Source organism: Physcomitrium patens, chromosome 14, assembly GCF_059467195.1.
Source record: "Physcomitrium patens ecotype Gransden chromosome 14, ASM5946719v1, whole genome shotgun sequence".
NCBI classification, from domain to species: domain Eukaryota; kingdom Viridiplantae; phylum Streptophyta; class Bryopsida; order Funariales; family Funariaceae; genus Physcomitrium; species Physcomitrium patens.
In genome coordinates this window covers 8458722-8529775 of record NC_143423.1, presented here as the reverse complement: position 1 = coordinate 8529775, position 71054 = coordinate 8458722, and the positions used below count along the sequence as shown (strand labels likewise).

The window sequence follows — 71054 nt, the reverse complement described above, 5'->3', positions numbered from 1 at the left end:
TGATGCGACGAATTGTATTCGCCACATACTCTGATCTCTGTTCTCTTCGAAGATCATTGATAGGGCCTCTCAACCATCGGTAGTGTCCCATACCAGGGCGGGAAGACCACCCAGTTATTTGATCATTGTTGAGGCCTTCGTAACTTCCTTCGAATAGAATATTCGGAACACCATCAGGAGTTGTTCCTACCTCTAGCAAAATCACCAAACATCGAGAGTCCCTTCCCAAATCGTGATACCAAACGCGTTGTATCTCACCATCTGTTCGAGGAAGAACATGTCGTTTTTGAAGATCTTCATCTTGATTGCGTCGTCTTGAAGGTTGTGACAATCGTAATGTCTCGTCCAGCAGGTCAGCAAACGAAGGTTCTTGAGTTGAATCCGCTGGTTGTTGGCTCTCCATCTAATTAGCGTCACAAATGCAAAGAAGTTACAAACAAGGATAGGAAATTGAATGTTATCTTGCCTCAATCTTGTCTCTTTTATAAGAGAGATTTTCATCTTAATTTTGATGGATGTCGTTGATGAAAAACTTTGACTTTAGCTGATGCATTTCCTAGATTCCTGGATGGCTCCCATGTGCGTTTACTAATATCATATCCGCGCCAATGAACAAGATATTCCAGCTTATTTCGGCGCCGCCTTGAGTCTAATATCTCTTCCACCTCAAATTCTTCATTATTATCTACTTCTATAGGAGGCGGTGGCATTTGTCTTCTTCCTTCTATATCCACTGTCTTATATGGTTCAAGAAGAGACACGTGGAATACAGGATGGATCTTCATTGACTCCGGTAGATGTAACCGATATGCAATTGGGTTGATCTGTTCAGAAACAGAAAAGGGGCCAAGCCTACGATAGTCCAACTTGTCACAAGGTCGAGTAGTCTTGATATTGCGACGAAGTAGCCATACCTTATCACCCACGTTGATTTGTGGTTGCTCCTTACGATATAGATCTGCGTTTATCTTTTGTCGTTCTTGAGCTTCCTTCAATTGCGTCTTCATTATTGCATGTAACTCTGACAACCGATTTGCCATATCTTCTGCTGCAGGATTATCAACTTTTGAAAAATCAAAAATATCAAGTCGTGGATGATAGCCATAATTGGCAAAGAAAGGTGTTTGTTGCGTGGAAGAATGTACCGTATTATTATAAGCAAACTCTGCCAATGGTAGAAGGGTTGTCCATTCATCTTGTTGGTAGTTAATAGTACACCTTAAATATTGCTCCAAGACTTAGTTTACGCGCTCTGTTTGTCCATCAGTTTGAGGATGGAAAGCCGAAGATAGCTTTATGTCCACTTTTAAAATCTTGAAAAGGGTCCTCCAAAATCTTGACACAAATTGAGTTCTCCTATCTGATATGATATCTTTAGGTAATCCATGATAGCGATAGATATTATCAATGAAAAGCTTAGCTGTTTCTTCACCTGTGATAGATTTTGTACATGGCACAAAATGTGCCATCTTGGTGAAACAATCTACTATCACAAATATAGAATCATAAGATCTTGAGCTTGGAAGATCTGTGATGAAATCCATAGAAACAGAAGACCATGATTGTTCTGGTATAGGTAATGGCTGAAGAAGTCCGTAAGGTCGATGGCGAGGAATTTTTGATCTTGAACAAATATCACATGATTGTACAAAGTCTTTGACTGACTTCCACATTTGTGGCCACCAAAAATCTCTTGATATGAGTTCCAAAGTCTTAATATATCCAAAGTACCCTGCTGCTGGAAAGTCATGACGTGCTTGAAGAACACGTAAACGTACTTCTCCTTCTGGAACATATAGGCATCCTTCAAAATATAATAGATTATTCTTGAACTCGAACTTAGAAGGATCATGAGACTTGGAAGAATTATTCTCGATATCATAAACAAGAGGGTCTGAGGACATACTGGACTAGATTTGCTTGAGAAAAGTTGAATCAACAGTCAATGTTGATTTCATTGCTCAGAGATGAAATTGCTTTGGTTTCAAGAGGACCGTTCTTTGTTGCTCAAAAGCTGCATCTCCTTCTTTTGGTGCAAAATAAGAACGTTTAGATAGGGCATCAAACAAACCTTGTTGTTTTCCTGGCCGATAAGTGATAATGAACTCGAATCTTGACAAAGACATACTCCAACGAGCTTGACGACGATTCAACACACGTGCTGACATGAAATACTCGAGGTTCTTGTGATCTGTATACACAGTGACTGGACTAGAAGCGCCTTCTAGATAATGACGCCATTCTTGAAAGGAATCCACGATCACAAGAAGTTCTTTATCGTGGATCTCATAATTGATCTCGGTTGCTGAGAATTTTCTTGAATGAAAAGCTATCGGATGAAGTTTGTCATCTGTTCCCATTTGTGATAAAACTGCACCCAAGGCAAAATCTGATGCATCTGTTTCCATAAAAAATGCCTTGGAAAAATCAACACGATATAAGACTGGTGCAGAGACAAACGATGTCTTCAAAGCTTCAAATGCTGCTTCCGCTTCTTGATTCCATTGGAATTTATCTTTACTAGTCAAGCGTGTAAGTGGAGCTGCAACTCGTGAGAAATCTTTGATGAAGATCCGATAGTAATTGGCAAATCCCAAGAAACATTGGACATCTCTTACTGTCCTTGGAATCTTCCAATCCATGATTATTTGGACTTTCTTAGAATCCATCATGAGACCATCATTTGAAATGATGTATCCTAAAAAGTCAACTTGAGTAGTGTGAAATACACACTTTTCCATCTTGGCGTACAATCCTGTATCTCTAAGTTTTTGTAATACTTGACGAACATGTATTTCATGTTCTTCGACGTTCTTAGAATAGATCAGGATATCGTCTAGATAACAAACGACAAAATTGTCTAAGAATTCACGAAATACATCATTCATGAGATGTTGAAAAGCAGCTGGTGCATTCGTGAGTCCAAAAGGCATGACATTATATTCGAAATGTCCATACCTGGTTCGAAACGCAGTCTTCCATTCATCTCCTTCTTTGATCCGTACTAGATTATATGCTCCTCTTAGATCTATTTTTGTATAGATCTTAGCTTGATTCAACTGGTCAAGGAGTCCTGATATCAAAGGTAATGGATACCTGTTCTTGATTGTGATCTTGTTGAGTCCTCGATAATCAACACACATTCGTAAAGATCCATCTTTTTTCTTTACGAATAGAATTGGAGCTCCTGCTGGAGATTTTGAATGGCGTATAAAATTCTTCGCTAAATTCTCGTCAATATATGTCTTGAGTTCAGCCATCTCATCTTGCGATAAACTGTAAATTGGTCCAAATGGTGGCTGAGTTCCTTCCTTGAGGTCGATTGAACAATCATATGGGCGATGCTCAGGAAGAATATCTGCATTCTTTTTTTCAAAAACGTCTTGATACTCCTGATATTGACTTGGAATGCCAATTAAAGTCTTTACGTTTTCAAAAATAGGTGCAGCATAAATAGCAAAAGTTGATCCTTCTTTTGCTGCGTGTATAAATGCTTTTGCACCTATCAGTACGGGTTTTACTATACTAGACTTATAATTTTTTACTTGGTTGGTAGAACTATTAATAACGCTTTGGGAAAAGTCAAGTTTACGCGAATTTCAATCTTTTCGAGGGTTATATTTTTCTAGCCAAGATAAACCTAAAATAACTGGATTGGACGGGGATTTAATTATGTTAAAAGCTATGTAGCTATCATGACCGTCTATTGTTACTTTTATAGGATGAGTTTCATGAGTGACATCTCCAGAAGACAAGGGACGACCATCTATGACTTCTACATGTACTGGTTTAGGTTTCTGTACAAAGGGTATTTTACGACTTTTAACAAATTATTCATCTAAAAAACATGCTGAGGCTCCCGAATCTAATAAAGTAGAGGCTTTGTAATTCTTAGGTCCTAAATATAAGTCTATTATAAAACAAGGAGAGGGTTCTGAGGAGAGGATAGGACCTTCATTAGGAATTGTACAAGGTTCCAGCTGCACGGTCCCTATTGTAGCTGGACGAATCCGTTTTCTGACATGTTGTCTTCTTTGACCGTCGTACCCCTCATTTTATAGTTGCGTCGTTTCTTTGGACAATGTTGAGCAGTGTGCTTAGGTTCTCCGCAATATAAACATAATCCTTCTTGACGACGATGAATCTTTTCTTGCTCAGTTAGGGGTTTAAAACGTACCGCGTCAATTTGCATGTCTTCTACTTCTGAATGTACGTTTGGCAAAGATGTTGATGTTGCCATTGAGTAATAACGTTGAGGTTCCCGTGAATGATTCTCGGATCGAAATTCGAAAAGTCGATTATCACATTTTACCGCAAAATCGATTGCTTGACTCAAAGTTTGAGGATCAGGTAAGTTGAGCATCAATTTCTTTACTTCGTATTGCAATCCATAAAGAAATTGACTGATGAGTGCAGCATCATCCTACTTGATGTCAATTGTAAGTTGTCAAAATTGTGAAGCATATACTGTTACTGAGCGATTTTCTTGTCGCAGAATTCGGATCTTATTTGTTGCAACACGAGTTGCATCGTGTTCACCATACATAGATCGAAACTCCGCCAAAAAAGCTTCCAAATTGTCCAATATTGGATTTCGTTGTTCAAGAAAAGACGAAAACCACGATAATGCAGAACCAAAAAGTAGAGTGCCAATAAACCTGACTTGTGATCCTGGAGTTGGATAGCTTTGCGGTTGAAGTTCAATTGCCAATTGTACTTGATTGATGAACCCTTGAAACTTTGATCTCGTACCATCAAATTTCTCAAGTAAGGCAATTCTTGGTTCTCTAGTGCTTATAGGGTGTTGTACAATTGGAGAAGGAACGTGATTTGTTGTAGATGTTGAAGCAGCTCCGATCATCTCTATATCCCTACTTTCTGCTATTCTTGTTCTTTCCTGTGTTGGTGAATTGAGTTGATGCATCGGAAGCGTTAACTCCCTCATTTGCTCTTGCATTTGTGCCATTGCACTCTTCATTTCAATAAGCTCTGCCATAATGACACTAAGAAGAAAAATTTGTTTGATATTGCTCAAGACAAAAGAAAAGAAAGACTTGATAACAAAGAAGATACTAAGTACAATATCAGTTTAGAAGTGGGTAATCCACAAACTTCTAATACGCTTATGTCTTGTCAAGAGAAAAGGGGTAATCCACTCTTACTCAAGAAAAAACAAAGCTCTGATATTGTAAGTGTACTCTTGTCAATCTGTCAAGGACAAAGACTCGATGAGGGAAAATATACACCAAAAGGCTATCTCGATATAATAAGTCAAAATATAAACAAGTAGGTATATTAAAAGGAAACTGGAATGGCTATTGCCACAAGACAAGAAACTAAAGACTCTTGAACCTGGACTAGAAGCAAGAAAGGAGTTGACAAGAGTGAAGAAGCCTTCACTCTTGTCTCTATATATACTATCTAACTAGGGGCTACGTGGCGACGTTTTATAGGACCTCCAATATGTGTTGACTTTGTAGGACACATGCCTTGACTTACAAGGTAAGTTTTTCTACGTGTGGGCCACATAGTTAGCTTGATCTTCAAGCTAACAACATGTGTGGCACATGGCCAACTGGTTGACCACGTTTCTAATCCAAAAAGTCAATTAAAGACACCTATGAAGTCAAAGCAGCGTCTAGGAAGTTTCTAGGAAGCTTCTATATTAAATATTATAGAATTAACTTACTTTTATCTACTTTTACTTACTTCTACCTATTTCTATATGCAATTATTAGCTTACATGATTATGGCCGTGACAACATCTAAAGAAATAATTTCATATGTAACATCTTCAAAAGATAACAAATAACCATGTATGACTACTACATGTGCATATAGTAGTCATAGAGGTCTTTATTACTTATGTATGTCCTAATTAATTTTTATCCTCCTCATTGTACTTATTTATATTAAATTATCACTCAAATCCTTTATTTGTAACTAATCTAACCTACTTCATTTTGAACTTATATAATTCAATATAAAATCATTAAAATAATTATAAATCTTTTGTAATAGATTGTATAACTCATTTCTTTTTTATATTTTAATTTTCAAAGTGATTTATTAATTAAATAATTTATAGCAAGTAAATCTCCTAAATTAACTCTCTGATCAATACTCTTTTTTTACAATCCTACATCTAATCATTCTTTTGTGTATGTCTACTAAATCAAACATCATAATAACTTAAAACTTTTTTTTTTCTTAATTTAATAAAAAAAACTATATTCTAATCCTCATAACCATAGCTCTCATAGATACCAAATTATGACCATTCAAAATTGTTATTCTTGACTTGCAAACTTGCTAGATCTCCTTTTTTTTTAATACTTTATTTTTCCTTGATTTGATTTTTTTCTTAAACTTTGCATATAGATGAATATGCTTATCTTAAATACTATTCAAAAAACTTGCTTTAATCAAAGACTCCAAACAATCACAATAGATTCTAATTTGAGACTCAAATTTGCTATCATTCTTAATCAAAATAAAAGAAACAACAATAATGTCTTTGTGTCTCTTCTCTATTGAAAGTTATATTCTTATTATTTAGATTTCATCCATAGGAATTATTAGCACTTAAAGAACTTTATAGAAATCAATGTCACCAAAAGATTTCTATTGGCTGTAACTAGTATTTTTATTTGTATTTTTTTCTTTGATAATTGAATTGTATATTTTCAACTCTCTTTCGTAACTTTCTATATAGTATCAAAGTATAATCAAAAGGCCAAATAGTTTTTTCTTATATTATAGAATTTTTTAAAAATTTAATCTATTTTATGGATTTCAACTAAATCTATGTTAGTAGTAAGTACAATTAATACATATGTTTCTAGAATAAAAAACTCTATGATCTCCAAACCTTATAATTTAATAAGAATTAACAACTACATTATTTGAACCTATTGAATGAGAAATATATTATAGCAAGATGGCTTATATTATTATTATACTACAACACCAAGTTCCATGATGTTATATTAAGAAATATGAGAATGATAATAGGTGATGAAAATCTTCAACAACAACTCAAAGAATATAGCTTTGAAGCTGTTGAAACAATTCTAAGACTCATATTAGTGTTGGATTATATTGAAGTTTTAATAAAAGTCAAATAGCAATCCTTGTAAAGTTTTCTTAATCAATAAATTTTTTAGCATCAAAAAATCTAGCACTAGTAATATGAATGAATACTTCATTGATATGAAAAAGGTAGCAAAATTGTTAGACAAAGTGAATGTTGCATTATCAAAGAACATAGTAATATATTATATATTGAAAAAAATTCCTAAAGAATATGAAGTAGTCAAAACAATGATACTTGCAAAAAAAAACTATTGATATATATAAAGCTCAAGAATTATATAATAAATGAAGAGATATCATGTAAGTTAGAAAATATAGACCATCAAAACACCAATAGTGGCAATTATTTATACCAAGCTAATTATAATAGCTAAAGGAATTATAATTAATCTTATGGAAGCTCGAATTATTATAACTTGAAAAGATATCACTTGCATTCAAGTGGATCTTACTTATATCATAGAAACACACATTATTATAATAATGATAGATACAAAATTATAAAATACTATCGTAATCTAATAATTGATCTAAAATTGATAAATTTGAAAGAAAATAGAAAGAAATTATAGATTTTAATTTAAAAAATACAGTCCAAAATTTATGATTGCAAAAGAAAAAATTTCTATGTACAAATCTACAACATGGAGTTAGAACCTCAAGACAAGAAACAAAACGATCATTACAAGGATGGACAAGACAAAGATGATGGCTTAAGATTACAAGTTGCAAAAGCATACTTAGTAGAGATCAAAATTGTAGAAGCATAATAAACACAAACCTTGTGGTATCTAAATTTGAATGCAATACATTATATTTCAAAAGATGCATCTATTTTTTCATCCACTCAATCAAATAGTAGTACCAAAATAACATTTGCAGGTGGTCAAAAGCATAGTATTACATGTGTTGAAAATGTTACAATTTATCTTTCTTCTAAAAAAATACAAACCATCAATGATATTTTTTATTTACTATATATATATATATTATTAGCCATTTATTAAATAAAAAATTTAGAATTGAATAAAAAAATTTGCCCTGTAAAAGTTTAATATGTATAGTTTTAATAGTTATAACTAGATAGATGGATCTTTTATTGTTTAGAAAGTGAAATAATCAGTCTTTATTTTAAGATCTTAACATGTATTATAGATCAAGTTCTAATTTGTATTAGAACCAATTTATCAAAGGCTATGTTGTAATATAAGCAATCAAGATATTATTTCTATCAAAGAATGAGAAGGATGATGGATTTTGTAACAAGAAAAAAAATGCCAAATATAATCATTAGTAACACATAATGCTTTAGTTGCTTTAAAATTAAGAAAAATAAAAATAAAAAACATATCAAAATTAAGAACTATAAAAATAAAAAAAAAACTTAGAATTAATCTATAATAATGTAGTAGGTCTATTTTAAGTAAAATCTATTGGAAGAACCAATTTTTTTTAATATTTATAGATAAAAAGATATAGATATATTTTTTAAGCCATATGAATCAGACCTTCAAGTCTTTTAGATTATTTCATGAAGATGTGAAGAATGATACAAGAAAAAAACTCTTTATCTTTAAATCCAATAACTATGGTGAATTTATTTCTTAAGAACTCAATGCATACTATACAACAAACAATATACAATAATTTATTTAATCATATAAATTTTATCATAATAGTATAGCTAAAAGAAAAAATTGATTATTATTAGATAATATAAGATATATATTAGTTAATGGTGATTTACTTAAAAAACTATAGATTGACAATATCAAAGTTACATGTGTTATTATCAATTTGCGCCCCTTCAAGAGATGGTTAGACAAGATCCTTTATGAATTGTTCACTATTCAAAAGCTTGACATCTTATAGCTATAAATATTTGGATCAATAGTATGTAATTAATACAAAACCAACATAATAGAAACTAAACAACTATTATCTCAAAAATCCTTCTAAATATTGTATAAACATCATTTTAGGGCCCTACTAGTTACAAGGTCAGATTAGCTTAGAATCAATCAATTAAAACACAATCTCAACTTTGTTTATAAAATAACCAATCTTAACTTTATATATAATTTTTTTGAATTTCAATTTAGTCAAACTAATTAAGGCATTCTTCTTCATTAAGAAGACTATGCTAAATCAATTTTTACTAACTATTCTATAGTCAATTGCATCCCTTCACATATTCCTTTCTATGTTTTTATTTGCATATCAAAAGATATAGATATTCCATCTAGCCATAAATACTTCTGTTGAGGCCTTATCAACAAGTTTAATTACTTCATCAAGATTTATATAGATCTTGAGTTTTTTGTCCTACTCTCTTGTTGCTATATGCATGGGCTCCAATAATAACACCTCTAAAGTTCCCAAAACATTATACAATATGTGTATAAAACCTCCTTATTAGGACTTTGATTACTAAAAGGAAAAAAAAAATCTTTCAAGTGATTTTTCAAACAACAATTATGCAAGTGACTTAGATGATATGATTTCTACAAGTGCATATTTTTTTCTACTAGAACAAATCTCAATTTCATGGAGCTTAAGATAACAAAGTTTAATCTTAAGGTCTTCATGTAAATCATAATATACATCATTAGCAAAAGCGACATATAAGGAAATATGGCTTATGAAACTTATGCAAGAACTTGAGTTTGAAAGCAAGCAATTCAATAGTATTTTCTATGATAATCAAAGCAATATTAAGGTGTCAAAGAATCTTATGTTCTACAATTAAGAAGAATATTTCAAGGTAGATTGGCATTTTACTAAACAAAAAATGGACTTGAGAATAATTAAAATTAATTTTATCTCTATAGATGAGCAATTAGTCAATATTCTAATAAAAAATCTAAAAAAATCAAATTCAATAAATATAAGATCAAATTAAATTTTAAAATAGTAAAAGAAATAAATAAATAAAAATCTTCATTAACACATTATATACAAATGATAGTATTCAATAAAAGATAAATTACTAAAAAATGATTCAAAATTATAGAATCATGTAAGTATCATATTTATTAAAATTAAGTTACATATTTATATATATATATATATATATATATATATATATATATATATATATATCAGAATCTAAAAATTCAAAAATTCGCTTATGATTTAATACATAAGAGATTGGCACCTAGAAGAGATTTGTTAAGGATTACAAAAGCAAATCAAGTAATGACTAAAAGCTTGTCAACAAGTTGTATTATGGGCTCAAGAAAGAAAACAAACTATAAAGGTATCAAAAACCAAACATGCAATTAAAGAGGCTATACAATCCAATACAATTGATAGAGCAAGAAGGAGATTCAATAAGAGAATCAATATCAAGCTTTAAATATTATCATAAGTATACCATCTGAGTTTCAATTTATTCTTTAAAAGATAGATACCTTTACACACTTCAAATATTTTGCAAATATCTTAGTGAGTCCATGTTTATCATATCCAAAATTGACTATTCAAGGATGCAGCTAACAAAATGTCTCTAAAAATGATAAATTTTACAAAGTCTCCAAAGAAAAGAGACATCTATCTAAGATTACAACTTTGTCTAAATTTCAGTTTTAATTATTATATTTATAAGATAAAACAATGAATTATAGTCAAAAGTTATAAAAAAAATTTATTCAACCTTTTGAAGTGCTTGCCTTTATGAAGGTGATAGCTCTACCATGAAATCAGCAAGAAGATCAATTGTATGATGAATAGATTTTTCTAGCATTATAAAGATGTATTTCTCAACAATAAATGATAATCATATAAATCCATGGTATAAGAATACAAAAAAATCCAAAAGAAATTAGAGGGCTTTGAAATTAAATACATTCAATAGATAGCAAAATAATAAAAAAGAAATTGAATTCAAAATTTAATTAGTGAATTAGATTACTTACAAAAAAAAGATTTTGAACACGCCAAATCTCATTCTTTATTCCAAAAGGACTAGATAAGAAAATGCAAGCAAAAAAAGATATTAGAAGTTATGCTCTGATTATTAAGATTTCATCTATAGAAATCATTAATACTAAAGAAACTCTATAGAAACCAATGTCATCAAAGGATTGTCATTAGTTGCAATTAATATTTTTGTTTGTATTCTTTTCTTTGATAATTGAACCATATATTTTTAATTATATCTTTCCTAGCTTTTTACATCCTTATTCTTTTAAGTCACTCTAATATCTCAAAAATATCATCAAGATGTTTCAAAGATATCTCCAAATATATCTCAATTATCTCCAAGATGATTCTCACTTGTCTCTAAGATGAAAAGCTACCAAATACGGTCTATCCTATCCTTATTTTAATCTTTATTATGAAATATTCTTTGTTATTAATATAATAGCTGATCTTTTATTAATGTAAATAAATATATGAATTAAAACAATATAAATTTAACATCAATTTAATTATATACTTACCGTAGAAAAAATATACATGAATGTCTATTATTTAATTAATAAATGGCTTATATCACAACAATGTAATATTTCACAATTTTTGATGATCTTACAAAGAACTAAACTTAATCATAAAGAAAGAAGGAAAAAAACCAAAGATTATTTCAACATTATTGATGATTTAAGGAATTTAATGTATCATATAAGACAAGACCTTTTATATACAACTCTTATTTTAATAACATTCAACAAATTGCCTTATAGCTATGATGCCACAATTTTTATTAACTCAAATATAAAAGATCTTTATTTTTTTAATATCTTGAGTTATAAGCTAATTATTATATTATATTGGATAGAGCTCAAGAATTTATAACTTAGAGAAGTAGATTTGGAAGTACTAGTTATGCAATTTCAAAGATATAAAATTAATAAGATTTCAACTTCTACTTTCAAAAAAAGCAATGAAAAATCACAAAAAAAATACATCTTATTATCATAGATATATGTATTTATTCCAACAATTACCTATATGATTAAGTAGAAGTAGATAAAAGTAGGCTAATTTCGTAATATCTTTTAGAAAAGCTTTCTAGAAGCTTCATAGACATTGCTTTGACTTTATATGTATTATAATTAATTCATAGGCTAGAAACTTGATAAAAAAGTTAGTTATGTGTCACATGTATTTGTAGCTTGTAGAACAAATTAACTATATAGTCTATATATAAATAACTTTTCTTCTAAGTTAAGACATGTATCTAACAAAATCAACATATATTGGAGGTCTTATAGAATATCATTATGTAGCTCCTACATAGACAATATATATAGAAGTAAGAATGAAGCCTTCTTCACTCTTCTTAATGCCTTTTTAGTTCTTAGTCTTGTAAAGTTGTCCTATCAATATTAATAATTTGACAATGGAGGAATTTATACAATGGGTTATTACAGCCTTACAATATGCACAACATCGCCTTCTTATTGCACAAAATTGATAGAAATGGTATGCGGATATAGATATTACTCTCTAACGCCACCTTGCTACTTGCTATATCAATCCAAATCCATAAACTAATACTTTGGTGGCAAGGATCTTTTTGCATTTCTCTAATAATTTTTGATGTAGCATATTGCATCAAGCTTCTCTCATATATTTGAGTTCATCTAGTCTTTCATATTTTGTAACTCAATGAATTTCACATTGAGCCAAAGTTCTTTCTGGATTGATACCAACTACTACCAATTATACTTGATGATTAATAAGAATATAAAGTGGATAGCATTTTGGAGCATTGCTACTTTTTCCATGGCAGTAGATGTCTATAACTTCAGTACAAAGTTCTTTGGAAAGGTTATCCCATCCACAATATAATGTGAGAACCTATACAAAACTTCATCCATTACCAAGAGATAATTTGGAGATACCATCACAAGCAAAACGAGAATGTTTCGTATTAGTAGAGGAAGATTAATTGTAACATGGTAAATATAAGATATTTGTATTCTTGACTCATAGGAATAAATAGTTGGAACCATATTTGAGAAGTTATGGAAGTTTTTAGAATTGGAACTAAGTTAATGGACTATGTAGGGTCCATCATGAAATATTCTAAAAAGGGCTTAAGCCAATTATTTAGATAGAACCCACTATTGAACCTTCTAGAAAGGACTTAAGGTAGTTATTTAAATTGGACCTACTATAGAACCTTCTAAAAAAAGCTTAGGATAGTTATTTAAATAAGGTTTACTATAGAACCTTTCAAAAAGTTTTTGGAGCAGTTATCAAGGTAGGATCCATTATCTAAGAACATTCTAGAAAGTTTAGGGTAGTAGAATAAAGTATAAATAGGACTAAGCAAGGCCTTTTAGGTATCTGATCAAATATAGCTTTGAACCTTCTGTCTTAATAAAGTTTGGTTTTGCATCTTCTTGTTCATTTTTGTTTTATTCTATTTTTATTTGCTCAATTTTGTCTTTTGTATTCTTTTTTATTTAATTTTGTTTAATTTTATTTTGGTCCATTTTATTCTATTTTGTGATGAAGTTTTATATTGTTGTAGATTAGAAGAATCTTAGACTCTCAAGATAGATTGATTCTATTTTTAAAAATGACATAATTTGGTGTAGATATTGAAGTAGATCCAATCATCTCTATATTTCTATTTTTTATTATTCACATTTTTTTGTGATAATAAATTGAATTGATTCATTGCAAGTATTAACTCTCTCAATTTTTCTTGCATTTATATCATTGCACTCTTTATTTTGATAGGCTTTGCCATAATAATACTTAGAAAAAAAAACATGTTTAATATTGCTCAAGACAAGTGAAAGAAAGAACTTGAGAATAAAAAATAATAATATCAGTTTAAAAGAGGATAATCTACTACTTCTAATATACTTATGTCTTATCAAAAGAAAGAAATAATATATTCTTAATAATAATAATAATAATAATAATAATAATAATAAAAACAAAAAAAACAAAAAAAAACAAAACAAAGCTTTAATATTAAAAATATATTCTTATCAATGTGTTAAATATAAAAATTTGATGAAAATAAATAAATAAGTGATATTTTTTTTAAAGAAGTATAAGAAAATAAAAATAATGAAGTATGTATATTAAAAAGAAATTGGAATGGCTATTACTAAAAGACAAGAAAACTAGAAACTTCTTGAAACTAAAATAAAAGCAAGATAAAAATTGATAAGAATGAAGAAGACTTCTCTCTATATTTATTATCTACCTATATAGAATATGAAGAAGAATTGAGGTTTTTTATCAATGAAAGGTGATAACCATTCTTTATAGAACTCATTTTTAGAAAGAAAAGTAATCACATAGACATATGTATTTATTTTAATAATTACCTATAAGATTAGGTAGAAGTATATAAAAGTAGATTAATTTCATAATATCTTTAGGAGAAGTTTTTTAGAAGCTTTATAAATATTACTTTGTCTTTATATATATTTCTAGTTAATTGATAGATTTGAAACTTAGTCAAAAAATTAGCCATATATTATATGTATTAGTAGCTTGTAAAAAAATTAATTATATAGCCTACATATGGATAATTTACCTTGCAAGTTAAAATATATGTCTAGCAAAGTCAACATGTGTGGAGGTCTTATAGAATATTGCCATGTAACTCCTAATTTGAGAGTACATATGGAGGCAAGATTAAATTCTCCTTTACTCTTGTCAATGTCTTTTTCTTCTTTATTCTTATTTCAAGACTTTCTAGTATTCTTGTCTATGCAATAACCATTTTAGTTCAATATATTATTATCTTTCAATGATTTTTTAGTCTTTTTAAGTGACAAAAGAATGTATTGAGGATTTTATTCTTTGAAATTCATGTCCTTGATATCTATACTCATATTTTATTATTATATTAAAAGAATTCATATTTCTAAAAATTATATAGATAACAAATATTGCCCAAGTGACAAATAAATAAATAAATAAATGTGAATAGAATATAAGAAGAATATAAAGATTTAGAGGTCTTTCTAATTGAGATCACAAATTTATTAGCACAAGATGAATGATTCTTGGGCTCTAGTTCTTTTGAGCAAATTACTAATAACAATAGCAAGCTAGACCTAGTTCATAAAATAACTCAAAGAAAAAAATTGAAAAATTAGAAAAAAACCTCACTCAATTAAAGCTAGAGGAAGCACTATTAGCTTGACCAAAGATGAAAGAATAAATCTTATAAATATTCTATATGTTCCAAGTATTATAAAAATTTACATATCTATAAGTACCTTCTTTAATAGAAGAAGTATAGTTGTATTTACAAATTTACAATGCTTGGTGTAGAAAAATCTAAAACAATAATGCATATCAATTATGAAGACAAGATAAAAGATAAATAAAATTTACAAAATTGTATTGAAAGGTGAAGTAAGTGTGATAGTAGCAAAAAATCAACCACAATTACAGCAAATGAGATTTAGATACTTCCACTATAAAAATAGCTTTTATCATTTATACAAATAAAGAATTCATAATATGCTTCACCAACCTGCTTTTCATGAAGTTTGTGAAATATGTCAATCAAATTAATAAGCCACAAAAAAATCTTAAATACTTCCTATATTAAGCAAAGAATGTATTAAAGCTAATTCATTTTGATATTATTAAAGTACTTCTTATCAAGTCACTTATGAAATTCAAATATATACTAGTATTCATAGATAGTTACAATCATAAAACATACAACTATTTTTTGAAGAACAAATTTGAATTTTTTTTTTAATTTTTAATTAAAAAAAATGATTGAAGATATAACATCAAATATAGTTCTTAGATTTTTTTACTATTAGGAGAAGTGGATTCATTTCTAAAGCATTCTTAGATTATTGTAGTCAACATGGAATTGCTAGACAATTGCCATAGACTAAGATTACACAACAAAATAGAATTGCAAAACAATACAATTGCTTTCTACTTGAAAGAACATATTATTTGATATATGACAATGGAGCCTTAAGATTCATGTAGTGTGAGGTTGTAAACATTACAAATTACCTAGTTAATAAAGATTCTACTTATTCAAATCTATGAATTATATTAAAAATTAGGCATAATAAATCAATTCCAAAAATTGAATACTTGATAAACTAAGGATATATGACAAACATTTATGTTTCTAAAGAAAAAAGAAACATAATTATAGTAAGATTATAAAAGGCCCGTTTATAGGATATGATAAATTATCTAAGGCATATAAGATCTATCTACCAATTTCATAAAAAATTATTGTAACTTGTAACATTATCTTTGATAAATCTATTCTCAAACTAAAATGGTTTTGAACCTCAAAGACTTTTGGAACTATTTCTAAAAGCACATAATTATTAATTTATAAAAAGACATCTAATTTTTCTCTAATTAAATATATTGATTTAGTTCTTATCATAATTAGTGGAAAAAAAGATATTAGTATGAAACAAGAAATAGGTATAATGAGATAAGCAAATGAGAATGAATCTATAGATATTATAATAAAGTCACCTCAAGATTGTAAGTAATTCAATAGTAAACCAAGGATTTTAGTCGAATGTTTCTTTGGAAGCACAAAAATCACTATATTTGAATTTGTACCTTTGCATGCTTCCATATTATTTCCAATATATTTTCAATCCTATCTAGTTTATAAAATCTAATATCTAAGAAGAATTCAAGTCCTACTTAGAGACTACTATGTCAATATAATTGACATAATTGATATAAAATCAAGCACATATTAAGTTGATATTTAAGATCTTAATTGAATATTAACTGAAAAATAAGAAAAGGATTTTTTTCTTAAGATGAAAACTTAAAAATATGTATTATTATCTCTAAGACACACTCTTATATTTGCCAAATGGATTTTTAAAACTAAATTCAATAATAATGGTCAAAAATAAAATAATAAATTATGATTAGTTGTTCAATAAAAATAAATTTAAAAAATGATTATTACAACTTATGCATTAGTTGTCAAATAGAAGAATATAAAGATATTTTTATATTTATAACTTTAAAAGACTTAAAAATTTATCACCTTGATGTAAAGATAAATTTTTTAAATAGAGACCTAGACAAAAAAATTTACATAATAATTTCAAATAGTTTTTTATCTCCCAAAAATTGTGGCATGGTATATCTTCTCTTCAAAGCCTTCTATAGATTAAGACAAGCTTTGAGGTCTTAGTATAACAAAATAGATGGAATATTAGATATTTTAAAATTAATTAATAGCTCAACAAATTACAACATGTATGTCTTAAAACAAAATAGAAATTTTTTTATATTTCTACTATATATTGATGATCTATTTATTCGTGATGGTAATGGTAAAATTCAATAGATCTAGTTTAAATTCATGGATGAGTTTGAAATATCAAATTTATGATATATAGAAGTATATTCACAAGTAAAAATCCTTAGGAAAAAAAAAGATGGACAATGGATGCATCAATGAAGATGTATTATTTAAATATTAGAAAGATTTGGCATAAACAATTGAAAATCTTCAAACATTTGTATAAATCTAAGAATAATACTTTTAGCTAATATGAATTCACTTGATTATGACACTTATGAGTATCAAGCCTTAGTTAGAGGCCTTTCTTAGATTACAATAACTTTATATAAAATTAAATTTATAATAGGTTATTATTCCAAATTTGTTGCTATTCCTTAACAAGTATATCTAAACATAATAAAACATATCTTAAATTACTTAAAAGCTACATTAAATCATAATATTTTATTTTTTAAATACAAAATTTTAGATCTTATTATTTTTATAGATGAAAATTATAAGAGAGATAAAAATATTAGACACTCAATAAGTAATATTGTATATAAAAATTGGAATTGTTGCCATTGGTACTTCAAAAAAATTATAGTCTATTGTGTCATAATCTACTGCTAAGACTAAATATAAAGTCATTAATTATGCTATAATCAATATTAAGTATTTATATAGAATAATATAAAAATTGGATATTTCAACCAAGCAACCTATCAAGATCTTCAATAATAATCAATTAAGTATAAATATGATTTACAATATAATTATGCATAAAAATACAAAGCAAATTGATATTTATTATTACTTTGTTGAAAAACTACAAGCAAAATGATACACTAATATTTAATATATTTTAATACATGACTAAGTAACAAATATCTTAATCAATTTTTTAGGATTTTATAAACTAGCTAAATTGAGAAAAATACTAAACATCTTGATTTTGCCCACTACAAGTTGACTATTTCTTAATAAAAGTTCTTAGCTTCTACTGAATTCAAAAGAAATTATTGAATCTATAATAATATTATAGTAATAAAAGAAAAAAAATCCAAGAAAGAATATTTTTATTATATATAGTATTTTTAAAGGATTAGAATGTGTACTCTTGATTCTCTCTACAATATCAATTTGATCAACAATAACAATACTAAAAAGTGTTACTTTGGCTCAAACTTTTAGCCAATGATCTGAAGATTATATTACTTATTACATGGAATGTTATAATCATCAATTAAAAATTATAGTCATTAAGTGCAATGCAATGTGATTGTAGGAAGTAACTTAATCGAGAAACCATGTGGACTCATCAACTTCTTTAATTTAATGATGGTCACTCACTTTTTTATTCACCCACTTCATTCTTTTTTGTTTTACAATGTTTTTACTTTTTTATTCATTTTGTACATTAATTTTGTTGTTCTTATTTGAATCTTACATTTTAATTGCATGTTTAAGGTTTTTGTGGATTATGCAAAGATTTTGTGGTGATTTTGGTATTGAAAGATAGTTTTCTTTAATGCTACTCTACTTATAGAAATGGATGCAAACGGAGCTTGATGAGCTTTATCTTTGTTGATGAAAAGATATGAAGGTGATTCTCTTTTGAACTTTCTTTGTTTGTAATGAAGACTTTTGGATGCTTGTGCCATTTATCATTTGCTATTTTTTTCATGAATTGCATTTGATACCAAAATCAGTGTATATATACATTGTTTTCATAAATATAAAGCTATATTTATATTCAATTTTTATCATTTTTTTTGTATTTTTTGAATATATATAATTATCAATTTTGGAAATACATCTATATTATTTATAATTGTATTTTTATTTTAAAATAGCACAATAAATAATTATATATTTTTAAAATTTATATTTTTTCTTAATATATTTTAAAGTTTTTTATTACAAAAAAAATTGTAATTTATATTCAATGCCATATTAGTTCAATTAATAGATCGTCCAAAGTGAAAAAAATTAGTTTGGATGTTTTTGTCTTTTTAAAAGCCTTACAATCATTTATTTATAATAAATGTGTATCCATAGATATTTTTTAAATACATATATTAGAAGTTGATAAGATATAATTATTAATAAAAATGGAGTTATTTCTATTTCTTCTATCTAATTGTTATATATTAGTTGATGGTTGCAATATGAATCTAAGTTATTTTTTTTTACTGATCTTTCCAACTTCATTAATTGCTTCTAAAAGTATACTATAAAATTATGTATTATATATTTCTAAGGCTTTTACCAAATTTTTAAAAAGTAATATTATTATATTTTTTTTAAATGCTATCTCACAAATTAAGTGAAAAATATTTATTTCTTTTAAAAAAATATAAAATATTTAATTTTAATTTTGTGTACTTGTCGTTTTTGTCATATTTTAATTTGTGTTTCTCTTATTTTTTTCTTTCTGTAGATGTAATATGTACATATTATGTCTTGAATTTTTAATATTGTTTTGAATAAATGTGTATTTTTACCTGAATAAGGCTGTAACTTCTTTGATATTTATATTTTAATAAATGGATCAAATATTTTTAAGTTATAATTATTTTATATTGAACTTTGATAATTGTATAATTCTTGTGTATATGGTATTAAAATATTGAACATTACGTGTTCTAAAACCTTTACTTAAAATTAAAGCTTGCATAACAAAACTTTCCAAAAAATAAATACAATCAAATGTGTTTACAGTTTTTGTAAAACACTATTTTATTTTTTTACATAGAATAATCGTGAAACGTGATAGACATAAGATTTGAAGATGTGGAAAGAGAAGATACATTCTTATTAAGTTATTTATTTATTTATTTATATTTTTATAACTAGTACATAATCATGTGGTCAAATCCTGAGTGACTGGCACCTAATCAGTTTTTAGAGCACAATAAGAAATAATGCATGGTTGAAAATTAAATTAACAAGCTTTTTTGAAGGATCCAAATTTTTTAATATATATATATATATATATATATATATAGTTTTTGTTTCTTTTCTAATAAATAACTAAAACAACATTATTTTCTAAAAAATGCTCTTCCTAAATCACCAAAAATACTTTGCATCACATGACAGCTCACATGCTTTCAATTTTCTTAAATTCCACACTGATATAACTTAACAGTGTGGGTTTATTTTATAGTTTTGGGAATACACATGAAAGAATCATTTTGCTTACCAATTGACAAAGTCATTTATCCAATTTGAAACATATAAAAATGAATAAATGGATAAAAAAGTAAAGATGACTACACAAATCATGGAGAGAGCATAACTTCGATGAATTCCATGATCAAAAACCATTTCATTCCTAATCAAAGAGGTTCATGACAAGAACGGGTGCTACAACCCAATGGTAGAAAATTTATGAAGCCGTTGGATGAAGGCGCACGTGTCGACAGCGCTGAAGATCCGAGCAGGAATGGGGCAGCAGCAGGAGCAGGAGGTTTGGGTGGGGCTGCCCGGGTGCCCGAGCGCGGGAAGCTGCCCCAGCCCTGCAGCCAGAGAGTGCCACATCGAAGGGGGGAAGTGGGAGATGAAGAAGAGTGAGAGTGGAACAGAGTGGGAGGGAAGGGGAAGAAGCGGAAGAAGGGGGAGTATGGGACTGAGTGTACGTATCTATACATAAATCTATACATATTTATACACATATAATCTCTCCTTTCTTTCTCTTTTTCTTTCTTCCCTCTAGTAGTGCGTGCGGGAGGCCATGCCCGCTCCCTCGTCCATGCTGCAGCACAGTGTACGATGTGCCAGGGTGCGGGCCCATTCTCACTTGCTCACTCACTCACTCACTGACCCATCCTCCTCGCCACCGCGCCATCGCGCCGTCGCTCCTCCTCCTGCGGCACCCGATCACCCTTACCTTCTCCGCCATTATCGCCGCCTTTTCCTGCGCATTTTGACCCTCGGATAGATTTCTTTGGCTCTTCCTGCCGTCCTCCCTCCCCCCTCCCCGTCTCCGATTTCCCCTTCCTGTTCTCCAGTTAGGGTTCGGTGTCTCATGGCTGGGTCGGATGACTCGATCTCACTCGGGCTGGACGTAGGACTGGCACAAGCCTCGTGGTAATGGCAGCACGCGGAGATCGCCGACGCGAATACCTGGAGTTGCGATTGCGGTGTTTCGGCTGCTAGGTTCGCCTTCAAGGTGAGTCTTCACTGGTTGTTTGGTTGAAGTGGATCTGGTTTAGAGTTTGGAGGGGCGAGGATGGTTAGGGGAGTTCGCTTCTTTGCTTGTGTTGTTGGTGTCCTTCGGTAGCAGCAGCAAATGAGGTTCTCACGTGTTTTTATTTTATTTTATATTTGTATTTGTATTATAAATAATATTTATTCTTCTGATAATTTGAGATGCGGAAGATGGACGGATGTTCACTGGTTAAGTTGATCCGACTAGCACCAACGCTTTCGGGTTTGGGGTTCTTGTTATCAGGGTTCATGGTCATTATATCTCAATTTCAATGTTTTGAGCTTGTCATCTGAATTTCTATAGGACGGCTCGTCGCATGTATATTACTTTTTTAAACCCTTTTGGATCAATCTTAGTCGATCGCTTCATCTGCAATTGTGCCTCTGTAATAGGGTATGAAATGTGGCATTTCTTCGTTCGTGAACTTCTGAAACTGCCTAGGTTAGTGCCGGTGGTGGAGTTATGGAGGTGGTTGTGGTCTCGTCTATTCTGATGCTGGAAAACTACAGGTCATTCGGTTTTAATCAACTGCGGCTTGGCCGTTTTCAATTTCTGGTACAATTTGTATGAGGTTCTTGTGAAGACTGGAAACGGGTGGGTGACTCGGTTGCTTGAGCGATGGAGGCACCTATCGGTGGTGGGCACACAGGAGGATTGCCACTCTCAGGACAGGCAGCTAGAAGGGAATGGAGAAAAGTATCTGAGATGCCTAACGGTCAGGGAAGAATAGGAACAGATGGTCCTGGAAACCAATCAAGAGCACAGCAATCTGGCCGGCTACGGTCTGGCAACGTGGGACAAAGGCGAAGCAGTCAAAATGGGAGGATGTTTCATCCTGGCAGTGGGGAACATTCCAGTGATTCCGATCTTCACGGTGGTGATGGCGGTGGAGGGCACTTGCTGGGCGGTCCTGTATCCCCGCATGAAATCATCAATCAGAATATTGGCCAACAAGAAGTGCTTTACGAAGAGGTTAGTGACTTTGTTCTGAAAACTGATCTGGAGGGAACCAAATGCACTTAGCTCGCATGTTTCCCTAACCATGGTCTTCTGAAATTGAGGGTGTTTTCTTGGTCAGTGTCTGTGGACTATGGATGTCTCTAACAACCAATGCCAGTCACATAGTTATTTGGGTGATATCTTAATTAACTTGGAACGAACAGGGCAGATTTAATCCTCCAGCTTTAATTGTTATGGGCGAGGATCTGAGTTTTTTTGTCTCTATATCTCATGGAAGGTTGAGATTAGTTTGGAAGGATTTGGAGGAACGTACTATGAAGTTACTCTTATGCTACTCTCAAGCAGTCTTTTTATTTTATTTTTGTAAATTGATAAATTATAATCATCACCGTCATTGTCGTCGTCTATTTTACATAACCAGGTCCAAGCTTCTCGCGCGACGGAAAGAAATTGGTGAAAATTCCATTGGTGAAGGGCATTTGTTGAGCTGAATTAGGAGCCAAAGTTTATCGCTGCACTCAGTTTTATGGATGATTGACCTGATTTTGATGGTCCAAATTTTCTGTTTCATGATGTCTACTGTATACCTTTCAGATGCATCGGCAGCAACAAAAGGAGCACGTCTCCATGAACACTATGTCAATGGAATCAGCACTGGGTGCAATGAACAATCCTGAGGATGCTCTTGAGCAGCAACTCCTTGATATTTCCAGGAAAAGAGAACAATTGCAGCAAGCTGAGTTGGAGCTCAGGGCGCAGTTTATCGCGCGATCTGAGGTGCACCGCATGCAGAGTAATTATGAAGAGCAGTCCAAGCAACACGCTGAAATTGTGGCAAGTCTCCAGGTATCATTTAGAGTAATACTATTCCTTCTCATGGGCGCCACTTAGCACATGACAGTGCTGTACACTGTCGCATCGGTTTGGTTCATGTCACGGATGTACACTCTATCTGCCATGAGGTTTTGTTAATGTGTATTGAAGGTTTTATTTCCTGTACATGGCATACACTGAACACATGCACCTACTGCATTTCATCCAGTAGAAAATGTCCAGTGGGGGACAACTGTCCGTAACTCGTTGTTATTTGCATGGATGATGCTGGGTGTTCATGCTGAATTTCTAGTGCAAACTGCAGAATGAAATTCATGAAAGAGATCAGAGAATACATCATCTAGAGCAGAATCTGGAAGAACGAGAACAACAACTCAGGGCGAACCAAATGCAAGCAAATGAAGCAGTGAGCCCGTTTTCCTGTACTCACAATGTGGCTTCTAAATTATATATTTCTACGTGTAGATTTTGTAGGCGACACTTTCTCTCTGTTTTGTGAACATGGACGTGCAATACGGTAATTTCATCTACTACTTGATGCTTTTTCCTGTATTTTTAATTGTATGTGCACAAGGACATTATAGTCATTGAAGGTGCTTTGTAGCCAGAAATGATTCACTGTTGATTACCCTTCAGCAGGTCTGGGCAAAGGATGGTCTTCTACGGGAGCAGACTAATGAGCTTGCTTCCCTGCGGTATGTAAATTAATGTCCTGTGGAAGCGCGACAAATCAATTTCTGTACTTAGTTCTATATCAGTTCATTGGTTTTCGTTTGACATTGAAAGTGGTTCTCTATATTGAAAGCACTTTCTTACTATGTAAACCCATGCATGCAGTCGAGAGCGTGATGCTTCTGTAGCAGAACAGAAAGCAGCACTTTCGCAGCTGGAGGAAGAAAGGTCAGACTATACTACACAAATTGAGCATCTCAAGGAGCAGTTGCATGAGAAGGAGCGACACAGACAGGAAGCTGAGGAGCAGGTAATTGTGGTCTTCCTTTTCATATGTATGTTGAGTTCTTATCAGTTTGTTATGTAGACTTGTTTAAGTAATGTGTTCAATTATTAAAATTGACATTTGAGTATTTTCTTCTCTGTTAAGAGGGTATTTGACGTTATTCTTTCTGTTTATTCGCTCTTATAACGGGTTTTGCTCTTTCGGTTATTGGCCGGTCTCTTGCAGAATCGTGCGACACAAGAGCTGCTCTTGTTCAAAGATGGCCAGCTGCAGGAAGCACAGGCTTGGATGGCCAGAGCCCAAGAGCTTGATGCTTATCATGTCAATGCTAATCAGACCCTGCATGCCGAGCTTCGGGATCGCAATGATCAGTTGAATCAAGTCTGGATGGGATACCAGAGACAGGTAGATGCTTTTAGAGGCGATATGTATTTCATATGAGTTATCCCTCACAGTTAAATGTCCTTCTATGAAGTATGTTTTCCTTTTGCTTGAAGCATGTTTGGAGTATTGAAGTTATTATGTCTGCAACTTTGAATCTTGGATGGAGTTGTAAGTTTTCATGGATTTTATCTTGTTTGTATTTTCTAATTTTTTTTTTTATTTCTGACTATGAGCTTTGGTGAGTCTTCAATTTTCATATGATTTAGAATTCTTATCTCAATATATGATGTATCTTTACCTGGCTTAATGCCAACCGTATCATTTTTCAGCTTGCAGACATGGAGAGATTCCATGCCCAGGTGGTGCAGCGGCTTCAAGCTGAGCTTAATGAGACCAGAGAACATGCTCAAATGCTGAAAGGCTCTGGTTCGGAACGTTTAGGAGCCAAAGAGGAACGGAAAATTCATTCTGGAAACCATATAGATTTTCTTCAGCGTGAGGGAAACGAAGAGACCGGAGCTAAAGTTCCAGTAGCGAATAATGCCGGAGTAGTACGCGGGAACCCGATAATTCTGTCACATGGAAGTATGGAGGCTAACGTACCTATATACATTCCACTCGATAACTCCATCAAGGTCAGCGAATCAGAACGGATCTTTTTGTACCTTTCCATTCCGAAGTCACATTACCGCTTCACATACGCGAAGAAAGTTCTTTTGGTTTCTCAAATCTAACACAGTTGCAAAAGATCAACACATTTGATAGGGTTTGTGAGTGTTGTACTTGGAGTTGGATCATGCTGAAACTCGTGTAGAGTGTTCCGACTTTGTTTGTTGCTCTCTCATTCGCAATTTCTTGTCAGACTTCCATGAAACTTGTGTTGAGATGGCCTAGTTTAGCTTATTGAGTCATTTACATATTATGCATTCCTCTTGTTCTGTTCTTCAGTTGGGAATGCTCAGAGTTCACCTGATCTGACATTTGGGGTAGCGGTTGTGCAGGGAGATCAAGCCACTGGGCACCCAGTTGTGCCGTCCCCTGCTGTGGTAGGTATAAGCCCTGTAATGTCTTCTGGAATACCAGTCATGCACCAGTATGGTCTCCAGCAACAACCTTTAACTTCCATGTCCCAGGCCTTACCTGTTCTTCAAACGTCTATCCCACAGCTGCATGCGCAGCCTCATGTATTATCTACGCCACATCATCCTCAGCAACAGGTGAGTATGAAGACATTTTATCCATATACTTCCCTCATGAGTCATGCTCGTCTATTTATGTGCCCTGCTGAATGTGTATTCTTTTCGTTACTTTTTCTTTTAGGACGATGTTTTCATCTCGTCAGTTAGAGGCTCATGTCATGGATATTTCTGTATCTGTGAAATCAAGCGCAAGTAGGTGGAGTTTCTGCGAGTTTTCTAATTGGTCCTGTATTTCTTACGTAGTAAATGGCGCTTGTGATTTATGCAAATAGTTTATTTGAATTTTTACTCAAATCTTGTGATTAACTAGGTCTACATTGAGCCTACTTTTCAGTGATTATTCGTGTTCCACGAAGACGTTTCAACATTATGATCTTTAAGGAGTTTTTTCTTTGGCAGGTCGGACGTGCACAACATCTTCCAAGTCCTCAAAAGCAACCACAAGTCACCCAAACGCTACACCTGGGCATTTCTTCTTCGTCCTTACCCAAGCCTGGCATGCAACCTAGTCAGCCACAGCAGCTAGTGCTAGACCATGAAGAAGGCCAGCAGCATGGTGGAATTTTGCTGTCTCAATTGTCCTCTAAACCTCAGACTCCTGCAGCTTCTGCGCAACCTATTGGACAGAAAGCTCAGCAAGAAGCCACAGTGACTGAGCCTGTGCAGTCATCACGTGAAGGCCAGAAACTTCCGCATTCCTCGCATGACCAGCAGCAAGTGGAGCTCTCTCTTCAGCACAATCGGCAATCCAACGCCCTGCCTGAACGTCAGGTTTGCATCTGCGATTTGGATATAGAACTGCATGCATATGATGTTTCAAACTTTCTTGCATGGTCATCTTTCTGGCATCAACCCATTCTCTCTCAGTATATGATGCTGCTGAATGCACAAAATTCGGTCAGAGAAGGCGTGATTTTTTTGTTGGAAAGCATCTGAAGTTATTTAGCGATATGGCTGCGACAAACTTTTGTGATGTTTCTTAGAAGTATAATTCTAAGTTGATACTCTATTGGAGTTCTTTGTACTCGCACGTTTGAAAGCAGTCTGTATCTCATTCAAGCACAAATTGCAGAGACAAGAACAGCTACAACATTCTTTAAGTCCTTCTCAAAGTATGCAAGAGCAACAAACAAAGTCATTCAAGCAGGTGCCAGTACAGCAGCATGATGAGACGCCTCAACTGCAGCATCAACAGGGCATCTCAAGTTCCATGCATCACCTCTCTCAACCTGCAGCACCAGTAGCAGAAAAAAATCAACTTCAACAGAAGCCGTCGCTGAGCAAGTCCATCATGGCCAAGCAGGAACCAAGAGAGCCTGGGGCAAACCCAGTGAATCTTGAACAAAATGTTGCTGAATCCATCAAAAATCCAGAGCCCGTTCTACTGGATGAAAGAGCGTTGCTTGCATGTCTAGTGCGTGCAGTACCTGCTGAAGCCAATGCCAAGATTAGTATGAAATCCACAGTAAGTGTTTACTATTACTGGGAGCTTTCATGCTATTTTTGGGGTCTGTGGGGTTGCAATTTTGGAGTATTCTGATGCTCGGATAATTAATTTCTTCTACTGGTGCACAACGCGTTTGGTGATGATTTAGCTAGAGTGACTAGCGAATTATGGTTGTTAGGTTAGTGGTCTTAGTATGTGGAAGCAGACCATTTACAGTCTCTGATAATTGTTTTGTGTGTACAGCTGCCGAACCGTCTTGGTAAAATGCTTGCCCCTCTTCATTGGCAATCGTACAGGAAGCAGTATGGTCGCCTCGACGAATTTGTGAGCTCACACAAAGAGGTACCACTTGATGCTCTCATACATTAACTAGAAACTCGTTAACGATTCATGCTGTTATCCTTCTGTATGGATTCTTCTTCAAAATTCTTCCAACCGTAACTTGTATCATGCGTGTGTATTGGATTGTGCAGCTTTTTGTCATTGAAGGTGATTACATCTATTTGAGAGAAGGAGCTCATGCTAAGGTTTCAGCTACTACTGCTGTTGCTAAAGCCGCTGCGGCAGCAGCAGCTGCTAGTCCTGCAGGCCTAGACCGTCCTCCTGTTGTTGCTGTTACTCCAGTAGCTCAAGTTGCCCAACTGCAGCGGGGGAAAGCTGCCAAAGCCCCAAATAAGGACGTCAGACCGCAATCTCAACAAGATGAACCAAACATTCTCACTCAAAGGTCGATTTCGCCCCAACAGTCTAAATCAGGGAACATCCGGCAGATCTCTGCATCCTTTGTCCCTAGAAATAGCGTGGGAACCGTAGTTGCTGCATCTAACAATGAAGGGAAACTGGACGGCATCGGTAATACCTCGGATGGAGAGTTTAGCTCGAACAATTTGCCAACTGGAAAGAACTCTGATGTTACGGATAATGGAGAGGCAAATGGCTTTGGAAATTCAAGAGTAGGCAATCATGGAAACAGACAGCAGAATAGGTTTGTAACTCTTCCTGCTTCTGTCCAATGTCTAATTTCACACATAGTCTCCTGTGTAGGTATTCTTTCTTCGATCCTTCTTGTCATAGTAAAATTCCGTGGCACCGTTGGTCTAATTTTAATTGATAGCAGTGTGTTGCATGATTCATTCCAACGCCGTTCAAAAAGTAAAGAGTATTTCTCTTCAGTCACAGTGTTCCTATTGCTTAAGCTGATGTTAGTTTTGTAACTTGCAGCCGAAACTCATATGCCGGATCAGGGCAATATAGAAAACAAGATAATCACTACAGGTCCCAGACACAAGATGGTCGGCCCACGCCAACCCCAACACAGTGAGGTATTTTGTTCTTCAATTTGTTTATTTGTATTTACACATCTCGTTCGCTGGTTTGTAGCATGTGTGAACGCAAGTGGTATGTAAGACACTTGTCATATTTTTATCTGACGCAATTAGGTGTGTCAAGTGAATTCCTTTTGGATCACATCATTCGGTGAAAACCGTTGTAATTATCAGTGCTGCCGTGCAAATGAAGTCAATGACTTCACCGTTTTTATGTCAGGCTTCCAGAAAGTGTCACAATGGGTCTGCTTTTCCATGCCCCTAGTTGTGAATTCTAGACGAGTTCTGGTAATTAAGATTTTTTGGTCACAAGTAGAGAATTCTGGTTTACAAAAAATTGTTTTGTGTACAATAATCTACATTTTTTTCACTTGTACCATGTTCTATAACCATGCAGAGTTGAAATTCGTCGCTGAAGCCTACGGGTCGTGACTTAAGGCTTTCGTAATGAACAGCAAGATGCTCTTCGTGTAACCGGATGCGCTCTCCACATTTTTTGACTCTACAAAATCTGACTCATTGTGCTACAGCACAGGCTTTTGTTCGCCAGTAGCAAGCTGGGTTTTTAAAAGTGAAAGGAAACACAGCTTCACTTGCTAATGCTGAAGGTTTTTTATTTGTGTTCACGCTTCTGAATCCGACTGTGAGACCCTTGTCTTAATACCCGTCAGATAGTTTTGATTTCAAGGTATTTTTGTTCTTTTCTAACAAGCGTAGTGAAAGGCTAGTTTTGTGGTCACGAAACTATTTTCTGGGGATTTTCAAAGAGTCCTGCGTTTGATGACATTGGAACCGTTTCTGGATTCAAAATTAAAGAACCAGATACTGTTTCGAATCCATCACAGGCACTGTATCATTTTCATCTCTGGTTACAAGAGATACTAGTGCATTTGTACCATCTGATGTGCTCAATATCTCCAGTTCCTTGTTGCATCATGATCCGTATCTGCACATTTGTTTAATCATAGCTTTCCTTGTGAGATTAAAGAACTACTTTTAGAATCAAGAACACAACTGCTGTCCGGTCAGCAAGTTTTGCAAAACTTGCTGCTATCCGTGATTATGAAACCTAAATCAACCATTTAATTCCTTAATATTCAAGTAACCAGCTCGTGGCACATTGGAAAGGGACTCCACCATGCAGCTAATAAAATATGTTAGATAAATGTGCATCTAATAAAATATGTTAGATAAATATGTCTCTAATTTATATTTATTGGTGTCAATGGTCGGGTCTCATAAACTAATTTAAGTAAAAGTCTCACTTGTCAATATTATTGGATTGAGTACATCTCTTGCAACAAGTGATATTACACCCGTAAATCTGGGTAATGTCATCATGCATTTTATTTTGATATCAAAAAATTATATTTTTGGCCAGAATAATGTTAATGCTGTGCCAAAAGTGATTGTTATTTTTCCTGTAAATAATTGATAATGCTATTGATTAATAAACAATGTATCTTAACAAAGTACTTTGGTAAAATGATTTATTTAGAGTGTTAAAAACTTTGATTGTAAATACTAATAACTAAATGCAAATATGATCAATTTCTTCAAAAATCATTTAAATGTGATGATTAATGAGTCTCGTACAAAAGTTTCTGTAGGAAGTTTTATGAAGATTTAGATTTTTTTTTATTTTTTTTATTTTTTTGAAGTTCTCAGTTAAAAGGTAAGAACAGATTAAAAATAAATCAAAGCAATCTTTAGTCATATCAAATTCATTTTTAATAATTTGATTTATTAGTTTGACATTATACCAAATATGTTTGTACTAATCAATTTTATTTACAATTTGATTAGTACAACACAAACTAGTTAAGAAATGTTTATTATGTAGCTAAGGAAAAAAAAAACAAACAAACAAACAAACATGAAGTATATTTCTTAGACATTAAGATATTAGAATAAGTTTTTGCTTGATACAAAATACTAAAGAGTCACAAACCAAGATTAAAATATATAAATTACCATTGGCAAGACTAATGATGGTCTTAGTCTTGTCACTATGTATACATACTTCCAAGAAGGTCATGCTGAAGCTTCTATAAATTTCAAAACTTGCAATTTGCAAGGTGTCCTTATTAATGGGATTCAAACTTAATGTTTTCAGGTGATATTTCACTCATGATGATATCTCAAAGTATCACATGATATTGAATTATCACTTGATACTTCAAAATCACCTACCTCATGAGGTGGGTGATTTTGAAATCCAAATATCAAAAGAGAGATTGGTGAAATATTAAAAACTTCTTTGCTTGCCTTAACTATCTTCTCTCTGTCGTAACTGCCTTCACTTTTCCAAATCACCAAAATATCAAGTGATACTTCAAAAACTTGAAGGGGGTAATAAAGTTTGAATGATGATACTTAGGGAGGTGATATTTTGAGTGATCCATGATATTTGGGTTTCCAAAAACATTAAGTCTGAATCCCCTCATTATGGTTTTTAACAAGTACAAATTTTTTGAAAAAAGTTTTTATTGTTGCATGGCACATCAATAGATATAATTTATATTAAGATTTATTTATTTTTTATTATTTATTTCTAAATATAATTTATTAACATAATCAGTTTATATCTATTTCTATTTACTTCAATATACTTCTACTCATTATTATTATTAAAGTAGTACGAAAATTTGTAGCACTTCCCATCTGGCTATGCTTTCCATATTAGGTATTCCAAACGGTAATGCCAAATGTAGATAATCCATATTTACATTCCAAAATCTTGTTTCCTACGACACAATTGGTGTCATCAATATCAACTTAATATGGAATTGTGTTGTGTAGTATAATCATAAGATATTAAATCTTCAACACAAGTCAAACAATTAGCAAAACAACCAAACAGATCCCTATGATTAATAAAGCAGCTTCAAAACGAATGAAAATGTAATCAAAACGAAGAAAACCGATAATCCACAAATTCAACGAACGGTGAGACGCACCCATCCATCCACCTATTAATGAATGAATTAAATCAATATTACATCCATCTATATAGTCGTTCATTCATTCATTCCTTGGCTGGTTGGTACGTTTATCCAAAAGGCTCGAAACGCACATTCCATGAGCACAGTTGGCAGACCACGGAACAGCGACCGGGGGTCATGCGCGGGGCATGAAGCGAATGCTGCTCACCTTCCCACCAGCAACGGATTCACACCCACCAGCACCAGCACACAGCGCCGATCCATCCATATCATAGTGCTTTCCAGCGCGCATAGACAATGGACAATGGATCTGTGGCCACTACCATAAGCGTCACCCCTTGCGGATTCACCTCGGCACTTTGCGGAATGGTGGCGCACGCTGTGCCGACTGCAATGCAGCAGCGGACCTTGGGGTTCGCTGCTGGTGTGGTGGTTCTCATGCTAGCCTGGGATCCGCCTTTGATCGGTCCCCTCGCAGGCCTGAACTTCGACTGGTCCAATTGGAATTCCTCTGACATACGGCCCATGCTGGGAATTAACGAGTGGCCGTGTGATCCCGATAACAAGCTGCTGCAGGCGCAGAAGCTCATCTTGCAGGACGCCTCTGGCCCTGAGAGCTTGGCTTTCGATTCTACAGGGGCGGGACCTTACACTGGCGTTTCTGATGGTCGCATCCTCCGTTGGGATGGAGATGAGGCGCGATGGCACACTTTTGGGGTTACATCTTCCATAAGGCATGTGTAGAGAACTCTTCTTCAGTCGACCATCTTCGCGCTGAATTGAAAAGGGCTCAATTTGAAGAAAGCGGGTTGATGGTGACTGTAATTTTGTAATTGTGCAGAACGGAGGTGTGCGATGTCCATCCACCTTTAGTTCGAAACGAGCCTGTATGCGGTAGACCACTGGGTCTTCGATTTGACAAACACGACAACCTCTACATCGCTGATGCGTACTTTGGCTTACTCGTCATGGGTCCCCAAGGAGGTGTTGCGAAACCTGTCAGTACCCAAGCAGAAGGCGTCCCGTTCAGGTTTGTTAATGATTTGGATCTCGACGAGAATGGGACGGTCTACTTCACCGACAGCAGCTCGCGCCGCCCAAGAAGGCGAGTGATCATCGCAAATTCCGGCTATCTTTTAAAATTAAATCATGTGATTAAATTATTCCTTTCATTATTCTTTTAACATGTGCATAGGAATCATGCTAACTCATGCATGTTGCGGTCTCGAAACTCAGTCAGTGCAACATCGTAACGTTCGAGCAAGATAGGTCCGGCAGAGTGTTGAGATACGATCCCAAGACTCAGCAGACTACAGTGCTGGCGAGGGAATTGTTCTACCCAAACGGAATTGCGGTCTCACTAGACAGCTCGTTTATGCTCCTGTCTCACACATCGAAATCCAGGTCCATGAATTGCTTAATCTCCTGATTCCATATACTTTGTGAGCTCTTTAAAGTCCTCTCTTTGCTCGATCACAATCATAACATCCTCTGTTGTGTCCTACTTAGCAGGATTGGGAAGTATTGGCTGAAAGGACCCAAGCTAGGCACCCTCGAAGAATTTGCTGAAGTTCCAGGCTTTCCAGACAACATCCGGCGAACGAAAGAAGGAGATTTTTGGGTAGCGCTTCACAGCCGCGTGACCAAGTTACAAAATTTTCTTGCCAATCATTGGTACCTTCTTCGGATTTTGTATAGCCTGCCGTTGCGGTTCGATTTTATCTCTTGGCTTACAACGGGCACTCCAGATGCCATGGTCATCAAGTTCAATCCAAACGGTGAGGCTATCGAAGCTTTCGAGGACAGAAAGGGTCAGAATGCAAGGTTACTGAGCTTCGCCGACGAACGGGACGGTGTGTTGTGGATGAGCTCGGTGTTTATGCCTTCGATCTGGACGTTACCTCTTAATGCCAGTGCAGCAAGTCACTTATGAGTGAATCACCCCAATCATGCAGTTGGAATTCATGTTTCAGGAAAACGTGTATTGGATGATGAAGCACAAACTCAAGTGATTTTGGGTAGTTTACTTTTGAGAAGTTTAATGGTTGACAGACAGCGACGAGTCCTCGTGTGACTCATTCAGCTCTGTTAAATCAGATTTTTGTAAAAAGAGTTGAGGATAAACGTCAACCGATTCATTTGTGGATTCAGAGATGAAATTTGCAAAACTCCACAGTCACTGAACACAATTGAACTCACCCTTGCAATGGTGCTGAAGTAATGGGCTCCCTTCTTGCTCTATTCATCTGTTTGAAAATGGCGACTCTTACTACCCACAGCCACATCCCCATGTCCTCTCTTCTGTGCCCTCTTTGCAGTGCTAAGAGCCGAATTATGGACCAAGTATCCAAGTGTGGATAACCTTCAGATGATGAGGAGAGGCTTCCTGTTGTTGGGCCGTCATCCTCGTCTGGAACCGCTGTGGAGACTAGTGGGAGATGCTGAAAGCAAGGTAAAATGGAGGCCAGTTTTTTGGACCCTGTTTCTTTCGCTGGCACTAGCTTTCGTCACGTCTGGAGGAGTGCCACAAGTTGCCATTTCAGCTATCTGTCGAGGCAAGCAGCTGCATTCACAGGTTTGGATCAACTTCAAATTTTGTGGCTGAATCTTTAAGTCCTTCCATATAACTCCAATTTCAAACCCTGTGCAGTTGAGGATTTATGAGCATTATTTAGACCCCATGGACTACACCGGCACGCTAATACCTTGACATCAACAGATACCCCAACTGCAAATGTAATCAAGGTGCGGATTTCATAGATTGCGTTACAAGCGACATTCTTGAGCTCTAACTTCAGCATTCAGTCGGGGCCGCTTTTACGGTCGCAGGACGTCATAACCCTCCCCTTCACCACCCTCTCTCCATGTTGACGAAGCCGAAGCGATGGCCAGTAACATCTCCCACTTCAAATGTATATGGCGTGGAAAGTGTCCTTCAATCTCTCAGGTATTACTCATAGAAGTGCAATCAACCCATCTGAACGCTGCAATAATTTACTAGATTCTTCACAAAACCATGATTACTTAGACAAGCGTTATAGTTTGCTGTTCCTGTGAATGAATTGCACTGTGAAATAAAAGTGCAGGGCATATTTATTCTGAATGTTGCCCTCCACGCCCTAAATATGAAATCCCTGTGATTGATGACTCAAAAAAGTGAATTTCACACTAGTTTTGATTGCACAATAAAGTCATGATCTGTGCAGCAGTCTGCTATTGCTGTTATTACAAGCATCATTACCAGGGAAATGGAACCTTTATGACTGCATGTTTCACTGGTTGAGATTCTATAGATCAGACTTTCATATTAGTAATGCACTGAGAACATTCAATCAGCGTCTGTCGTGCAGTTCATAAATCCCAACCAGCCGGGACTTGGGGCAGGGACATAGGGGTTAAGCACACAATGTGTATACGCAGACATGGGTTTTATAGAAAGTAGTGACCAGTTTCTATTTGTGCATTAAAATGAGTGGCCCTGGTGGTAAAATAAGTACAGTTAGAGGCCTGTCAAGGAATTATTGATGAATTCTTAAAAGAAATCTAAAAGCGTATCTGTCCCAGTATTACCAAGGATCATCGAAGGGGCAGAAGCGGATTGGCAGGCAACCATGCCGTTGAGAAGCTTACATTATGACCTTTCCATGTGAGGAACAGAACATCCTCGTCTTCATCCTTACGGAGACCCCAACAGCCTGAATGCTCCCCAAGCATGAGCTTGTTTTCGGTCACAACATCCTCACTGAATGAAACCATGTGGAATCTGGCTCTCTTCATGCGTTGAACCCATCGGTCCTTTGCCTCCACTCGCTCAATTCGATGCTTCCCCTCACACGCTATCAAGTTTTCGATCTTGTTGGCCACCTCGTCTTCACAATGCAAACGCTGCTGGCATTCCTTTGGCAGTAAAGTGTGCAGTGCATCAAACGGTATCCAAAAATAATTAAAGGCGGCCTTCAATCTCGTTACGAGTTTCGGTGATGTCAGACTGGCATCATCCTCCGTCAAAGTTACAATTGCTGGGTTCAATTTCCGTATAAAGTATAGAACTTCTTCTCTTGGGCTTAAGGTTGACAGCTCTGTGCATTCATCAGTCACATAGTGTAATCTAAACAGACAATTCACAGCAAGAACCTCCCCTTCCCGTATTCCTATCTTCGAAACATCCAGTTTTTCAATATCCTCGAACAGCAATTGATACTCAAAGGGAACATTTTTGGAGCGTGCAAATTTAGCCAGACGGATGATGAGCTCATCGTATGGGACATCAAGCAATGGTGGGATGGGAGCCTTGGAGACGCACACTGTTAGCCGCAGCTGTGGTGGGCCTTCATTTCTCTCAGCCAGCGACTCTATCAACGTAGGCCACTGCATACAGTGACTAATGTTCAAATCCAGGATATGCACCTTCTCCTTCCCCTCAAAAGCTTCAAGTATTGCCCCGTTCGCTGCAATAAAACCAAACCGGTACCAGGGCATCACATCTATGTAGTTTGTGAGCTCAAGCACGGTCTTCAGCTTTCGGCTCTTCGTGTGAGGGTTGTCGTTTCCAGGTAGTAGATGAGGCGTGAATTTCGACGCTCTCAAAATTAACGCCCTCAAAAAGTGGGCTAACAGACGCTGGTTTGGGTCACCGTCCGCGGCAGCAATGTTGTTGATCACGAAGATTGTCTGCTGCGCGTATGTTATATCACTAACCTCAAGAGCAGTGGCACATTGAACTAACAGCTGCTCCATGGTGTTCAACTCCCTAGTGCCCATGACACTTCCCACTCCTCGCACCCCAAGCACTTGAATCCGTTTCGCCTTCTCCTCTGAACGCCTCCTCTGCTGTTTCTCCAATTCTGCAGACTGTGGAGGAAGGATGTATTTTGTTGTGTTGGATAGCATGAAGCTTTCCAGGGCTTCTCCCTGAAAAATTGGAACTTGTCCCGGCTCTTGTGGACACTGAATGGGGTCTAAGGAATATTCCTGCTTTCCAACTATGGGCATCCTCATCATGGATCTCATTTTTTTCTCAGCTGGTGGGTTAACCTCAGCTTCAGCATGCGTGCCGCTGCTGCTGGCAATTTGGACTGGCATGTAACCTTGCCTTGACGTTTGCATGTTCAAAAACTTCGATGCCATCTCCCCCGGACTTGTTGTCGACTCGGTGAAAGCATCGTGTGCAAACTCTTCGCATTTATTCCACAGCAATTCGGGTTTAACTATTGATTGAGGAGCTCCACCCAGATTACTTGACAACCGAAACAGGGAGGAATCGGTGTAATTTTCAATTGACGATGAAATACCAAATCTATCTCTGGACATTATGCTCCGCGGCCTCTGGTCGGAAGCCAGACAGCTAAGGGGCATCATCTTGTGGGACTGCAGTTGCATCTGGTTCCATAGAATATCGCAGTCGGAACCAAGAGGATTATTATCCATTCGACAGTTTTGAGAGCGAAGCGCATCGAGGTGTGAATCCAAATCTAGTTGCGATGCATCTAGACTTGCATCAAACACTGAGCTAGACAAGCGCTTATCTGGAGTAGCTGAAAATCCAGTGCTTTCGTGCTCAGCTTTACTTGATGCATTTGAGGTTTTTGAGTCTGTATCGTTCGAGAGTCCTTTCTGGTGCTCCATGTAGGCGCTCACGAGTATCAGTGAGAAGCTGTCCAATTTGAACGACTCCGATGAATGCTCCTCTACGTCTGCGCCCACCTCTCATGAACCATCCATGGCTGGAGCACACATCTCAAGCGATGCAATCAACAGCTCTTAAATGCGCACTGCCTTGATTTGTGTGTATATGATCAGGTTTAATAAGGCAAGAGAACCCCGCTGACCACCCTAAAATCACTTCTGCTGGTTTAGTCTTCCTCAGATTTGGCGCCATCCTCCTGTCAGGCGGGAGTGACATAATCTTAAATGTCAGCAGTGTTCATTTGCAAAAATAGACAAAAGCTTACACAGTGCAATCCATTTCTTTTGTAGCTTCTCAAACGCATTGTCCACCCAATCAGAATGTAAATTGATGAAATTTCTTGGGGAAAGTCATTACAATGCAAATGTAGCTCAATAAATTCCCAAGTGCTAAGGTAAAGGGTCAGTGTATATGAGCAGGCCAAGGGCTGGACCGTTGATGTCACTATCCTGACTCTCATCTACAGGTTTTCCGTGCGAAGAGGACAAAATTGGACAGAGATCGATGTCGCCACCTACTGGAGCAAGACATAAAATTAAGCAACAGCAATGTGCAGGCCTACAACCGTGAACTCGTAGGCGGCATTCACATAAAATGTGTCCAATCAGCAAGGAATAAGATAACCTACCGTGGATGAATGAACCAAACTTGCAACGGTAGCAATCAGCTCCAGCCTCGGTTGGCCCTAGCTGCATTCAAAAGAATGATAAAGACTTGTACAAGCTCGTTACAGACCCCAACTGTGGGTATTGCGTCAATACAAATATTACCTCATCATCAGACAATTCGAAAAGTGTTGCAGTGTTTTCGAGCAACCACTTCTTCCTGCCCTCTTCTGCACTGCGGGGACCAATACCCTCGTACAGTGAAGCGTGCAAGGAACTAATTCATCATGATGAATCGTCAGTACAAAGAGGTCCACGTTGCAGTGTAGCAACACTTTGATAACTTATCCTCTAAGTTTCCGAGTCCAAGGCCGATGCCATGAATGTGCGTAAGCCACAAATTGGTTTCGTAGGCACTTTCCCTGTTTACAAACTGGAATGCCGAAACATCCTGCAATAGAGCTCTGGCGTCGGAACTCTCAGACTCACCAAGGTCCACCTCGAGCTACAGTAGTGACTCAAACTCATACGACAGCAAGCGATTAGAGAGTAAGAAACCTACTCAGGATGAACCTGAAAATCGCGTCACTGAATTCCACAAGAAAATGGAAATTCAGGTTAAACAATGCAAGGATAACTTTCTCCTAGGACACTACTTAATAGAGATCTAATTCCAGGAAATACTTCATGAAAAATAATGTGGAACCAGGGTGTTGTGGGAACTGCTACCACTACCTCCACGAGTTACGCAGCAACATATGGAGCATCTAAAGGCCTGTTGTTCATGATGGGGATATTTCTGGGAATTCTGGGGAACTCTGAAGTGGAAAGTCTCGAAGAAGAAATATCAGATTTGGTTGTCACAATTCCCAGCAACAGTTTAGCTACTCTATTAGGATTGAAAACTAAGACTACCAAGATCTAAATGTATACGAAGTCGGTTTGTAAATAGGTTATCGTAGTTCCCCTAACCTCAAAGAAGACCAGGGAGAATACTCAGTGCTTAAAACTAATGATCACAAGAACGCACAGTGACGACCGTCTGAGAGTGATATAGCCACCGTCGCTTTGAGCTCACGAAACCGCCGCTACTTTCACCCGAGGACCAATCACCATGAAATTCGTAATGTGGAGTGACGATTTGGAAAAGTTTGGCAAGGGTAGGAAATCGTGTTATCAGCTTCGCCGACTTCACGTTTCTGACTCCAGCAGAAAGTCCATGCCCGTTGCATTTTGCAGTGTACATGGAAGACTACAGTTTTGCCACTAAAGAGTGAGAATTAAATTCTCATGAGAAGCTGCAGAATGTGTTTGCAAAAGCTAGCGCCAGTTGCAGACGATAAGAAGCTGCATTACAAGCTATCGAAATCCCGGCGGCACTGACGCAGTCCTCAAAATCTCCAACCAGGAACCTATCACGAGCGACCCCTAATTGTCAGTTCCACCAAACATCAACAACGATCATCGTTTAATTAGGAAAGCTGTTAACACTAGGACGAATCTCTTCTACTCCTCTAAAAATCACTACGAAGATACCGGCAACGTGCTCAAACCCAGCGACGTCTCCATACACGATGCTCAGACACACACACACAAACACAGACACAGTGGAAAATACAACTCTCATAACCAGACTGGAGATGAAGGAGAAGCAAATCTCTTCCGAGGCTCATGCAAGTATCGCTGCGACCGCTGGACATATAAAATGTTCTGTGTGTACAAGTCCCAACTTCTGGGGGCCGACTAGATCAAATTTGGCTGCTTTCACCATGTAATAGAATAATCACAAGTGTGGCTGTCTTCGCGGCTTTGGCTATTGCATGTTAGTTCCTACTGCTTTTCAACACAAACGGAAAAACTCACGCTCACAGTTTCTTTACCACTTTCTACAATTGCTCAAATTTCCACCTTTCTTCACTTCAGGTGAAGTTAGATGGCTCGCTGGCTTCAGCTTGTTGCAACAGCAGTCGCAAGGTTCCGAACTCAAACTGGGAGCATGTTCGAGGCAAGTAAAAATAAAAAGAAAATAAAAAGAAAGTTTATATGGCGATAAGACCATGTAGTCTGTGGCTTCAACGGCAAAAGCCTGCAGCGTATCTCCACCCCGCACGGGTCACAACCGACCACATCTAACACTGCTACTAATTGTTACTGATATCCTTCACTGTTTCATAGCATTGTTTTTACTGTCTTCACTGACACACTCAGAGGTTAGAAGACACACAAACTTCTTGACTCACAACGAAGCCCCATTCCAGGACTGCAGAGAGATTGTCTAGTGGGGGTGTGTGTGTAGCTGATACTGATGAGCTCCTTTACAACTCACTCCCGATGCCCTGCAACTGGTTGCGGCAGCTACGGCCATCATGTTGAAAGCGCTACAACGCTAGTGCATGCAGGAAACCCACTAGTTCGTGGCTAGCTGGCACTGTCATTCTGTGCAAGCTTGATTGGGTATTCCCAAAAACAACATTCTTTCTGGTCATCAATCAGTTCCCCACAGAATAGAATACCAAATGCAACAAAAATAAATAAATAAATAAATAAACAAACAACTTTCATCCACAGAGGATACCAATCCCTGGAGTTGCTCTGTAAAGTAGCTGTGAAGTAAATAGAGCGTGAAGGAGAGAGCAGGAGAAAGGGAAGGCAGCAAATAAAAAGTGTTTGTGTTTGCTCAAATTTCCACCTTTCTTCACTTCTCCTCTTGCTGTTGCTGGTGCTATTGCCATGGGTGCCGCATCATTGACGCCACCAGCTCAGCTTGAGTTAATGGCACATGTTTCATGAGCCTACTAATGACCCCCCCCCCTGCACAGCATCCGTTTTTATACTTGGCTGGATTTTTCAGGGTTTTTAATAAAAGGGAATTATGCTGTACTTCCAAATTAGGAATGTGTGTATTTTTGCAACCATTCTTTGTTTTCCTCTACAAGTTCTGTATTATTCAGCGTGATTTTTTTAGTGTAGAGTAGGTAAAAGCATTGCCCTTGGCTGCTTATGCTGTTGTAGTCAAATCCACTCGGTTGTTGATAGTATCAAATCTTTGGTGTCTCTATGTCCATTTGCCCTGCACCTTGCAGCAGTTTCCGAACTATTGGAAAGTTTTTACTTTTTGTTATTAAGACCTTGGAAGTAATAAAAAATAAATCATTTGATGCAATCAGAATAGTTCCTCACAAAGAGTGAAAGTTTGAAGTGTTTCTCAAACTAAGACTTCATTGCAACATACATATTTTATACTTAAAGCTCAAAGCCAGTAATACATAGTGGATTAAGGTTGTGTAAAGAAGAGGTTTGTTTGTTTGTTTGTTTGTCTTCTTAATTTTTTTGGTTTTCAATCTTGATTCCAAAATACAAAATTAAACAAAAAATAAAATAGAAGGAGGACATCTAAAGATATATATATATATATATATACACACACACACTAGGGGCAATAAAGGAGGAGGATGGGTCACAGAATGAATTTCAAAAAATCATGGAATTATGTAACCACCTTCATGTGATTCTTCACCAAATTCTTAGGAGGAATAAAGAAGCTACATTCTCTCCCTTTCTAACCAACTCAATCTTGTCCATCTCTAAGCTGCCAATATGGCACCTTAAAAGAGGAAATTGATAGGATTAGAATTTAAACCTACAACCTCCAATCACAAACTTACAAATCTTTCAAACTTGTTCAATCTTTCAAGCTTGATGAAGTCGACCTCCTTTTAGTTCATTGCCATATCATTGACCCATATCATTTCTTTGTTAAATTACACACCCTCCACCTTTGCTGATCACTCGTAAAAATAGTGTGGTGATGTTGGAGGCAAAGGAAGGAAGAAGGAAGGGAAAAGAACAGTCCTCCTCCTCCTCCTCCAGGCTGGTTGGTGGCGATTCATTCATCCACACACACACATACATATATATATATATATATATATATATATTGTGTGGGGATGGTTTTCCAAGTTGAAAGGGGAGGTAATAATGCTGATGTGGGAACGGGTGGGGTGGGTGGGGTGGGTGCGCAGGGGGGATGTATTGGTGGTGCAACTCCAACACACTCCTACAGGCAGGGCAGGGCAGGGCAGGCACAGACACGGAGCAGGCTGGTGATGGGGAGGTCCTTTTCTACCTCTTTCCTTCTTTCCTTCCTTTCCTTTCATTCTTGCATGCATTGGGAGGAGGAAGGAGGAGGTTGACAGTATGTCAGAGAGATTTATCTATTACTTTACTCTCATGTATATCCATATATATATATGAAGAAAAATGAGATAGAGAACGAAAGGGAGAGGGAGCAGAATACAGAGGGCCCTCCCTCACTCCAACTCTCACCAACACATACGTACGTACGTACTTAGAGACAGACGGAGAGATACACCCACACAAACACACACAGAGGAGGGATAAATTTATCTCGTCCACCTCCTTATCTATATATCTCTTCACTCCTCCTCCTCCTCCTCCTCCCTCCTCTGCTGCCTGTGACAGTGATGCTGTGGTCAGTGCCTAAAGCAGCAACTCCAGGAGGGTTCCCCCTTGGATTTTTAGTTATTTGTTTACTATATATTTTGCATTTCATTCTCTTCTGAACTGAAGGAGATTCTGTTCCATTGATGGCTTCTGCCCCGTTCATTTGCCCCTCTTTCCCCTCTGTTTCATTTTGCAGTTCTTCCAGTCAGTGTATCTCACTTCACAGATTTGGCCCCCGCTCTCTCTCACACACACACTGTCCCTCCCCCCCAACTATAATCGCAATGCTGATGCTAACACCATGCATGAAATGGATGGATGAAGTGAATGCCTTGTGTGGATGGATGAGCGGATGAATGCAGGGTGGGGGAGGTGCAGGGACTTGGATGCTTGCACGAGGCCATGGCAGAGAAGTGGCAGTGTTAGTGGGACAAGGCCACCACCACCACCATTACCATTGTGAAAAAAGAAGCAAAAACAATAACAAATGACAAAGAAAGAGAAGCATAGCCATCTGTCCAGCCTGCCTTGACTTAGTTATTCTGACTAACTTATCTATATGTTTATATATATATATATATATATATATATATATATCATTCCTCCCACAACTTGTCTTGAAGGAGAAGAGGAAAGTATTACAATTGCAGAAAAGCTATAAAATTTTAATTTGAGGTTGCTAAGTCAGAAACCAACCACTCTTGAAGAAATGTTGACCAAGACAGAAACAAAGAAGAAGTAGAGTACATGAATGACAAGGGAACTATTTATTTTTCTTCATTGTTTTACAACAAAGACACTGGTATTTTTTAGTTTTTAATTTATAATTTTTTTAAAATGATTTATTTTATTTCAAAAAAATTGTAAACAAAAATAAATAAATAAATAAATGTGTTCAATTATTTTTGATTTTTTAATGTAAATATGATGAAGTGTTGGAAAATACATTTATATATATATATATATATATATATATATATATTTTAAAATAAAAATAATTTGAATCATTACATAATAAATATTGAATTATATTTGATGATGAAAATTTACATGGTTATATTTTTTTTAACAATTTTAATATAGAATTAGTAATAAGTTATAAAAAAAATCTTGATAAAAGTTAAAATAATTGTGATTCAAAGTGTATTTAATTCCAAACTATCATACCATGAATAAAACCTAACTAAATTAAATAACATAGTTACTGTAAACTAATTATTACTTGTTTCAAAATAATGAGTGCAAGTCACCAGTGGAATATCAAGCATTTAAAACTGAAAGGGATTTAAATTATTTTTAATGAGCTTAATTTTATCATTTTATTTCTTTGAAAAATTGATAATAAAAAAATCAAAAAGGTTTCCAATCTTAGAAACTCAATATTTTAATAATATAAAATTCATAAATTATACATATATAGTTATTTATTTATTAACATCAAAATAATTCTTGTGAATTTCCAATATTCTGAAACATTATTAAAGATTATTAAATTTTATGAACCTTCAGATTCATCAAGACCGAAATTCACATTAATTGAATCTATAAATAACCTCTAAAATTAATTTGTGTAAAATTAACCTGAATGGTAATTTTAAAAAAAACAAAGCTTTGAAATTTGTTCAAATTACAATATTGAGAACTCTCAACAAATATGGTCTATATTTCACATGAACTACTAACAATCTGATCTCATTAATTTCCAGGTTTTGGATCTGTAAAAATCTAACTTAAAAATTACACTAAATATATGATCGACATCAATGAATGATTCATTCAACCATTTTTCTGGATTCAGTGGACTCCTTACGACTGCCTATTTTTATTTATTATTTATTTTTTTATTTTTAAGTTGAAAAGTGTTTTGCTGCCATCATTGACTTCAAGCATTCCTACTGAATTTAGTGAAGAATTCCTTTTGTCTTCAATCCTTTGTCTTGATAATATTCATGCACACATGCATCCCTCGCTCTCACTCATTCGTTCATCATGTGCAAAGAACCAGTGTGATTAATGATTTGTTGTGCAAATAGTAAACTTGAAGTTTTTCTGCAAGGGTTTTTGCTGGGGGTCATGGCAACAATGAATTTGATTTTGGTCAATGAGAAGGTTCTTTAAGGTTTTTTTTCTTACAACTAATCTTTTTTATTGTGTAGATTTGTTTTAAATTTTTTTTAGGTCCTATGATGATGATGATAATCCAACAACAAAATTGGAAGAAAATAGGGAGAAAGTTTCCTAAAAGTAATCAAATTACCAACTTTGGTAATTATTTTTTCTAAGTAATATCTAAGATGATTTAAAATATTCCTCTTATGAAATGGTCCTACATTTTATGTTCTATGATCATTCACATATATTTTTCAATTTTAGTTTAAAGTAACAGTGTTAAATTAATAAAAAGAAATAAATACAATGTTTGCTTCCTCAATGGACAGATAAGGCAAGGAGTGTAGGGGCCAGTTTGTACAATGGTGAACTCAGGTCCCTTGAACAAAATACATTATTATGACACTATAGTATGTTGAAATCATTTGTCAATTTTGTTTTATTTTGTTTTGTTTTTGTTTTCTTTTTTAATACTACAGTTGAAAATGTAGCTAAGTATGTGATTCCTGTGGATTATACCAGCATAGATTGTGTATCTCTAAGCTCAATGAATGACTGCAAAAATATCAAACTTTTTCATTGCAAAGAACCATCTACATCAAGTGCACCAAACTTGCCAAAGGATGGCTGTACATAAGGCATCACTAGTAAAGAGAAGGAGGTTATATGTCTAAGTGCCAACCATATCAGAGTGAACTCACATCAAACTAACCTTGTGTCTTTATAGGATTGTAAAAAATATTCTAAGGATTCTAAAACTTCATTAAAGCAGCAACAAAAAGTGCTAAAGAATCCTATGAGAGCACACCAATTACTTGTAGGTAAGTCACTTGAGTTTATCTACTATAAAAGCATTTATAACTTTATGGATTTGGATCTTATATCATTCTATCTACTATAAAAGCATTTATAACTTTATGGACTTATTTGGATCTTATATCATTCTAATAGATGACTTTGATTTTGGGCTATAGAGACCTAGCTATTTTTGTTTGATGTATAAATAAGAACATTGGACTTAAGTGGAGGGAATAAATCTATAATTGTATTTTATAGAGTAGTTGAAGAAAGTGACTTCTAGAAGAAGAAATATTACTTTCCAATGCCAATCATCTTAACCAAAGAGGAAAGTGCACACAATACTAATTAAAAAAATTTATTTTATGTTCTCATATTTTAAATTGTAGACTATAGTTAGAATCCACTTCTTGAGATTACTATACAAACATGATATAACTAAAGTTTAGTGATGTCTTAGAGATCAATTAATAAAGATTGGAATATAAATATTTAAAATTAGTTCATTCAAAAAGGCCTTGAAGCTATAACAATTGTGCCAATTAATTGGAGACATTAAAAGTAGCTATCCACTTGTGTTTAAAAAAAAGTCAAATTTTGAATTATATTCTAAGAATTGGAGATTGTTTGGAAGATTTGAACAAGTTGGAGCTTTATATGTCTTTGACCGATAATATATAGAAGATTTGACTCTTATTTTCAAAAGTAGTGATATACATTTTAAAGGTCTTATAATTATAGCACTCCATAATACATCCAAGTAATACCAAAAGAATAAGAAAAATTACTAATCATTTGGTTATAGTTGCATATTTTGACATTCCAAAAAAATATTTGTCAAGCCATAGTATTAGTATAGATAGGTTGTTAAAACACCGAGCCTTGACAAATGATCATTCATATCTTTAAGTGGCTTTTTATACTATTGATCTCTCTTTGTATACAATTGTAGTAGAAAAGACAAAGTGGATGTAAGTTAGCTATGTGCCTCCTTGTTTGGATTGTAGGAAATAGAGCCTATATTAGATCAAGATTTTTCAAGGTGCAAACCTTGGTAGAAGTCCTTAAACAAACAATTTTTTTTATGAGGGCCTATATCTACATTTTTGGATCTAGTAGTTTCAAGCCTCTAAGTTTCTATAATAGGATTAGAAAACTCTAGGCAATCTTTACATAGCATGTGCAATCTCTTTGTTTGCTACTTAAAATATAATTTGAGATTAATAAAAAAAACTTTATGTATTGAATGTAGGTGGAGGTTCTAATAGGATGCAATATACTATAATGATGCCATGAAAACTTGATTCAAAATCAAAACACTACTTGCTAAAGATAATTTGGTAGTATTCTAAATAACAAGTTTTTATTGAAGAACCTATAAAGTAGCCTCAAAGCAAGCTTCTTCTAGGACTTAGAAGTCCATTAAAAAATCTTAATACTTTGTTATTTGACTTGGAGATAACCATTTTAGATTCTCAATGGTATTCTAAAAAAAATCTCATTAGACATGGAATATTCAAATTATGAGGGATTTGTTCAAATTAATTTATAATTTCACATTATGAAAGAGTGTTGTTAAGACTTATTTGGTTTAATTGAGATTAACATTGGTACTTTTTAAGTAGAAATTAATATCATAGACAAATTCTTAGTCCATTATTTTGAGATGAGATTTTGATAAAAGAATTTCTTTAATCATTTGAATACTTTTGATAAAGTAATCAAAACAATTTGCTATGAAGAGATACAAGGAAGGCACATATAAATACTTATATCATACTAAACAAATAAATTTAAATGACATACCAAAATCCTATTAATTTCAATGGAGCACCATGAATTAATATATAATATTTTATTTTAGTCAATCCATTATCCAATAAAGTCCATACTATACATAGTATCTTCTAAAACCTCAAATCTATTCAATTGTAAGTTTTTCCAAAATCAAGTAAGAATATGACCATGAATTGTTGTGATTTTATGGCTCATTCTTTAGTTTTGAAGGTGAAGAAAATATTATCTATTATATAATATCTTTTAATAAATCCAGTTTGATTTGGCCTCATTAACTCATTGAACATGGATTGAACTCTACATGCCTTAGTCTTTGTTAGGATTTTGTACAATGTTCCTAAAAGAATGATTGGCTTAGAATTTTTGAAAGAATTTTAGCACCTTCTTTTGAAAATAAGATAGAGAACTCTCATGTTGAGATATTGACAGAGGGCATTGGATGAGAGGGCCTTGCAGTACATCTCTGTAAGAACAAAGTCAACATGGTTTTAATATAAAAATAAATAAAATTTGCAAGGAATCAATTGCAGCTTCAAGCTTGTCCTATAAGTAAAGCTTTTGTTGAAATCATTAAATATAGCCAGCACTCTCCATGATTTTTACTGTAGACTACAGTAAATACCATAGCTACAGTATTTAGAGTCTAGTGGAGAAGTAATATTTATCCTCTCCCCTTTTTTCTTTTTGTATACAAGACACAACTAGATCAATAGATTTTTATGTGTGAAGCTTTCTCTCCTTAGAAACCCTCTTATGTATATGACTTACTATTACTCTTGTATGATTATATGACTTAATATTACTCTTGTGTCTTTCTAAACATTCTCAACAAATATCAGCACGACTCTCTTTTATACACTATGACAATTTTTTTTTGCTCTAGTCTTAACTTTTCTTGCTACTCTTGCTCAGTGTCTGCCTTATGATCTTGTTGCTCTTCTTGCTGGCCCTCACACATTAGCTACTTACTTAGAGCACTTGTTCTACTTTCTGCCCTGCTTGCTTAAAATACTTGTTTAGAATACTTGATCCAGCCCAGCTCCATCCTAGCTTGCTCCCTACTGCGCCTCGCACCTGCCGTCAAGCAGCTGCCAAATTGCCACTAAATTGCCACCATTGCTACCTTGTTGCCACCTGCCGCTGCCCGATGCTGCCTGCCATTGCCACCCTATCGCTGCCACCCTATTGCTGCTAATGCTGTCGCTCACCGCTGTCCAATGCTATCCATTGTTGCCACCTTGCCGCCCTACTGTTGCCGCCATACTCCTCCTTGATGTTGCCATCTTATTGCTGTTCTACTGCCTTAATCCACAACCTTGTTAAAATAATAATAATAATAATAATAATAATAATAATAATAATATTTTTATTTTTTAAATTCAAGTTTATCATTTTATTTGATTTTATATTTTAAGCCACGTTTTACTCAATTTTCCTACTTGATCTTGTATTTTCTTTATAGGTTTATTTATAATGAGTGCTTCAACATCTTCAACTGTTTCTACTATGGTTCCAACTATTACCAATGCATCCCAATATTTTCAAGCTCTTTTATTTCTACCATAGACAGTGGATGGAAATAATTATCTATTATGGATAAAAATGGCAAAAATAAATTTATTTATAGAACAACTCTCAGATGCCATTATGTTTAAAGAATCTCCTACAATAAGTATTTCTATACCTCCTACTATTCGTTGGAAAGTACTTCTTCTCCTTCGTCATCATCTTGTACTTGCATTTCAACATCAATATTTAGAAATAGAAGATCCTACAAAACTTTGGAAGAATCTTAAATCCAGGTTTGATCATCAAAAGACCATTTTTCTTCCACATGCACATCATAATTGGATACATTTACATGTCTTGGATTTTCCAAATTTAAATACTTTCAATAGTGAAATACATAGTATTGTCTCACAATTACGATTATGTGGACAAAGCATTTCTGAAGAAGAAATGATTGATAAAATTCTCTCTATATTTCCTCTTATATCTATTGTACTTGCACAACAATACAGGAACATGAAATTTCAGAGTTATTCTGATCTCATGTCCTATCTACTTCTTGCGAAGAAGTAAAATGAGTTACTCTTGCGCAATACGAAAGCTCGTCCTATTGGAACTATAGTTCTAGAATCTCATGCACTTAATATTTCAAAGTCTAATAAGAAATTATATAAACATGAGAAACATGCTCATAAGTATTAGGGTAGTCATAGTCATGACCATTTCTATCCATATGGAAAGAATAAACGTTCTACTATTAATTATAGTAGAAAAAAAAAATCAAAGATGCGTTCTTGCTATAAATGTGGAATGATTGGACATTTAGCACATGTATGCTATACTTCAAAATATTTTATTAAAATGCTCCAAGAAAATAAGAAACTACAAGCTGAGGCTCATGAAGTTCATACCATAGATCCGTCGATGGATTCAATTGGTAGTGATGACCTAGAGGCTTATACGAATGACAAAACCTCTAATGATGAATCAAATGATGCACTCATTGATTCTGTAATAACACAAACTATCTTGTGAGATAGACAATTTTTTTATTGAAAAATCTTCAACTTGGCAAACTAAAAATATGATGACCATGGCTGGAGCAAATACGTTTTGTTTCTAAGAGGGAACAGCGATGGTAAAATTACCTGTGGATTCCATCATAAAATATAAAATGCGATGTTTGCACCCTTAGTACCTTGGAGTCTCATCAGCTATCGAGATATATGTATTAATGGTTATCACCTCTTGACCGCTATTTTAAATAGAAAAGTGGTTTTGGTTCTTGCGAAGAACCATAAAGTTGTTGAAAAAGCTTTTGCTATAGAAAATGGTTTATACCGAATTGTGATTCGGCCTCCTATTATATTTAATTTTGCATCATCTATTTTAGAGAGTTATGTTTCTCTCTGGTATGGATAATTGGGACATCTACATTCTACATTATTTAAAAAGATCATTCCATGTATAATTGGTCACAATTTAAAGCCTACGAATGTAGACTCTATAGAATTATGTTATGCATGCCTGCAAGATAAAATGATTACTCAGCCTTCAATTTGGAAACTTCCAGAAGAATTACCACCAATGCTTGAAAGATTGCATGGTGATATTTGTGGTTCCATTAATCCAATATTATGACCAATTCATTATTTTTTGGTCCTAGTCGATGCATCAAGTAAACAATCACATGTTTCATTATTATTAACTCAAAACATGGTGTTTAGCAATCTTATATCTATGCTTATTTGTTTTTAGGTACATTTTCCTGATTATTCCATAAAAACATTGCATATGCATAATGCAAAAGAATTTACATCAAAATCTTTTGAAAACTATTGTACTGCAATAGGAATTGAGTTGACATATTGTGTTCCACATGAACATGCTCAAAATAGACTTGCAGAGTCATTAATAAAACATATACAACTCATTACCCGACCATTCTTCCTTCATGCAAATTATACATGCATCTATGTGGGGTCATGCAGTTTTACATGTTGCAGCATTAATATGCCTCTGTCCTTCTTCTCTTGAAATTGTTTCCCTACATGAGCTCATTTCGGATCGTATTCCAAATGTATCTCACTTACGAGTATTTGGTTGTCGTGCTTGGATTCCAGTACTAAAACCTCAACGGCGTATCATTAGAATTCATTGACAAGAAAGCGTATATGTTGGTTTTGATTCATCAAGCATTATTTGTATTGTTGATCCATCAACTGGCACATTATTACATGCACATTTGCAAAATTTTCGTTTTGAAGAAAATGTATTTCCATCTCTTCAAGGAAGAGTAACCAATCAACAAAGAAATAAAGTATTCATATTTGAAGCACCAAAAACGTTTACAATGAATCTCAATCCTAGGACATCTTTGGCAGAAATTGAAGTTGCTAAAATTTTGCATCTAAAACGGAACACAGATAAAACACCTGATGGCTTCAATGATGCACATAGAATTACAAGAGTTCCTATTAATGAGGCTCAGAATGTACCTGCTCAAATTGCAATGCCATTGACTACAATACCTCAAGTTATAACAACAACAACTAAAAAAACTCGTGGACCAGATAAGCAATCATATAAGAAGAAAGCTATGAAATTGACTAATCATGGTATTATTTCTCAAGAAATTGACAGTCATCTTGCAGGACTACCAATTCATGATGATATATCCATGCATAAAGTACCTTCAATTCTTATGAAAAACAATCTTGGAATTGGAAGGAATAAGAACAAGTTGAATAAAGAATTATCTATTCTATATTATACTATAGATGATATTTGGGATAGACCATCTATTATGGTAGATGAATCATTTGCATATATGATTATAGAAGCCCTTTCTTGTGAGGAAGAGGATCCTGAACCTCAAACCATTGAGGAGGCAATGCATTGCTCTGATTGGTCAAAATAAAAAATTGCTATTGAGAAAGAATATGCCTCTTTGCGTAAAAAGAAAGTCTTTGGTCTAATTGTAGATACTCTTACATCTCACCTTGTGAGATATAAGATAGTATTAATATGCAAGCGAGATGCTCAAGGTCAAATAAACCACTATAAAGCTCGTCTTGTTGTTCAAGGATTTACTCAACGATTCGACATTGATTATGAATTTATATATTCTCTAGTCATGGATTCAATTATATTTCAATATATTATTGGAATGACAGTTCATGCCACCCTCGAGATGCATTTGATAGATGTAGTAACTACATATCTATATGGTTCTCTTGATGCAAATATTTATATGAAAGTTCCATCTGGCTTAGAAATAGGAACTTCAAATGGACCTGTTGTAGAACAATATCGTGGTATTAAATTATGAAAGGCCTTGTATGGTTTAAAATAATCCGGATGCATGTGGTATCAATGTCTTTGAGATTATTTAATTACAAATAATTTTATAAGTGATCCACTAATCCCTTGTTTGTTTATCAAACAAGATAAAATTGGTTTTGTGATCATCGCTGTATATGTTGATGATCTTAACCTAGTGGGTACTACATTTGTATGTGTTACAGCTACTAATCTACTTATACGTGAATTTGAGATGAAACTGTTAGGAAAAATAACTTTCTGCATTGGTCTTCAGATTATGTATCTAACAGATGGTAGCATTTTTCTCTACCAACTAACATATATTACACGAATCTTGCAAAAATTTAATATGATTGATGCTTATTCATTGTCCACACCAATGGTTGGATGTGGTCGTGATGGTCATGATCCATATCATCCATGCGAGGAGGAAGAAGAAATATTAGGAGATCAATATCCATATCTCACAACGGTTGGACCACTTTTGTATCTAGCTACATCTACAAGAGCAGATATTGCATTTGCAGTTAGTGTTCTTGCAAGACATAGTGCATGTTCAACACTACAACATTGGAATGACATCAAATACTTATTACGTTATTTAAAAAGTACTCAAGACTTGGAATTATATTACATGCAATCCGCAGATCCAAAATTGATTGGATATTGTGATGCAAGATATAAATCTAATACTGCAATAACTAAATTTCAAACAAGATATGTATTTTTAAGACATGGAGCTGCAATATCATGGAAATCAATGAAACAAACAATAACTGTAATTTCATCCAACCATTCAAAAATTATTACCTTACATGAAGCATCTCGAGAATGTATTTGATTGCGATCAATTGATAAATTCATTCAAACAACCTGTGGATTTTCATATGATGATTTTCCAACTATCTTGCATGAAGATAATAATGCTTGTATTGCACAGATGCAAGTTGGTTTCATTAAAGGAGACAAGACAAAGCATATTGATCCAAAATATTTTAGTTATAGCTAAGACTTGATTACTAATCAAGCACTTATTATTAAGAAAATTGAATCTACAAATAACCTTGCGGATCTCTTCACCAAAGCTCTTCCATTATGCAACTATCATTGACTTACTTAAGGCATTGGTATGCGGCGACTTGCTTTTCTTGAATGAGAAAGTTAATGAGCACTTTAAATAATTAAAGAAAATGATGTTGTACTCTTTTTCCTTCATCTATGATTTTGTCCTTAAATACAATAAGGTTTTCCTAAATAAGGTTTTAATGAGGCAACAATTGTTGATCTTGCAAGATTACAAAAAAGTATAGATCATATTCTATACAAATTTTATATTATATAAATATTATGATGAGCAAGGAGGAGTGTTGTGATCATTAAATATAGCCGACACTTTCCATAATATTTATTGTAGATTACAGTAAATACTATAGCTATAGTATTTAGAGTCTAGTAGAGAAGTACTATTTATCTTCTCTCTTTTTCTCTTCTTGTATACGAGACACAACCAGATCAATAGATTTTTATGTGTGAAGCTCTCTCTCCTTAGAAACCCTCTTATGTGTATGATTTACTACTACTCTTGTGTGTGTGTATGATTTACTATTACTCTTGTATCTTTCTAAACATTCTCAACAGTTTTAAAGGCCATAAAGACTTCTATGTGAGTTAGGAAGGCAATGAGTTTGTTATTCATTGCAAGCATTATTTTTTGTAAAATCTTATTTCAATAAGTAACCTTAATGCCTTTGCAATCTGACCAAATTTTTTAGGTATAGAATAGCTTGTAATAATAGCATTGTCAAAAGAATAAGCTTTTTTAGGAGAAAATAGGATCCTTAATTGTAAGTGGATTGTAAGAAATATAATATTAGAAAAATAAATTCAAATAAAAAAAAATAGCCAAAGATTGAATACAAATTTTAGATTAATTTCTTTCTTGTGCAAAGATGCATTCAATTCCTAATCTAATATCAAATTCAAACCTCCTCTCATTGGAATACCTATAATTTACTTATTATTAAGTTAATCTATGTAGAATTTAGCTCATTGAGCTTAATTCAAGCTACAAACTTTAAATCGTCAAAGTAAATAAATAAAATTTTGAAAAAATGAGAGCTAAAGCAAGGAAGAAAAAAAAAAAAAAAAAAAAAAAAATCCTTTGATATAAAAAATCCCTACTCTAATCTTCTTCCAATATTTTTCTTAAACCACTATAGAGTGAGATACTTATTCCAAAAGATAATACTTTCAAAGCTTAAATAATTTATTTAAAATAATAATTTTATATTTTAAATTTCATTCAAATTTTAAATTATATTAATACTATATTCTTTCTTTTTTACAAGTAAAACTTATTACCTTCTAAATATCTTTAATGCACTTAAATAAAGTGCATCACAATACTCATCTCTTTTAAACTTGCATATATTTTGGTATGTATTAAAGAATTAGACCAAAATACTTTCATTATCAAAATCTTATTCATTGTAAGTTATATCACTTTTGAACCATTAATCAAAATATTAAGGCTTAAAAGCCTCTAAATCTTCCATATAATTCATTCCATCTCACTACTTAAATACTTTAATTTACTTTCTTGCTATTCTAATCTTCAATGTTGTTCCATCTAACTATTGAAGAGAATAAGTTGCATTATCATATACTTCAACTACCACATAGGATCCACTCTAATATTGTACAAACTAAAAAATAATAGAATGTTGGTGAATCAAACTATTATCATAAATTAAAATCCAATCACCATCTTTAATTAGCTTAGACCTCAATTGATGAATTTTATCAAACCTCACTTTATTGTTCAACCTTGTTATCTTAAGTCTCTCTATAGTAACTTGATGATCCTCAAGCAATCACTCTAATTGGTAAATTTGAAGCTCCAACAATCTCTCTCTATCAATGCCATCTTTCTAAGACAAAAAAAATAAAGAAAGAATAGACTCTTTTGTAGGCATTAAGGACTTTTGTCCCAACATCAATTTTATTTTCATATACTCAGTAACTATGTTATGAGTAGTTCTATTTGTCCATAAAGCAAATGGCAAAAGCTTAAGCCACAACCTTGATTGACTCTTATATGCCTTAATCAAAGCATGAAGGATTGGAGGATGCCTCTTTTTATTCTTACCATTGGCTTTGGAATTAAAAGATGTGGTCAATTTTAATTGTATTCCATATCTTGTAAAAAAATCACATGCCTCTATGGCATCAAGCTCACCTTGGTGTGCTTTCATCTTTCTAATGCTCCCATAGCAATATATAATATTTATTAAAATAAACTGATATACAAGCTCTATAGAATTTGACCTCAATCCCCTCCCTTCTACATAATTGGAGAATTTATCTTTTGCCAAAATTAAATACTTCATGCTCCAAAGTTCCATTGGCATGGCAACCAAATCAATCATCTATTGAAAATGAATGGCAAGTAGATATGTAAGGCATAAATCATCTCTATACTCCAACCAAGAATTCACATTATATGACAATTTTTGGATAATTGCTATGATATCTTCTATGATGGTGATATTTCTTGCCTTAAAGAAAATACTACACCATTGATTACAACAGTTTATAACTAAATAAATAAAAATAAGTAATGAATCAAAGCAAGCATCAAAATAAAATATTATTTTTTTAGGGTTTTTTAAAACCTCTTATATCTTTATGCAAATTTATTGAATTTTATATTCCTAGAATCACTATCTCCATTTGTATACATATCTAATAGTCCCTAGCACTTCCAATATGATTTTGATAGCTTAAACCACAATCAAACAAACCTAAGAAGGTACTAGTGAATAAGCATGTATTCTAGGCCGCATTTATTTTTTACACATTGTCATTGTAGCACTTATACATGCCATTGCACATTCATCCACATAAAATTTCAATAACCAAGTTTAAGATCATTTGATTATAAGATGTAAAGGAAAAGAAATTAATTCTTAGTTTGTATCAATGTAACAAAGAAAATTAGAATGTTATTCTTTTAAAAAAAAACAACACACACACACATCTAGTATTGAAACAAAATATGGCAATGTATTTATGGTACATATATTAAAAACATATCTTTGTATTATTTAATAAAGATATATTTAAATTATTAAAAAATTGGTGGAGAAAATTAATATAAATTTACTATGAAAATTTCAAATATTCACCACCAAGAAATCTACACACATGAAAGGAAATGTCTATTATTATACATAAATAGACAGTGTCAATCTATGTATTTAGTAAGTGTTAATCCAACATAGATTGACACTGTATTCAAGGGTGCTAGTTTATTATTATTATTTTCACTTTTGTTAGTATATTTGATTTTCTAGTTATTTGATAATCTTCAAAAGCTGCTACAGAAAGAGAGCATGGGTCTGAAGACACATCAGAATTTGTCAGAGGAGCCTTTTGCTTTAAATAGAGATGCGTGGTAGTAGCTGAGAATGAAGAGCTGCACGAGCGTATTACAGTTGCGTTTCCACACCAAAAACAAAAATCTAACAACGTCCTTTTTATTAAAAAATTAATAATAAAATAACAAACAAAACAAAAGTTGGCAGTAGACTTTGGAACTCTCTGGGCACACTACAAATAGTATTTTTTTTTTTTTGCATCAAACAGTGAGATATTGAAGAGTAAAACAAAATCACACTTGGATGCTGTGATGACTCAGAAACTCCTCCCCAGCAATGAAGGCAGCCCAATTGAGGGACAACATCATGCAGAGAGTAGTTGGCAACAAACCCACAGGAACAAGATTCCGAAGAATAAATTACTGCAACTACTAATAATAATATTATTATTAATATGATGCTAAGAATTACCCTCAATAGATGGATGAGTATGAAGAAGGATGCATGAATATGGGAACTGGCCCACACCAGTACTTCTAGTAGTGGCACCAGTGGAAGGATATCATGCATGGCCCCCATTCTTTAATCTAATCTATCTATCTATCTATAGCTGTGTGTGTGTGTGAGATTGAGTCTTCGGGCTGTCTGTCAGGTCACAGTGTCTGTCACACGCATCTCTTGCCCCTTTTCCTTCCTTCCTTTTTTTACTTTCATTAACTTTCGAAAGACAGAACAGAAGCTTCATCATCTGGCAGTACCAACTTCGACCCACTCCGAATTGATGTTGTTTTCCTGTTGCTGGAGGTCATCATCTGGGTCATGCTGCAGACTACTACTTTGGGAGGGTGGGAGGGAGGGAGGGAGGGAGGTGGGGTGAGATGAGGTATGCAAGCAAGGCCAATTCACGGCACACCAGCTCTGGTGGTGCTGCAACTATAATGCACGCAGCAGCAGCAGCACATGGTGCTCTCTCGGGAAGTGTGCGTTGGATTTGTCCTCTTGCTCCACGCTGGGGGAGATGCCCACTCTACCCCCTCTCTCACTCTGTGTTCCTGGCACCCTGCCCACCACGCTGCCCATGTGGTTGGAAGCCCCATGCTGCCTGCCAGAGCTTCTGTCCACTCTCACTTCCTCCTCCTCCTCTTGCTTTGTTCCCAGGCAGTGGCATCGATTACCTCGCTCCTCTCTCCTCTCCCCTCCTTTGGTGAGGACTCGCCCTGCTCCTTCAGTGGCACTGTGCATTTTCAAACACTGCTCTGAAACCTCAAACCCACTTCAGGACCCACATTCGTCACGAGTTGTACTCGCACTTTCGTGTAGAAGACAACATCATCCTCCCATTCTTCACCAATTGTAACTAGTGCAGTCATCCTTCTCAGGAGGTCGGTTATTGCACCAACTTGATTGATTTAGCTGCATCAGTTTTTTCTTGTCGGTTTGACGTTGTGAGATCTGATAAATCTGCCTCTGCAGATATCTGTTACGTAAAAATATGTCAAGTTCTCGTTATGGTTAGCATATCATCAACGAAACAATTATTTACAAATCATCTGAAATCCTTAGTGTTAATTTTTTTATTGCAACTATGTCAGAGTCACCCATTTGAATGAAAATTGGAGTTGGCTGTTTAATTTTCTGCTGTAAATGATGCCATTGCAAAAGTAGTGGAATGTACTATGTGTTTTCTGGAAAAACCTCATACATGGACTATCTACTTTCGCAATTTACTTGGAAAATGTATATTCTTCTTGTTCCATCTAAAATAGACTGCTTTACTTTTGGTCTTCCGCCCAATTAAGAAAATTTGAAGACAAAAACAAATATGATTTGTACAGAAAATATTATGTAAAACAAAACTAAAAGATCTACTTTTATATATACATACTCAAATCATGAAAAAATAAATAAAATGTCCGTTACTCTTCTTTGCATTTGTGAGTATTTGGCTACTTTAGTTACAGAGTGTTTGATGAGTTGACAAGCCCTAGAAGGTAAAAATTAAATACAATTTTCAAGTTTTTACAATCTTACCTTTAAGAAAGTTGCAATGAACTTGAGAATCTACATCCCTACATGCTACCAAAGTTTTCCAAACTGAACCATCCCTTCACATATATTTGAACTTTGACAAAACTCATCCCCATACACATTTACCAATAAAATAGAGGAAAATAATTATCCTGTAAAAATCACTAACCCTCTTCACCACCTCGTTCTGTTAAAACACGAAAGCTCACAACCTCAATCTCTCACTCATTTCAGAACACCGTCGCCATTGCCCATCTACTGGCACAACAATGCAAGCGTAACCGTCGCCGTCAAGCATCCGCCCCTCCATCACTGCGTAAGGTCGCCCATCAGGTGGTCTCTATCACATTGTCTCCGAGATGGCAACCAGTCACATACTCCACCTTAGCAAGGAGTTAACCTAGGTTGAGCAACAGCTTGTGCAGATCAGTGGTCAATTCCAACTCCTTTCACAACCCTGAGCCTGTCAGCTTGAAGCTCACACCACTAAAAACCTGGAAACCCCACTAAGAAAGTCGAGAGCAAACATAAATAACAAAAGCCCCACAAGTCCACAACCTTGAAAGATCAATGGATTCAAGAATCGAATACTCGACCGATTGACTGCATGCGATGCTGTAAGTAACCTGCAGCAGTCTGCCATGAAGACGCTTGCTGGCAACGTTCAAGGGAGTTGAATGATTCTTAAATTTGAAGGTACCTAAAGAAGGATCAGCCACCTAACAAACCTCAAAAGCTGCTAGAGTCAGCGTTGCATAGAATATCAAGGACTTGATTCTGTGAGCAAAGAGTAGATCGCTTGACCACTAAGCAGGTCATCAAAAGAACTGCAAACATCAGTCACGTCGAGGTAGGCCATTATGTCTGTTTGTCCAACCTGGTCGACATCTGTGACAAAACCCGCGGTGGCATATACTCCGTCAACTGCAAGATGACCTGGAATAATGTGATGTGGCATTAAATCAAGAAGACCATGTTGTAAGTGCACATCAGTTTTGGAGACCTCGCTCAACACCGAATACAGCAATACGGAGAAGGGTTCCGTTGAAGCCAACTTCAACTGTTTATGGTTCACCAAAGTTACATTTGAGTACAGCAGAAAACGGATGTTACTGATAATGAACTCTATTTCATTATGGAGCTGAGAGGATCTCTCCATCTCTGCACTGGCTTGACCCGCCATCCCTCAAGTCCTGTTCCCCTCTTGAAGCGGAAACAGCAACCCTTGACCAACTGAGGTAATGAAGCCCTCTCACCACAAAAACTCTATGTTGACTAAAAGTCATGCGTTTACCACATATCCTCCACGTCATACGTACGCATTGTACATTGAATTACAAATCACTGCATCTAATTCAACCAGAAATTACGAACATGCTGAAAAACAGTACCGCTTAATGTGTTCATCGACATTTAGAGTTCTGTTCAGAACCTAACCTGAGCTATTGCATCATGGAAATACCTTACGTATCATTTAGATGATATGAAACGACGTATCTATCTTAATCAAATTAACAGGGACCAATGGTCTCATTATCATCAAGGATACCTGAGATGGAATGTGGAAGAGTCAGCCGCGGCGAATGGTTGTCCTTGTCGTTCCTGTAGATTGAGGTCTGAAGAAAATTGATTTCTTTGTCCACTTACACAGAGCCAAGTTCTACGGCGCCCTAAAATGAGCGTTGTCTCTTTGCCAAGAGATGAACAAGGCAGATATAAAATAAAACACCAGAAACCTTATACATACACTGAAAATCAACTTAGGTACTTTTATAGATGAGGAAAATAACTACCACTGTAAGGTTGAAACTAAGCAATCAAGCCAACGTAGGGGAAAAGCAGCTAGCACTTCTTCAATGTAAGTTTGTTCAATGTGCGTATAGCAACAGGCCAGGGTTAACAACTGTCAAAATTATAAAAGCAATCACAGCGCTTAGCTTTCAGTCATGCTAATGTTATCACCTATTTCGAGCTTTGATGGTACGGTAAATCATGGCTGAAGGCTGGAAACCACGTTCAACACACTATATCTGAACACGACTTGCATGGACAAAGCTAATGTAAAAGGAAAAACTTCCAGGATCAGCTTTCTGTCAACAATTCTTTACGGCAATCAGGTCTCAAAGATTATATACACATCATTAGGCTTTGTCGCACAATCCAAAGAAATTCTTTTCCCAGACCCGTCAGATAGTGATTCCACATTGGTAACAGCACAGCCGAAGCTCTAATGACCGTCGTGAAGGAATATCTCATCATACGGGCAAAAACGTACTGACAAGTACACACAGGAGCAAAGGGTCTGATTCTCTCAGGCTAATGCCTCGCCTTTGCTTCATAAGCTCAGAAAAAACTGGCAAAGCAGCGGTTGGCAAATTCCAGCACTTTCGCTGAAAAAAACAACACAAGACATCGCGCTGTCGCTTTAACAGTGCCAGGCTTGCGTCATAAGCCCAGACTCGTCATCTTGATCCGTAGCTACCGGCAATTTCAAACACCCACATACGTCGCAGATTAAAACGAACCTAAGCCCTAAAAGAAAAACTAACGAGTCATTTAGAACCCAGGCACGTAACAGATAAAAATAAAATAAAATAAAATAATCTTCAAAAGGAAAACAGTGTAACGACTTCTACACCTCTAAATACTAAACATACCTGCACATTACCTTCTTCCAGCACGATAAAGGTACCCACACAAGGGCGGCACAACCATCCAGAAGAACAGCAGCACGCAACATTACGATGGGATCCAAGTTCTACCTCCAATGTTGTCCAGAAAACGGCAGACACTACTGCAATCTCGCACCGAAAGCTACGTTGTCTTCACATTGTGTCTGACCTCATCACACGAGGCTGCAACCTCGGGGTGGAGTTTCACTGACACGGATTGTACTGCTGCAACAGGATGCTGTGATGTCCTCCCAAAAATCAGAAACCCATGAGAAGTGGGTTTGCTTTATCAGAAAGGGAAGACGTGGTGCTTGCATGAGGAGAAGGAGATGCAGCGTCGGTGCAATGCTACCCATGAAGCAGACGACATCGCTGCAAAACTCCAGCTCAAGCTTCTGTCTCTGTCACTGACTGTTGCTCTTTCGTGCAGGCCTATCCCTGCATTTTCTTTCTCCACATTTCTGTTTCCCTGCTCCCTTTTCATTCTTTTCTTTGCTATTATTCTAACTTCCATTGTTAAAAAAACTAACTCAAGATGATTGAGGGCTGATGATTGTTGAGGATTGTGAATGTTGCAGAGTGTTGAGAAGTATGCTTAGTATTTATGAGCATTAAGTGATGCTGGATTTTAGTTTAGATGTTTGTGAATGGAGACTCTTTCTGACGTGGAAATTGTGCCGTAATGATAATTTAAAATATGCAATAAAAAAATCTATGTCACATAGTCAAGTGCAAATTTTAGTTCTGTTATGTAAATGTATTCAAAGTTTGAAATGTTTCGAATGATGTATGAAAACCATGTGACTGAATTCAACGTATGTTATCAGAGTTGGTGAAACAGGTCAGGATGATCGAAATTGAATTGCCAAATGGTAGAATTGCAACACATTACTAAAGGTTTCAATATATATATATATATATATATATATATATATATGAAGTATTTTTTATCTTTATTTTTATTTATTTATTGTAATAATTATTAATTTTGACTTGTAATGTAGTTAGTTTAGCTGTGTGCCATGAAGTATAATAAACATCTTCCCGTTTAAATTATTACTTCTTCATGATTATTTTAAGGTTGAAAACACTCTATTTCATAAAACCAATTATATTGCTTCAATACAAATACAATTCAACAGCCATTCACAGTATTGGAGGTAAGCTTAGAAAGGAATTCCTTTTTTTTAACGTGTTGATGTATTGTGTCCTTTAAAATGAGATAATAATCAATGGGCTCCATAATAATTTGAATTGTAATTGTCGAAGATTATGCGTTATTACAGCACTGTAACTACTTATCATCTGAACTGCCAACACCTACAGAGGTGCATCTAAATTTTCATTTTATTTGTACAACCTCACAAAGTATCCATCATAGTTGAAAGAGAAAAGACATCATTTAATTACTCCTAATAAAGATTAATATCCACAGGAAAACAAGTTGGAAGGAACACATTTGTGCGGCACTGAACAGTTCTTTGATAGGTTTCCATCAGATTTTTGGTTTTAAACGTGTAGATTTTTTGTAACAGAATACCAGTAGCCACCAGTGTTTTAATCAAGAGCTTAAACTTACGCAACGCTGCTTCCGTTGCATTGCCCCTGTAAGTGCAATAACGAGTGTCCCCATCACAATAACAAGGAGTGATGCAATTTCCCCAACTGCGGCAAGCGCGTCACTTTGACAATTACTGCATAAACTTTCGGTCACATTTCAAACATGCCTACAAAGATCAACCTTGTGCAAGGTGTTAGCTTCTGGTTTTCAAATCTCAGGCTGAGCAGACGTTGAACATGTACATAGGAAAGGAAGTGACGCAACTATCCGGAAGAGATTTCATAACGGATCCAAGTTCTGAAGGGCGGAAAAGTTAACAATAACACTTACTAGTACCAGTGTTATTGAACGAATCTGTGATCCACCACAACAAAACAGCATTATATTACTGACATGCACAGTTTGTTCATAGCACAAAAAGAATGCCATTCACTGCAAACGAACGGTTCATGTAGATAGGTAAACGCAACGTGTGATCCCTGCAGCGAGGCAAAAAGATGCTACTCAGAGGAAAATGCTCCGTCCAGGATTTGGGACAAAGGAATACAGCACACATCTGCAACGAACAAAATACAACTAGGTAGCCTCTAACCAACAAATGAGTGCTTCCGAAGTTAACTTTGAAAACCCTGCAATGATTCAGCAATGTTCGTGATAACTCTGAGAAACGCTTGCACTGAATACCCTCTGCAAGCACACTCAGCTCGCGTCAAAATCAACAACACGGAGAAATGCTCCTGGTTTCCTAAATGAGGAAAGACCTGAAATAATTTGGTGATTGATTTCGGAATGGATTGGGAAAAAGAAAACATCGTAAGTGTACAGTAAGGAGAGGCCTATCATGATTGTAAGACTTGTACATGGAAAGGGGCAAGGTGAAGTACCTCCAAAGACCCAGACCCTAAGCTTGACCATAAACCCTAATTGTGAGGATGGAAGAATCAGACAGCAGTGGGTTCCCCCTTGGGGGGTTCAATCTGCCTGACGGCGGCGTCCTCGGAAGGCATGTATCTCCTCTCCCTAAATTCCTTGATGGTCCAATTCGAGTTAATCTTGGGTTTGGGTGGCTCAATGGGTGAGCCAATTGGTGCCACAATATCAGGGTTGCCGTCCCCAATCACGCCATCCACGAGACCATACTCCTTTGCCTCCCACGCATTCATGAAATTGTCTCTGTCCGTGTCAGCTTCCACCTTCGCCTCTGGCTGCCCAGTGAGCCGCGACATTATCTTCTGGAGCTTATACTTGTGATACATCATCTCCCGCACCTGCAAAGCGCCGTCAATGGCTGTGCCACCGGCGCCACCCAACGGCTGGTGAATCATCACCCTTGCGTTGGGCATGCAGTACCGTTTGCCTTTCGTCCCTGCGGCCAGCAAGAACGCTCCCATGGACGCCGCAAGGCCAAAGCACACAGTTGACACATCCGCCTTGCACAGCTTCATGGCGTCGTATATCCCCATGCCCGCAGTCACTGATCCCCCGGGCGAATTGATGAAAAGCTTGATGTCCTTAGTCGGGTCCTGCGCGTCCAGCAGCAACAACTGGCTGATGATCACGTCAGCCGAGAAGTCGTCCACTTGAGACCCCAGGAACAATATCCTCTGCTGCAAAAGCATCGTCGCGGGATCCAAATCCTGCAACCGAGCAAATTGCTCAATTCCGCCAGGTGCACCGGGCCCCCGCATCGAAACCCCAGGGAAACTATCCATGGCTCCAGTCCTAGCCATCACCACGCTGCCTTTGCTGCCTGCGGCACCACATCCCTTCCCCCACACTTGTTGCAAACATTGCTCTCCGCGTTGCGTCCTCGCCACTCCTCCATTCGGTGCCCACAGATACGCCGGCAGCTTCGAGCCAACAAACAAAGCAGTGGGTGCTCCCATCGCTCCCAGCTCCCAAACCAGACGCGCGAAAACAAAACCAACGACGACCCAGTTGAAGATCAGAAGCTTCGATTCCACGGGACGCAGCAAGTTAGGATTTTGGGATGGGGCTGGAAGGATTGCGGAGGTGGAAGAAACAGGGCGACGATGGATGGGGTGCGTTTCCTAAACCCTCTACATGCCCCTCTTCACACGCATTGAACCGTGGGGAGGATAGGGTAGTGTCACCTATGACCGACCCTTTCAATCCAACACAGCGTAATGCAATCACCTGTTGCATCTGGATTATGAGAAGAAATTATATATATATATATATATATATATATATCAATAATAATAACAAAGAGAGAATTTACACGTATCTTGATCGCATGATTCAGATTGCTTGAACCTTGCTGAGCGGCATTCATTCCGGTAGTTTTCATCCTTGGCGGTCTTAGGTGACACTGCGGTATTGGGGCGTCCGGCGGTTTTGGGTCACTATCCTATATCTGTGACATTTTTGTTCATCTTGCTGATCTAAAGAAACATCACAATTATTTTATTACGGAGTAGATTGGTTGTTAAATTATAATAACCGAATTCTCCAACAATTCAACATAATTTGATTTTTTCGGATTTTTTATTAGCTACAAAGATAGACATAAAAGAATAGCAATTCGATATCAATTTTTAAATATTCTTTGAAAAGATTTCAGAAGAAAAAAGCTTTGTATATCAAGTTCCTAGTGTACTTATTTATTTATTTATTCTTAGCAGCTTGCAAGGAAATTTCACTTTGATTTTGTTTTTTATGGACTCAGACAGTTGAATGAAGATGTCTCTGAAGCACGGACCAAAAAAATTAGCGTCTTTTTTGAAACTCATAAGCTCAAGCACAATGTGGTTAATTTGTATGAATACTTCTTTGACACAGCCATATTTATTCTGTTGTTTTTCTGTGGAAAATGGTTTGTATAGTTGAAAAGAGGATGCGCTTCATTCTTTTTTAAATGAATGGAACTTTTGAAACCAATGTTCTAAATCTTGAGTTCTTTGTTGGATTGCACATTGAATGTAAGCATCCTAGAAGACAGATCTTCGGACAACAGTATGCATATCCAAAAATGATAGTGAATATGATTTGGAACTTCAAGTTCACTCACAATCCTTGTGCATTTTGACTCTTAGCTACAGCAAATAAATCTGGCAGACACCAAATATTCCAACCAATTTTATTTTATTTATTATGGCTGTTAGAAAGTCTTTAATTTGCATCTCTATGCATATGTTTGTCTATTACGTACTTAGTCACCAATGTATCATACTTCAAGTCAAACCCAAGTCAAAGCAAGTAAAGTTCATTCCAATGCAATTCATCAAATCTTGAAGTATCTCAACTGTATTGCGCATCTTTGACTTGTTTATAATGGTACTTATATTCAACCAATTCTAGTTCGCCATGCAAATGCGATCTATGCAAAAAGCTTTAACAATTAAAAATTGCAACAGGAGACCAAAGACTTGGAGATCAAAGAAACAAGATTGCATTGTTAACAAAAAAACACATGATGTTTACGTGACATGTATTAGAAAACAGTACTAACGAGTCGCAATGACAGTCTTAGCTCCCTGTACAATGGAAAAACAGATGACGATTATGGTACCAATTTCCTATCTTTGAGAGGCTCAAGCACATTGACATCTTGTTCGATGAACGTCGAAGCTTTGTGCGTAGGAGCTTACTCAAATCAGAGATCTTCGAGGGTCTTGATTACTAAAACACTTTATTCGTCGCCAGGTCGATAGTCATTTCGAACCTTCCACACGTAGCAGACGGTGTTTTCAACAGCTTGCCACGTGCAATCACATTCTGGACTTCAAGGCCTTCGGGGCTCAATATTACGATATCTGCATCTGCCCCTGCCTCCAATTTCCCTGCACAAAAGAAATGTATGTCATGCATTAATAGTAGCAAGGGCTTGAGTTTCACGAATAACTCGTGAGTAAAAGATGTGATAAAAAGGGGTAGGAATTTTCTCGACATGTGAAACCAGATTGATTTTGCCTTCACATGCTTGCCCTTAAAGCTTTTATTAAGTTGATGGTACATTTCTTCTATTCCAGATGAGGATGAGGGATATGGCGAATAAATACAACTCTATACTTGTTAAATCCAAGCTGGCTGCTGTAAGAAGACAAATTCAAGTACCTTTTAACTCCAAAGTCAGAAAAGAGGCGGGGTTGGTGGTACTGAATTGCAGAGCATCCTCAAGTGCCCACTTGCCCTTCTGCACCAGTCGCCGTATAGTGTTCAAATTTGCTTTGGGAGATGCAACTTGGTAATCTACAAGCTCTCCTTCAGAATTGAATTTTGGTAGAGAGCCGAACGCATCTGAGGAGAGGGAAACTCTCTGGAGAGCAATATTTCCAATACGTTTGTTCCAGTCCATCAGTGCATCGTATGACACTCGTTCGTCTTCCTGATCGGATGTGAAATCAACGTGCCCTCCTTTGATCACCCATTCCTCAGCAGCCTGTTTTCTCAAACATGAAGTTCAGTGAAGGTGCGTGCCACAACTTGAAAACCCTAATCCCCCACTTGTCCACTGTATCTCTAGCGTGATAGAAAGCCACATCACGAGGTTTGACTCTGAACTGAAAAACATGGGAACCTTGCTACAAGGGACGCTTAAAAATACAACCTTGAGAAGAGCAGGCCCGCGATTGGAGACGTGAGTGGGTATCATGTGCATCAGAGGAATGGCACCCCTACTTGCATTCACCACATCCCAAAGCGGCTGCAACAGTGAATCCGCAGACCCTGTGTGGAAGTGCACAATTCCTGCCTTTCCGGATAACATACCTCCAACTCGGGCATCTGTAACCAAGCCTAATAGCTCCTGCAGTTGATGCAGAGTACTTTTCAATTCAAATAATGACAGCGGTACTAATCTAGGGTTTAAACAGAACCTCATATAAGTAACTTGACCCACATGAAGAGAAATGCATTCTCGAAATGCCTATACAAAGATGGTCATTGCAACATACTTCAAACCAGAAGTCTCTGCAGTTCGCTGTCGAGGGTATTTCCTCTTTGATTACTCTGATGCTTAATAAATTAACATAGCGAGAGTGTGATTATGGAACAGCATTTGGCTTGGTTGTCAAGTTGAAGAGATGCCTTGAATGAGGGAAGACGACCTGCGTAGTGGGCCAGCTACTCCGATGGTCACTGATGGCGATCTCACCGGCACCAATGACCTCGTCAATAAGCTGCAAATCTCGAATTAGCGAGCCGGTGAGAGTAGGGGTTGGCACACGGTAGCACCCGCTCCACATGTACGCCGTGATGCCTTGGCGCTGCAGCGCTGCCACTTTAACACGAAGGTTCTCAAGGCTGTAAAAGAGGATGACCCTACATTAGGTCAAGTACTACAGAACAAGAGGACTACATGGAGAACCAACATAGATCCACACCCCTACTCAATTTCGTGAAAATAGAAAACCAAATATCAAACCAAGTGCCATCTCCTAGTACCCCAAATCTCTAAAAAATTACAAACCTTCTAGACACACAATCGGTGCCAAGAATACCGACGACAGTCGTAATCCCAGAAGCAACAAGCTCTTCCACAGTAGCCTCGGGGGTGCGACTGGCAGGACCCATCTCCCCTCCTCCTCCCGTGACGTGCGCATGAATGTCGATCAATCCAGGCACTACAAACCCACCTGCCGCATCCACTACTCTCACAGGCAACCCGGTGAGATTGCCCAAAGGGTAATCCTCCGGTAGAATGGAGATAATTGATCCCCCTCCCGTGAGAATCATGGCGCGACCTCTGGGTGACGGAGCGTAGAGCTGCCCATTCGTGATGAGCAGCATGGGAAACTCTCCACCATTACTGAAATCCCGACAAGTATTGACGGCCGAGTGGGCAACAGAGGGCACGCAGAGGAGACCCAGGAGGAAGATGGTGACACTGTAGAGGAACTCCATAGCTGGGAATCGAATAAAGCGCCTTGTGGGTCATGTCAGTGAGCTCATTGTGACGCTCAAATCACTTTACTCGTCGACTACGACTTGTTGATTCTTGCACATTGTGCACAACCCGAATTTGGAAGGCTGCATCGCATTGCGTTGCCTAGAGAGGAGGCGCGCTGGATGCTCGCGGCACGACATTAGGGCTAGGTTGGACATAGGCCCAGTTGGGAATAGGTCCTGTTTCTTCCCAATCTTAGGGTGTCCGTGGCCATAGGTCTCCTCATCATCTCAATTATATGAAGCACTTTTTGAGGTATCCATTGGGTGACTCTGCCATATTTGTTATGTTGCGCATCATGGCCATGACATTTTCAACCTCGTTGTGTCCTAAAAGCTTAGCTTTTAATCACACATAATTTAACACAAGTGTTGGAAAAAGTATAACAACTATCACAATTTGTGATTTGTATGTAAATTAAATACAAAATATATATATATATATATATATATATATATAAAAAGAAAGTCAACTTTTAGAGAATTCATCACCTCTTATGAAAATTTTGCTGCATTGGTGAATAATTCACAAAAAGTGATATATAAATATAAAGGTTGATTGTGTTGATATGTTTTTCCCTATTTTTCAAAACACATACGAAAAATGAATGGAATATTTTTAAAATGAGAAATTTAAGATAAATACTACAATATTACAAAGAAAAATACAATTGAACATTATATTTAATTACACCAAAATTTTAAAATAAGCTATTGCAACATGATATTAAAAAAAAAATGTCAAAAGATAAATTCCTTTGTAAAATATTGATCTTATTATTATTCTTATTATTATTCTTATTATTATTATTGAATATTAAGATGATATATTATTAAAAAAACGTATATATAATTATATATATATAAGTCATAAGTGAGTTTTTAAAGTTTATATTGAAACCAAATATAAGGTTTAAAAAAGTAATTTGGAAATGTTTGATTACATCAAATGTGAGATAAAGTCTAATATGTAAGAAAACTATGAAAAAGATCTTACTTTATATTTTTATAATAATAAATGCTCAAGTAAGAACTATTATAGAGTAGAAAATCATGTTGAAATAGCAAGAGGTTTCTTAGAACCTTGTTTAATATTTCATGTAGGATAAATTTTCATATTTCTAAATTTTCATATATCTAATTTAGGTATTTTTTTAATATTGTGTGGTGGTTATGATTTTTTCTTGTTGATCATATATATATATATGTATATATATATCTGGACTTATCAATATGGACTTATCAATATATATGTACATAGTCTCTTATTGCTGAATGAAAAAAATGATTTTATTATTATTATTATTATGCAAATTTTTGTTATATATGTTGTTATTTACTTAGATCTAAAGTGGAGAAATTAATGTCATATTCTAGATTATGTATACACCTTACTTAAATCAAAGTAATGTTAAAACAAAAATACATATTATTGTGTGATCAAAAGTGTGACCAACAAAAAATCATAAGCAATGGTACACTACAGTGGACTACCAATATGAGATTAAAAATATTGCGTATCTATAAATTCAGACATATAGATATTGATAATGAATTGAAGAACCATGGAGACATGCCTAGCCTTATAGACGATGGCTTAGCTATTACTAACCAAATTTTGTTACACAATGTGGTTTATATATCAATTTTTTTATCAACAGTATATATTCAAAAGGAAAAAAGAAAAAGAGAAAAAGAGGAAAAAAGAAAAATAAAAAGATATATATATATATATATATATATATATATTGAGAAGAAATTAAGACTCTGTAATTTAAAAATTAAATATCAAAATTTTTAGCATGAGAAATATTATTATAAATCTATTATGTTCTTTTCAAAATTTAATTTTTGGAGAGGCCTGTTCTATTTTAATAGTAGTATAAATGATGGTTTTGTAAAATAATTATAACTATATATATATAGATTCAAAGTTTTTAAAAATTTGATATAATTTTTTTATAATAGAGTAATATACATATAAAAAAATAAAATAAATAAAATTGACGTAGATGTTGATTGTTAAATCAAATTAAACATGATTTATTTATTTATTTATTTTAATATAAATTATGTGTAAATTCAGGTAATAGCTATGTCCTCTCTAAAGTTGTTTGAATAATTTTTGGAAAATCATGATATGATTGGATTTTTGATATTATTACATATGTATATAGTTTTTATTATTGTCTTTTTTTATTAAAAATAATTATTTTTATTTAGTTAATTTCTAGTAATATGATGGAAGTAATGAAATACTAATATCATCAAAAAAAAAATTATTTTTGTGGATATCATACATTTCATGTTTATCAAACTTTAAAACATCCAATCCAATACATATCCAACATCAAACAAGTCATCACTCTTAAAATATATATATATATATATATATATATATACATACATATACACAACATCGAGCTTTTAAATTAGAGAGATTTTACAAAGCTCAAAAAGTAACTACATATCAAAAAGAATTGAAAATTGTAAATACTTGATTAAGAAAACCAAATATTAAACAACTATGCAAAAAATGTTGTAAAAATACTATTATATTATTTTTCAAGAAAAGATGTTTTATCAAATTGAAAAATTACTGTTTCAAAATTTATTTT

The 71054-nt window shown here is 35.2% G+C and overlaps 7 protein-coding genes and 2 long non-coding RNA genes across 16 annotated transcripts; 3 read left to right on the top strand and 6 right to left on the bottom strand.

Annotated features, from left to right (window-relative positions):
• Window positions 1-20933: 20933 nt before the first annotated feature.
• Window positions 20934-29564, top strand: LOC112291506 (uncharacterized). 4 transcript variants are annotated; one of them, XM_024539023.3, is made up of 15 exons: window positions 20934-21506; window positions 22055-22517; window positions 23100-23351; window positions 23644-23745; window positions 23979-24034; window positions 24177-24321; window positions 24523-24702; window positions 25011-25316; window positions 25683-25898; window positions 26280-26651; window positions 26953-27345; window positions 27571-27669; window positions 27801-28312; window positions 28549-28649; window positions 29050-29564. In XM_024539023.3, exons 2-14 carry the CDS (start codon window positions 22164-22166, stop codon window positions 28646-28648), a joined length of 3087 nt encoding a protein of 1028 aa, XP_024394791.1. In that variant the 5' UTR covers window positions 20934-21506; window positions 22055-22163; the 3' UTR covers window position 28649; window positions 29050-29564. The 4 variants fall into 4 exon arrangements, with proteins under 4 accessions (XP_024394791.1, XP_024394790.1, XP_024394789.1 ...); XM_024539022.3 differs by having other exon boundaries at window positions 21271-21506; window positions 23976-24034; XM_024539021.3 differs by having other exon boundaries at window positions 21320-21506; window positions 23632-23745.
• Window positions 29400-30019, bottom strand: LOC141046186 (uncharacterized). The gene is made up of 2 exons (XR_012218928.1): window positions 29918-30019; window positions 29400-29598 (listed from the first exon to the last, which is right to left on the bottom strand). It is a non-coding gene; the product is annotated as an uncharacterized LOC141046186 (long non-coding RNA).
• Window positions 30020-31865: 1846 nt separating this feature from the next.
• On the top strand, window positions 31866-33795 carry LOC112291302 (protein STRICTOSIDINE SYNTHASE-LIKE 10). The gene is made up of 4 exons (XM_024538490.3): window positions 31866-32331; window positions 32439-32702; window positions 32834-33001; window positions 33110-33795. The coding sequence occupies exons 1-4, from the start codon at window positions 31895-31897 to the stop codon at window positions 33528-33530; spliced, it is 1290 nt and encodes a 429-aa protein (XP_024394258.1). The 5' UTR covers window positions 31866-31894; the 3' UTR covers window positions 33531-33795.
• LOC112291301 (scarecrow-like protein 32) lies at window positions 33226-40535 on the bottom strand. Its single transcript, XM_024538489.3, has 2 exons — window positions 37912-40535; window positions 33226-37479 (listed from the first exon to the last, which is right to left on the bottom strand). Exon 2 carries the CDS (start codon window positions 37220-37222, stop codon window positions 35174-35176), a length of 2049 nt encoding a protein of 682 aa, XP_024394257.1. The 5' UTR covers window positions 37223-37479; window positions 37912-40535; the 3' UTR covers window positions 33226-35173.
• On the top strand, window positions 33966-34831 carry LOC149987837 (uncharacterized). Its single transcript, XR_016506320.1, has 2 exons — window positions 33966-34172; window positions 34317-34831. It is a non-coding gene; the product is annotated as an uncharacterized LOC149987837 (long non-coding RNA).
• A 16162-nt stretch (window positions 40536-56697) lies between the features above and the next one.
• On the bottom strand, window positions 56698-58441 carry LOC149987836 (uncharacterized). Its single transcript, XM_090255791.1, has 2 exons — window positions 58300-58441; window positions 56698-57745 (listed from the first exon to the last, which is right to left on the bottom strand). Exon 2 carries the CDS (start codon window positions 57508-57510, stop codon window positions 57202-57204), a length of 309 nt encoding a protein of 102 aa, XP_090111917.1. The 5' UTR covers window positions 57511-57745; window positions 58300-58441; the 3' UTR covers window positions 56698-57201.
• Window positions 58162-59479, bottom strand: LOC141046145 (uncharacterized). 4 transcript variants are annotated; one of them, XR_012218859.2, is made up of 3 exons: window positions 59174-59479; window positions 58855-58996; window positions 58162-58696 (listed from the first exon to the last, which is right to left on the bottom strand). XR_012218859.2 is itself a non-coding variant. In XM_073538504.2 (2 exons), exon 1 carries the CDS (start codon window positions 59477-59479, stop codon window positions 59060-59062), a length of 420 nt encoding a protein of 139 aa, XP_073394605.1. In that variant the 3' UTR covers window positions 58162-58696; window positions 59025-59059. The 4 variants fall into 4 exon arrangements, 2 of the variants coding, with proteins under 2 accessions (XP_073394605.1, XP_073394606.1); XR_012218858.2 differs by having other exon boundaries at window positions 58855-59479; XM_073538504.2 differs by lacking the exon at window positions 58855-58996 and having other exon boundaries at window positions 59025-59479.
• Window positions 59480-62457: 2978 nt separating this feature from the next.
• LOC112291445 (uncharacterized) lies at window positions 62458-64690 on the bottom strand. Of its 2 annotated transcripts, none has more exons than XM_090255790.1 (2): window positions 63414-64690; window positions 62458-62883 (listed from the first exon to the last, which is right to left on the bottom strand). In XM_090255790.1, the coding sequence occupies exon 1, from the start codon at window positions 64413-64415 to the stop codon at window positions 63471-63473; it is 945 nt and encodes a 314-aa protein (XP_090111916.1). In that variant the 5' UTR covers window positions 64416-64690; the 3' UTR covers window positions 62458-62883; window positions 63414-63470. The 2 variants fall into 2 exon arrangements, with proteins under 2 accessions (XP_090111916.1, XP_024394604.1); XM_024538836.2 differs by lacking the exon at window positions 62458-62883 and adding an exon at window positions 63003-63216.
• A 1235-nt stretch (window positions 64691-65925) lies between these two features.
• On the bottom strand, window positions 65926-68538 carry LOC112291444 (uncharacterized). The gene is made up of 5 exons (XM_024538835.3): window positions 67961-68538; window positions 67599-67794; window positions 67100-67297; window positions 66607-66931; window positions 65926-66332 (listed from the first exon to the last, which is right to left on the bottom strand). The coding sequence occupies exons 1-5, from the start codon at window positions 68392-68394 to the stop codon at window positions 66172-66174; spliced, it is 1314 nt and encodes a 437-aa protein (XP_024394603.1). The 5' UTR covers window positions 68395-68538; the 3' UTR covers window positions 65926-66171.
• Window positions 68539-71054: the final 2516 nt, after the last annotated feature.

What these genes read in the sequence shown, in the direction of transcription:
- LOC149987836 (XM_090255791.1), bottom strand. Translation starts at nt 57,510, where the DNA reads ATGCACAGTGCCACTGAAGGAGCAGGGCGAGTCCTCACCAAAGGAGGG.
- LOC112291506 (XM_024539020.3), top strand. Translation starts at nt 22,164, where the DNA reads ATGGAGGCACCTATCGGTGGTGGGCACACAGGAGGATTGCCACTCTCA. An exon ending in GACAGGAAGCTGAGGAGCAG is followed by an intron (nt 24,322 to 24,522) that starts GTAATTGTGGTC and finishes GGTCTCTTGCAG; the next exon opens with AATCGTGCGACACAAGAGCT. An exon ending in AGATTAGTATGAAATCCACA is followed by an intron (nt 27,346 to 27,570) that starts GTAAGTGTTTAC and finishes TTGTGTGTACAG; the next exon opens with CTGCCGAACCGTCTTGGTAA.
- LOC141046145 (XM_073538504.2), bottom strand. Translation starts at nt 59,479, where the DNA reads ATGGCGGGTCAAGCCAGTGCAGAGATGGAGAGATCCTCTCAGCTCCAT.
- LOC112291445 (XM_090255790.1), bottom strand. Translation starts at nt 64,415, where the DNA reads ATGGGAGCACCCACTGCTTTGTTTGTTGGCTCGAAGCTGCCGGCGTAT.
- LOC112291301 (XM_024538489.3), bottom strand. Translation starts at nt 37,222, where the DNA reads ATGGAGCACCAGAAAGGACTCTCGAACGATACAGACTCAAAAACCTCA.
- LOC112291444 (XM_024538835.3), bottom strand. Translation starts at nt 68,394, where the DNA reads ATGGAGTTCCTCTACAGTGTCACCATCTTCCTCCTGGGTCTCCTCTGC. An exon ending in GCGGGCCTGCTCTTCTCAAG is followed by an intron (nt 66,932 to 67,099) that starts GTTGTATTTTTA and finishes TTGAGAAAACAG; the next exon opens with GCTGCTGAGGAATGGGTGAT. An exon ending in TCTGACTTTGGAGTTAAAAG is followed by an intron (nt 66,333 to 66,606) that starts GTACTTGAATTT and finishes TCTTTTGTGCAG; the next exon opens with GGAAATTGGAGGCAGGGGCA.
- LOC112291302 (XM_024538490.3), top strand. Translation starts at nt 31,895, where the DNA reads ATGGACAATGGATCTGTGGCCACTACCATAAGCGTCACCCCTTGCGGA. An exon ending in GGGGTTACATCTTCCATAAG is followed by an intron (nt 32,332 to 32,438) that starts GCATGTGTAGAG and finishes GTAATTGTGCAG; the next exon opens with AACGGAGGTGTGCGATGTCC. An exon ending in TCTCACACATCGAAATCCAG is followed by an intron (nt 33,002 to 33,109) that starts GTCCATGAATTG and finishes CCTACTTAGCAG; the next exon opens with GATTGGGAAGTATTGGCTGA.